Here is a 72,089-nt window from a genome sequence, read left to right as displayed (position 1 = left end):
ACTAAGAATATTGAGCTTACTCCCAAAGTTTAAACATTTCCTTGTAAAGTTGAGGAATAAAGTCACATCAACTGAAATCAAAGGTCATGTGTACTTTTAGTGTGAAATATATTGTCGAGTTTATAATACATGTAATGAATAAGTAGTCAAAGTTTAATGATGTTGACAAAGATTGATTGATTGTTGTTAACAATAAATGCAATAGGTAGGTTCTGTAATAGGGGCTTCCGGGATTAAGGTAGGAGAAATTTAGACTGTCACGGGAAATGAGGGTATATTGAATAGGGACAGAAATTTAGCCTTGCAACAGGTCACCTACGGACCCCTCAAAGAGTTGTTGCAAGGGTTCTTAACGTGCAAAGAGCGTGGCACTCTCTTTACACGATTGATTGATTGATTGTTGGTTGCTTAACGTCCAGTGGCAAATATTTCATGCATATTCAGGACGAGAACAAGTTCACAATAAATACAATAGGTAGGTTCTGTAATAGGGGCTTCGGGATTAAGGTCGGAGAAATTTAGACTGCCACAGGAAATGAGGGTATATTGGATAGGGACAGAACTCTTTACACGAGGCATCGGATTTAACGTCCCCATTCTGACCGGACGTGACTGCAATTTTGTACATCCCACACAGCCAAACGGACGCCCCACTTTAGCAAGGGTTTTACTGCCGGTCGGAGGAAGACCAATGGTAACCATACTTCTATTCCCCAGTCACCCTTGGGGACTGTTGACAAAGAATATATCAGGGAAATGAATAACAAAAATATATATATGAATTTGTTCATCATACATTTCAAAATAAGAATTGTTTTTTAGTATGTTGGTGTGTACAAGAAGGCAACTTAGGCGAGTCCTTAGTAAATTTTGGACCAGTGACTCAAAACCTACCTCTTTTTGTGCTTTCAGATGGCTCACCAATTAATGTGTAAACGAGGTCTGGCATATAAATGTATGTATTGCATTTACCCAGAATCTTTCCTGGCAGAGAAGAATATGGTGGAGGATCACATAATGAAAAGACATCTAGCGTTTGATAAAGTCAGATTATACGGCACTTTGTGCATGTTCAGATGCAACGACACACAGAATTTGGACTGGCACATGATTTCTTTTGTGCCTCACTTCCGCCTGAAGGAAACGCAAATAGCATGCAATAAATACCTTGGGAACCTAGCACATTTAAAGGAAAGTCCTGCCCCCACTTTTTCAACACTACAGTAAAGGACTATGTGCCCTTAACACATAGTGTGAGTGCCGGATTATGGGCAACCAAGTCCCGTGGCGAGCTAGCGTCACCCTTGGTCTCTTTGCCATTGCCTCAGGATTTTTATCTCATTTAATTGATTTTATTTGCTTCAAAGATTGATTTTTGGTTGCTTAACGTCCAGTGGCAAATATTTCATGCATGTTCATAACGAGAACAAGTTAACAATGAATACAATAGGTAGGTCTTGTAATAGAGGCCGTCCTGGATGATGGTCGGGGAAATTTGGACTGCCACTGGAAAATGAGGGTATAGTGGATAGGGACAGACATTTTGCCTTGCAACAGGCCACCTACGGACCCCTCAAAGAGTTGTTGCAAGGGTTCTTAACGTGCAAAGAGCGTGGCACTCTCTTTACACGAGGCATCGGATTTAACGTTCCCATTCTGACCGGACATCCCGCACAGCCAAACGGACGCCCCACTTTGGCAAGCGTTTTACTGCCGGTCGGAAGAAGACCAAGTGACCATACTTCTATTCACCAGTCACCCATGGGGGGTATTTGCTTCAAAGATTCATCTTTAACCAAGAAGCTGTAGGCTTCTGTAATAGATTGGTCCATTATCCAAGCATCGATAGGATGTGATGGATGATGGACATTCTGTAAGGAAGCCGATTGCTTCGCGGGTTAAAGGCCCGCCCTTGATTTATGGCCCACCCATATCATTTACAATTAAATGAGTTTTCTCTCTCGTCCTTTTACGGGATACTTTAAAATGAGACAAAATACAGGTGTGCATGGGTTTATATATGCACGCATGAGTGGATTTGTACAGGTGACTATGATTTAAAATCACAAATTGTAAAACAAGGTTGTATTTAGCCTATAGAAAAAGATATTCATCTTTAACCCGCGAAGCCATCGGCTTCCTTACAGAATGTCCATCCAATGGATGCTTGGATGATGGACCATTATGAGGTCTGACATGCTATGCAATAAAATATGTAATTCTTTGTGTTTTTTTTTTTCGTTTTTTATTGTTTAAATATATATACAAATTTTTAAGATGTTAATTTTATATGGATACTGGTCATATATATGAACGCTGATAAAAACAAATCAATGTAATGTCATACAAGTATAAGAAATGGACCAGTGTGAAAAATGACTCTTCATGGATATCAAGTTATGTCTTATATTGCAAGTAAAGACCAAGTTAAAAAAAAAACAGGAAGAAAATTTTAAACCCAAAACCAAAGAAGCAGGCTCAAACAGATGAAACAGATGAGGTATGACTTTTTTGCACTACAGTTTTGAAGATGTACATGTAAATGTATAGTTGCATGCACATCTTAAACAAATTTTAATTGTTCAGTACCGTATTCTTCATTTCATACCAGATGTGCGAGTTTGTAACATATTTTCGAGTTTTCAATTTAAATTTACATGAAAGTCAGATTTACAAAAACTGAATTATTAAAAAAAAGGTAATCTTGCCCTAGTTTGAAAATAATTGAGGAAAATAGTTCATTGTTAGTTAAACGTAAGGCCACACTAAATTTATTCCATAGCTTTTCATTCCCGCCCATCCCTATTTTTTCGGTGCCATTTTTACCTCACCTTACCCAAAGGATCATGTGAGCTATTGCTACCACTTATATCAAAATTAAGGATAAGAAGGGTAAATGTGAATTATTAAGTCCCAAAACCCTGGTCTGAAGCTAAACGTAAGGCCACAATAAATTATTTACTAGCTTTTCATTCCCGCCCATCCCTATTTTTAGGTGTCATTTTACATTTTTCAACGGAAGTATAAAACATTTCATCAAGGAATTGAGAAAATCATATCGGGAATTCATTGCGAAAGAATCCTAGATCTATGAAGATAGTACAACAGAGGATATTAATAAAATATGGCAAGAAACTGCAAGAGAAATAGGTGACAAAGACAGTTCCAGGACCATAGCGAAACTGAACGAGAGAAAAGACATTTGAAAGAAGAATTGGCAGAAAAATACAGACGAGCGAGTAATGACACATTAGTAAGTGGAAGCAAAAAAAAAAAGAAGTAACAAAAGAAGTAGAGTACTCGTGGTTTAAAGCGCTAAACTGATTGGGATGTCTAGACATGGACGCTATCAACAATGTTTAGGACGAATTGAAAAGAAAATTAGTAGCTATAGAGCATGTCACTCTATGTTCCATCAAATTTGTCTACCAAGACAAAAACTATTCCATAAAAAAACGCCTATTTCGGATATATGTGTCATACACTTAAATCTTAATAACAACTTCAACTGAGCAAATTTATATGCCTATATTATTTGAGATTCTTAAAGACTCTGGACCTATACCAGCTACTTATAAATCAATAATTAAAGGCATATATGAATAATCAATAAATATCTTCCCAAGCCCTTATTTACAGATTATGGCCAACTACAACACTTATTAATTTCCTACTTTAAAGAAAACGAGGACAAGAGGAAATTTCAAGGCCGATAAGTCAAACTTGTTAAACGAAAACTGCAAGAAAGGCGAAACGAGGCATCCTAAACTTTTGCCTGGGATATTAACAGCTTTTTTAAACACGGTAATACATTTTTTCAGATATTTCTATAGGGTCTATATATGTGCTTGGTTGATTGTTGGTTGCTTATATGTGTTTGATAATTATATGATACGGGTTGTGTATGTTGATGTTGAATATTAAATACTGTTTCTCCGCAGGACCAGTCAATTCCCCTAGGGACCTCATTGATTGTAGGGTTCAAACCGCCATTATGGGAGAGCTGGGCGACAGTCAGAGGCCTTCAGGGGAATGTTCCGATTGCAGGGACCCAGGAGGCCAGGCGGATGGGGTAATAGATCCTCTGAGGTCTCCCCTCCAGGAAAGAAGTTACAGGTGGACATGCCATTCGCAGCTGCCGCCCACCAAGTGCATTTAACGCGCACTTTCATCTTGACCAGGGGTGGTGGCAAGGGTGACAGGGAGGGTGGACCGGCGGCGGTCCATCGAAATACGCCTCACCACCCATTCCTAGCTACCCAGTCGATCTGGTGGGAGGGTTCATAGTCCATTCTGACCCGGGACACGGCCAGCTGTCGGGATGAACGGGATGTTGGTCGAGGACATTTGATGTGACAAGCAGTTTTCACTCCAAAACCATTCTTTCAAAGTACATAAAAGTATTATAAACATGATTAAACAAAAGTAGTTTCCTTGGAAACATAGCCCTCAAGTAGTTAACACATATTAATTTATTTGAAAGTGCTGTCTAACAGTCAGTTGTGAATAAATTGTGGAATGCATCAATGAGGCAGTGAGATAAACATTTCAAAGTTATAAAAATTGTTACATTTCCGTTTGTAAGTTACATGCTTTAGTTACATGTTGTTTTCAAATGATTTGATTGAATAATTTTAATTTCAGGTTAAGAGAAATGGCTGATGCTGCGTTTGGAGAGTCACATGAAAATGCTTTGCAACAATTAAGAAGCAGTAATATTTTCAAGACAAAAGTCTTCTTGAGAAATTGGCTCGAAAGCAAATGGCTTCTGAACTGCAAGGTTTGTTAATTTAATATCAAATTTGGAGACTCCCCTTTACCACCAGCTTAATTTTGTTGCATAGTATATTAAAGGGATAGTAGCTACAATTTTGACAAAATTATAAACAATTTTTTAAAGCTGCTATAATCAAACCTCGGCATTATACTATGATCAATTAAATATGAACTTTACATTGAAATTGTGATAGTTGATTGATTGATTGTTGGTTGCTTAACGTCCAGTGGCAAATATTTCATGCATATTCAGGACGAGAACAAGTTCACAATAAATACAATAGGTAGGTTCTGTAATAGGGGCGTCCGGGATTAAGGTCGGAGAAATTTAGACTGCCACGGGAAATGAGGGTATATTGGATAGGGACAGAAATTTAGCCTTACAACAGGTCACCTACGGACCCCTCAAAGAGTTGTTGCAAGGGTTCTTAACGTGCAAAGAGCGTGGCACTCTCTTTACACGAGGCATCGGATTTAACGTCCCCATTCTGACCGGACGTGGCTGCAAATTTGTACATCCCGCACAGCCAAACGGACGCCCCACTTTAGCAAGGGTTTTACTGCCGGTCGGAGGAAGACCAATGGTGACCATACTTCTATTCCCCAGTCACCCTTGGGGGCTGTGATAGTTGAAACTAGGACCATTTCATTTGTATCAAATTATATGATGTGCTTGTTGTAAACTTCTATATCATTTGGTCTCTGGTAGAGAGTTTGTTATCATAAACATCTTCTTATTTTTATATTATCAAAAAAACGGTTGAACAGTACAATTAACTTGCAACAATAACAATATCACACATTTTATTCCATTGAAAAGATCATTATACAATGCTATAAGGTGTCTGTTTATTTTATTTTTTTCAGAGATGGTCAAAACTTTTCAGAAATTCACTTTTTAACATCCGAGTGAATACAACCAATGGTCTAGAAAGACAACATAAAGAGCTGAAGGAAAACTACTTGGCAGAGTATTTAGATAAATATTTGTTAAATATGCTGACATCATTTGTAACCAAATACTTATCAGATAGTTATGAGAAGTATTTTTTACTCTGATAAAAAAAATTATTTTTATTGTTTGACACCATTTGCAACCACTTTCAATCCCCCAAAATGATTACCCTTATTCTTTATCAGTGGTAAGGGAATACATAAGTAATGCAATCATTGACTGTATACATTCGTTAAAAGAATATATTAATTTTGGTCAGTTTTTACTTGGTATATTGTAATTTGAATGCTTCTTTTATAATCTATTGATGTTGTTAAAGGGTTGACTGAGGCACATTTTAAGAATGAAGTGTTCCACTCTTCTTACACTTCATAGTGTGTGTATGCAAGTATGTATACATTTTTTGTATATTTTTGAATTTCGAAATGTTTGATATCACCTTCAGCTGAATTGATAATTTCAGTGCAATTATTAAAGATTGATTGATTGATTGTTGGTTGCTTAACGTCCAGTGGCAAATATTTCATGCATATTCAGGACGAGAACAAGTTCACAATAAATACAATAGGTAGGTTCTGTAATAGATTAAGGGATTAAGGGCGGAAAAATTTAGACTGCCACGGGAAATGAGGGTATATTGGATAGGGACAGAATTTTAGCCTTGTAACAGGTCACCTACGGACCCCTCAAAGAGTTGTTGCAAGGGTTCTTAACGTGCAAAGAGCGTGGCACTCTCTTTACACGAGGCATCGGATTTAACGTCCCAATTCTGACCGGACGTGGCTGCAAATTTGTACATCCCGCACAGCCAAACCGACGCCCCACTTTAGCACGGGTTTTACTGCCGGTCGGAGGAAGACCAATGGTGACCATACTTCTATTCCCCAGTCACCCTGGGGGGCAATTATTAAAGAAGTTAGATTCTATCAGTGTGTATATGTTTTTTTTAAAGAAATTTTTAACAGATTCCTAGAAATTGTTATTTCTAATACAACCTTAATACTGCTTAGTATTTTTTTTACAATCACAGTTAATTAAAAAAAATAGTATGGTTTTCTTGTACACTTACTCACAAATATAAGCTTAATCATTTTACATGTTGGAGTTGTGTGATTATCAATGAGACAACTATCCACCACAGTTCAAAGAAATAGAGGGAACAGTTACTGTGTTTCTGATTCAAGGTACTGATAAATATAATGAAAAAGTCACTTTTTTTATTAATAGAAAATAACAATCCGAAATGATGACAGCTCTAAGAGACCGATAGGGAAATATCAAAGTGGGAATAACCTTCCATTACAATTCACTCAAAGGAGATCTCCTCGTGGCAAATCTGATGTGAGTATATATTTTGTTCATAGGATTTCAATTATTATATATTCTATCCGATTTTTTTTTACATTTGGCCTTTCGAAGTAATTTCAGTACATTAGTCTGAACACTTTTTTCAATATCTAGACATTTACAGAATTTTATTTAGTTAAACCTCTGTAGAGTGTTAGTCCTAGTTTGGAATTACACTCTTCAACATAAGAACCATTAATTTAACGTGCATATTGTTTTATAAGTTTGCAGGCTTTTGACAGCCACCAGCTGAAAACCTTCACAATAAGATCAAGGATTTATCTCTCTTTGAAATACGAAAGGTTTCTGACGTGAGGGTGTTTTTAGAGAACTATGTCACCAAAAAATGTTTCCTGGTTTTATTGTATCTAGGCACAACAGAAAATACTTCCCACCAAAGAAGCAGATAAAAAATTGCACATATACAGCACTAAAGAGGACCAGGTTTAGTTTCTTTTATTGCTTAGAGATATATTTTATCATATGAAAACATCATTGTGTAAAAGCTTTCTTAATTACTTCAGTATAAAAGAGGGACGAAAGATACCAGATGGACAGTCAAACTCATAAATCGAAAATAAACTGACATGGTGTATCGCTAAAAATGAAAAAAGACAAACAGACAAACAGACAAACAATAGTACACATGACACAACATATAAAACTAAAGAATAAGCCACACGAACCCCACCAAAAACTGGGGGTGATCTCAGGTGCTCCGGAAGGGTAAGCAGATCCTGCTCCACATGTGGCACCCGTCGTGCTGCTCATGTTATAACAAATCCAGTAAATCGTCTAATTCGGTAGGTCACATTCACGAAAGGGGATTGTTGTTACGACGTAAGGAACATGTCCGATATCATCTGTGAAACGGTTATTCCATAATGGTCAACCAACTCGTGATGGCGTCCGTAAAATTTACGAAGGGATGATTTCAACTTCACCATTTGGAACTCTTGGTTTAATAGCTTCCTTGTGAGATACACATTATAAAAAATTAAGTATCAATCATGTCATAAAGATACAACAGGATATAAATATTACAATTGATTTTGTTAATTAATTCAAAGCGGTTTCTAACAAATGCTATTTCTGATCCATTCATTCTTTTAGTAAAGGGGTTAGGAAACATACAGAGTATTTATCAATGATTTATCAATGATTTATCAAACACTAACCCTAACTGCAGTTCAGTGTATCTTGTATTTAGAGTGTGTGTGTTCATGATCCGGAATCTTCAAATTAAAGATTGAATCGGAATATAAAAAAATTCTCCGGTACACTCATATGAAATCACGATATATCATACGAAAAGAATATGAAGCTTCTCTTTATTTGTGTTTAAATCTGTTATATATTGAGTAATTGGGCCAGTATCGTGACGAGAGAGAGAGAAAGAGCTACGACCTCGGCTCTGACTCTCTACGATTACACGTGTGTTACATAGGGAGAACGACATTCTCTTTAACAACAAACTCACTTTGACTTCGAAGAATTGAATCAATAGGTGAGAGAGAAGCAGATATATTTACGTTTTTTACACAGCCAATGCCATGCGACACATGTTAATAATGAAAAATAACTTTGTCGTTTGTGCTGCTCAACTTAGAATGTTCAAATGACAACAGATAATGAATATCTTGAACATCACATAAATTATACACCAGCTTTATCTGGTTGAACATTTATACAATGTTGATGCACACTTATGTCTTTCCATTATCTTCGGTTCTGATTTTTAATCGAATGCATTTTATCTGACGACATTCAAGCAGAATTCAACACACAGTCCTGATAGGTGATACGTTAAATTGGACACAGCAGACAACATTATAATATTATTTTAATCACTTCAAAAAACTAATACCTGTATCATCATTAACACTACATGGCATAAATATTTGCATACTACCAACGACAAAATTAATGTAGGACAGAAAGTCACAGGACAAAAAGTCACAGACAAAAAGTCACAGGACAAAAATCACAATTAAATCTTGAGTTTATTTTTCTTGAAACAAGAAAACACTAATTTTAAAAATATTTTTTGTTTATCTTTTTCTTGAACTATTATATATGAAACAATTTTATTGTTAACATGTATTCAATAAATATCAATAAAGATTAAATAATTTTTGAAAACAAAATGTCGAAGTGGCTTGGTACCAGAAATATATCCTTTACAATATACAATACAATACAGTTTTTTTATTGTCAATTATGACGCCCAATAATTTGAGCAGTACAATTAAGTTCAATTTCATACAAGTGATTACATATTGATTACATAAATTATTTAACAATTAAACAAAATCAAGTCTTTTTCAGCAGAATAATTTCTTCAGCAATAATATATATAGTTTTACAATATAATATAGATGGACAAACTACCGGTGACTAAACTGTACCTAGAATTAAATTTCTCTCTTTGAATAAAGTACACAATAATAAACTTACTTTTTTAATTATAACATTATCCTCAGATGACATTAACCATATTAATTTTGATTTATTTGGGAGGCTTTTAAAGTTTTTGTTAACCTTATTTAATTAATTTATATATTTAGATCTTTTATTTTCAAAAACAGGACACTGAAGAAGAAAATGAATTGCATCCTCAACTTCAGTGTTGCATAATTTACATATTCTATCCTCCACTCGAAGCCCCACATATCTGCCTCTTTCAATTTCTAATTTATGTGCACTGACTCTGAACTTAGTGAGCAGTCGCCTTTCATCCTCATTCAAAATTAATAAGTATCTTTCCATACAAATATTTTCTTTAAATAATCTGTAAGTTCTTAGTTTATTTCCATGCTGTTTATTTTGTCTATCATTGTAAAGTTCAGATTCCCAAATACAAGAATATTTCTGTTTTAATTTCCGGTAAATTTACATGATTAAAATTTAAAAATTTCTCATTTTTCACGCCTAATGAACAATATCCTTAACTTGAAAATCAATATATGTAATAAAAAGAAAATATTTCCAGAGATTTCTATTAAATATTAAAACAATCCCACACGTGTGGACGTGTCCGGTATCTGCAGTCTATGGATAAAGCCCCAAAGGGTGACTGGGGAATAGAAGTATGGTCACGTTAAGAACCCTTGCAACAACTCTTTGAGGGGTCCGTAGGTGACCTGTTGCAAGGCTAAATTACTGTCCCTATCCAATATACCCTCATTTCCCGTGGCAGTCTAAATTTCTCCGACCTTAATCCCGGGCGCCCCTATTACAGAACCTACCTATTGTATTTATTGTCAACTTGTTCTCGTCCTGAATATGCATGAAATATTTGCCACTGGACGTTAAGCAACCAACAATCAATGAATCAATCTATGGATAAAAACACTGCAAACACATTGTATATACCTTTAAAATCTTTTCTTGACCTTTTTAAAAATTCAAGATTAAAAAGATTATCTTTTGCTCATATTTCAATGCATCAAGAGTAAACAAATGACCACTTTTGTTTTCACCAAAGGTAAACAACATGTTGACTTTTGTTGTAATTATTTGTTGTAATTAAAGATAATCTGTTCGTCATCAAAAGGTGAGTAAAATATGAACTTTTTGCACATTTTGTTGTAAAAATGTTTTCGAAAGATACCTTTCCATGATTAATAGGTGACTAAATTATGAACTCTCATTTCTGTCACACCAATGGCAACAAAAGATACTTATCCATGTTAAAAAAGGTGACAAAAATATGAACTTTCTGTACAATCCTGTCACTTAAACGGTTACAAAATATTACCTTTCCATGGTAACAAAAGGTGGCCGAAATGAAGTTACTGTTCATTCCTGTCACACCAATGGTAACAAAAGATTCTTTCCGTGGTATCAAAAGGTGACCTAATTATGAAGTTTCTTTAAATTCCATCCCAAAGGTGACTTGGGAATAGAAATATTGTCACTTGTTCTTCTTCTGACCGTCAGTCAAACCGCTTAAGTGGGGCGTCCGTTTGGCTGTGCGGGATGTATCAAGTTTGCAGCCACATCCGGTTAGAATGGGAAAGTTCAATCCGATGACTCGTGTGAAGAGAGTGCCATGTTCTTTGCATGTTAAGAATCCTTGCAACAACTCTTTGAGCGGTCCGTAGGTAGCCTGTTGCAAGGCAATATTCCTGTCCCTATCCAATATACCTTCATTATCCAGTTGCAGTCCAAATTTCCCCGACAATCATCCCGGATTGCCTGTATTAATTCAAGACGTACCTATTGTATTTATTGTTAATTTGTTCTCGTCTTGAAAAAGCATGAAATATTTGCCACTGGACGTTAAGCAACCAACAATCAATCATTTTAACAATTCTAAAATATAATTGGATTTCAAACTTTTAGTAATTTTCAATATTTTGTGGCTTTAGAACTTTCACAATCCACTGGCAATGTTCAGCTGGGAACATCCTTTAGGCTTTGAATGCCAATTGTCTTATTTTCGAGAAGCCTTACATCGGCCTTTGAACAAACAGTTTCATAAGTGTTGTCCAATTTCATTTTATAGTCTATAAGTTAACTGGACTATCAGGATGGTTAAGGAGTTATGAACCCATCCTGGCCATTCTCCTCATAAGATGACATGAATGTAGGTATTTATTGTCTCCATAATCTTAGCCTTCTTAGTCAAACTCAGCTCCATTTTGTCCAGTGCACTTAATCTCCTTGTTGCATTTTGAAAACAAATACATTTAGGGTGTTATCTCCTGAGTTTTATTTTCTGATATTGGATTAGACATTTCTGAAATTTTTGAAACGAGTAAAATCTGTATCCTCTGCTTTAATGTTCACAGAAAATGGCGATGAAAATAAATCCGTTAAAGTAAAGAAAGTGGCCAAAGGGATCGTCAAATGGGAAATAGAAAAGACTTCGCGTCACACAATGTATTAAACATGTTTGTTTGAGGAAAGTACAACCAATACAACATTGCCAGAGACACAGAAACGTTCAACATACACCTACACTAATACAACATTGACAGAGACCCAGCAACAACCATCATACGCCTACGCAAATACGACAATACCTGAGATCCAGCAGCGTCCAAACTACTCTTATACTTGTAAAACCATGCCTTTAATCCAGCAACGTCCAGACTACTTGCAGTATCCAAACAATTCAACAGTACCAAACTGGTTACCTCGGCAACAGTGTAGCAGACCACAGCAACAACATCATAATATCGAAAACTCCAAACAAGATAATGGGAGAAGAAACAGAGTGTCATTTTACAACAACAGAAATCCTTGGAATGCCTATTTTATGCAACTCGAGCTTATTGCAGGAATCAATAGATGGGATACTCATACTTGAGCCATTGAATAAGTAACAGCACTTAATGATGAGGGTTTATGCTTCCTACCTCTCACCGGAGACCAAAATATCTCTCTGGGCTATGTGCAAGATGATTTAACTGCAATGAAGAAGGGCATTACATCCAAGACTGTAAAAAAACAAGAAAAAGCAAAAGCAGTACAGAAAACAGAGGTATTACCAGTAGCAATGAGGCTCAGAGGGGTACACAAGAGGATTCTTTAAACCTTAAACGGCTGAGACTGTCAACCAAGTCTCAGCCACTGAAAAACGTATTGAAATTAAGGTGTATTCTAATGAAGGAAGCAACTATTTATGTGACAGCTTTTGTGGGTGGGACAAACAGACGGGTATTTCAATATTTCCCTGCTAAGTAAGGATTATAATTACTTGCTGATTCAGTCTTTTATTATCTGTTCCACCATGGTCATAACCCTGTGATTTACTGCCATCTAAAACGGAAATCAAGTTCATTATTAAAAGTTTTCCTAAATGCATTGGTAGGTCGTTAGTGTACTAGACAATAAAAGTACAGTAACTTGACATATAAAGAGTTGACATCGCAAATGTCTCACCTAGCCATTTAGATGGACATAGAATTGAGCTCAGGTCAATGTACCATGGCTACAGCGTATACTGTGTTATGTTGTACTTGTCCTATTTACTAAAGTAGCCCTTTAAAAAAAATCTAAAGTGTTAAATTAATTTTGCGATAAACATATTTAGTTGAATTATTAAGGAATATTTTAATCTTACGATTAATTTTACACTTAAGATTTTTGTGAAAAGGGATACAGGATACCAAATATCATTGAAATATTATTCATTTAGTTAGTGTTTGCCTAATTAAGATGAGCAAACAATCTAACAATGGTCGTATTATTTTCAAAATGCCAAGCTGTATTCTTGTTATATAAAAGGTCTTTTATTACTTTGACTTTGTAAACAGTTAATTTATATTATATTCAATGATAATTCAATTCAACACAGAAATGTTGATTGCAATTTCCTAGTATCGGACGAAGTTTGTGTTCGGAAAAAAATTAGCTTATATTTTCGCATTGGTCTTTAAGCAAAAACATGAACTTGATGACTTTTAGAATACACGATTCTGATTATGTCCATGATGAAATCATATGGGTCTTGTATTGCTACTTTGTGAAGTGCAAAGCAACATACTTAACATTTCATGTTGTATCATTAAGCCTTTGACATATGAATATATCAACCGCTCTATCCGGCCTCTTTTTGACCGGGTTTTGACTTTTGACAGTCCATGTTTTACTCTTTATTGTATAAATTATCCAATAATTATTTAAATTACTGTCCTTATGGTCTTAGGTGGGAATATAAAAAAGAAGATGTGGTATCATTGCCAATGAGACAACTCTCCACAAGAGACCAAAATGACACAGTAATTAACAACTATAGGTCACCGTACGGCCTTCAACAATGAGCAAAGCCCAGGGCGAACGGACCCGGATCCAATAATAATTAGGGATGTATTATTGGTGCAATCACTTCAAGTTTGAAATACCTTGCAGGTTTCACAGGCAAAAGGAAAATGTATTTTGCCAAGTCAGAATAATGCAAATGCATATGGTTGAAGGACTTGAGGTATTTTAAGGGAATGTTTCATTACACTGAGATCTACATGCATAGCAATATAACTATTACTCAGAATGTTGTTGAAATATTATTCACCTCACTCATTATGTTGATCATAATATGGATAACTAGTTCCAACTGGATGTCAAGCAGACAAGAAGCAATCATTACCATATAATGAAAACAACGCTATTAAAGATATTTAATATTTTTCAAGGCTTTTTTTTTAATATACACATATTTTAATTGTATTCCACACAATAAATTTTCCTAACCTATATAATATATGTTGCTAAACTTCATCCGCTATGCTTCCTTAATACATGTATATACACATGTATGAATCTAAATGAAAATTCACACAGTCAAAGCTTATTTGACGAAAATAATCAAAATTATACTAAATCAAAGCGAACCAGAAAGTTTAATATGGTATAGACTGTACTACAGACACACATACATCTAATTATATGCAGAAGATCATGTTTCTCCTATTTTTTCTTTAAAGTAACCCAGTTTTAACATGAACATAAAATTCTAATTTGCACAATTTAAAAAAAAAATTATACCGCTCGCTTCACTTGTAGAGCACCCGCCTAATCAAAACTCAATTTCAAGAATTATAAACAATCAAAAAAAATTTCGCTCGCTCGCCCCATATTTTTTGGAGCTTTCGTCCGAAGAACTATAAATCAAATTGGTGTGGCCTTATCTTGAATATTATTATAGATAGAGATAAACTGTAAACAGCAATAATGTTCAGCAAAGTAAGATCTACAAATAAGTCAACTTGACCAAAATGGTCAATTGACTCCTTAAGGAGGTATTGCCCTTCATAGTCAATTTTTTACAATTTTCATAATTTTACAAAATATTTTCCACTGTAACTACTGGGCCAAGTTCATTATAGATAGAGATAATAGTAAGGAGCAAGAATGTTCAGTAAAGTAAGATCTACAAACACATCACCATCACCAAAACACAATTTTGTCATGAATCCATCTATGTCCTTTGTTTAATATGCACATAGACCAAGGTGAGCGACACAGGCTCTTTAGAGCCTCTAGTTTAAATTCACTTAGTTTTTGTCGAGCCTGCGACAAAAGCTCGACATAGGGATAGTGATCCGGCGGCCGCGGCAGCGTTAGCCAACTTCTTTAAAGCTTTATATTTTAGAAGGTGGAAGACCAGGATGCTTCATACTTTGTATATGGATGCCTCATGTTACGAAGTTTCCGTCAGTCACATGTCCAATGTCCTTGACCTCATTTTCATGGTTAAGAGACTACTTGAACAAAAAGTTAAGATTTTTTTGTAATGTTAAAATCTCTCTTATTATAAGTAATAGGATAACTATATTTAGTATGTGCGTACCTTGCAACGTCCTCGTGCCCGTCAGACAGTTTTCACTTGACCGCGACCTCATTTCATGGATCATTGAACAAGGTTTAGTTTTGGTGGTCAAGTCCATATCTCAGATACTATAAGCAATAGGTCTAGTATATTGGGTGTATCGAAAGACTGTACCCCCCAAGGGTGACTGGGGAATAGAAATATGGTCACCCTTGGTCTTCCTCCGACCGGCGGTAAAATCCTCGCTAAAGTGGGGCGTCCGTTTGACTGTGCGGGATGTACAAGTTCGCAGTCACGTCCGGTCAGAATGGGGACGTTAAATCCGATGCTTCGTGTAAAGAGAGTGCCACGCTCTTTGCACGTTAAGAACCCTTGCAACAACTCTTTGAGGGGTCCGTAGGTGGCCTGTTGCAAGGCTAAATTTCTGTCCTTATACAATATACCCTCATTTCCCGTGGCAGAACAAATTTCCCAGACCTTCATCCCGGACGGCCTCTATTACAGGACCTACCTATTGTATTTATTGTTAACTTGTTCTCGTCCTGAACATGCATGAAATATTTGCCACTGGACGTTAAGCAACCAACAATCAATCAATCAATCGAAAGACTGTAAGGAGTACATGTCCAACTGGCAGGTGTCATCTGATCTTGACCTCATTTTCATGGTTCAGTGGTTATAGTTCAGTTTTTGTGTTTTGGTCTGTTTTTCTTATACTGTATGCTATAAGTCTACCATATTTGGTGTTTGGAATGATTGTCAGGTGTACATGTCTAGCTGGCAGGTGTCGTCTGACCTTGACCTCATTTTCATGGTTCAGTGGTCAAAGTTAAGTTTTTGAGTTTTGATCTTTTTTTCTAATACTATCTGCAATAGGTCAACTATATTTGGTGTATGGAAATATTTTATGGTCTATATGTCAGTCGCGCAGGTTTTATTTGACCTTGATCTCATTTTCACGATGCATTGCCAAGTGTTAAGTTTTTGTGTTTTGGTCTGTTTTTCTTAAACTATAAGCAATAGGACAACTATATTTGTTGTATGGAAGAATTGTTAGCTGTACATGCCTGCCTGGCACGGTTCATCTGACCTTGACCTCATTTCATGGTTCATTGGTCAGTTTAGTTTTCTTGGTTAAGTTTATGTGACAGTTGTAATAAACCTTTATATTTAGGACTATCAACATAATATCAATGATAAGTAAAGTAGGCGAGGCATTTCAGCGTGTGCACTCTTGTTTCTCAAAATTTCCATTCTTAAAAAAACCTATAAAACTTAGAACGTCTGTACATGTTTGTTAAATAATTGATCATACATTTATTTGTGGTCCTTTTTTAACATTCTATTATGTTATTTTATACTTTTTAAATGCAAATTAAAAATGTGGTTTTTATATTAAGTAACTACAGCTGATATTATGTTTTGTAAAATGAACTAACAAATACTAACAGATATATATTTTTATTTTTTATTGCTAACATTAACGAGGCGGGGATAAGGTACCGATATTCGTTGTTTTCATTACTAACAAATGTACAGATTTAAAAAAAAAAAAAAATTAAAAAAAAAATATTAACTTTTATCAAGCTTACCTTGTATTGAAAATAAATTAAATGTACCGCGCGATGCTTGTAATTCATAAATTTATAAACTAACCTCATCACAATTATGTTATACACATTTAAAATCATAGTTCCAGATGGTCTCAAAGGATGGAATTACCTTCCGGATAATGAAAGTTAAGATATGTACTAACATTAAACGCGGTATTACGTTTAAGCAATTCCTGCAAAATTCGAATGTAAGCGAAATCCTACTCTTCTATAGAATAGAACAATAAATACAATAGGTAGGTTCTGTAATAGATTAAGGGATTAAGGTCGGAGAAATTTAGACTGCCACGGGAAATGAGGGTATATTGGATAGGGACAGAAATTTAGCCTTGCAACAGGTCACCTACGGACCCCTCAAAGAGTTGTTGCAAGGGTTCTTAACGTGCAAAGAAAGTGGCACTTTCTTTACACGAGGCATCGGATTTAACGTCCCAATTCTGACCGGACGTTGCTGCAAATTTGTACATCCCGCACAGCCAAACGGACGCCCCACTTTAGCACGGGTTTTACTGCCGGTCGGAGAAAGACCAATGGTGACCATACTTCTATTCCCCAGTCACCCTTGGGGGGTACACAAAATTGAAACGACACACAATGAATTTATTAACTTATAGATTCTTATATAGAATTATCTTCATATGTGTTACAAAGTTGGTTGTAACTTTATAACTTCCACTAATATCATCCAATGGAATTGCCGAGGTCTTAAAATAAATCTTCTCGAGTTAACGCTTCTAGTTCAGTCTTTTTTACCTACTGCATTTTGTCTTCAAGAAACTCATTTAAAAGAAAGTGACAATGTATCTTTAAAAGGATACAACATGTATAGCACATTTTCTAAGGTGGATGAACGTGCTGCAGGCGGATCATCCATTTTTGTGAAGGACAACGTCATTCATAGCACAGTCCAACTCACCACGGATCTGCAGGCAGCTGCAATTCGTTTATCATTAGATAAAACAATTACATTATGTTCTATATATATTCCACCCAATTCAATTATCGATAAAGCTAAACTCAAAAACCTCACTGATCAATTACCCTCACCATTTATACTTATGGGCGACTTCAATGCACACAACCCCTTGTTGGGAAGCAAGTCTCATAATATCAAAGGTAAGATCATTGAGGACTTTGTCTCTCAAGAAGGATTATGCATTTTTAATGATGGATCTAATACCTATCTTCATCCTGGAAACGGGTCTTATTCTGCTATTGATATCACTATTTGCGATCCCTCTCTTCTTCTGGATTATCCATGGCGTGTTCATGATGATCTATGTGGAAGTGATCACTTTCCAATCCCTCAGGGCAGTATTTTATCTGTTACATTATTTAGTCTTAAAATCAACAGCCTTGTTGAAGTTTTAAAAAGTAATATTGAAGGTTCATTGTATTGATTGATTGTTGGCTGCTTAACGTCCAGTGGCAAATATTTCATGCATATTCAGGACGAGAACAAGTTCACAATAAATACAATAGGTAGGTTCTGTAATAGATTAAGGGATTAAGGTCGGAGAAATTTAGACTGCCACGGGAAATGAGGGTATATTGGATAGGGACAGAAATTTAGCCTTGCAACAGGTCACCTACGGACCCCTCAAAGAGTTGTTGCAAGGGTTCTTAACGTGCAAAGAAAGTGGCACTTTCTTTACACGAGGCATCGGATTTAACGTCCCAATTCTGACCGGACGTTGCTGCAAATTTGTACATCCCGCACAGCCAAACGGACGCCCCACTTTAGCACGGGTTTTACTGCCGGTCGGAGAAAGACCAATGGTGACCATACTTCTATTCCCCAGTCACCCTTGGGGGGTACACAAAATTGAAACGACACACAATGAATTTATTAACTTATAGATTCTTATATAGAATTATCTTCATATGTGTTACAAAGTTGGTTGTAACTTTATAACTTCCACTAATATCATCCAATGGAATTGCCGAGGTCTTAAAATAAATCTTCTCGAGTTAACGCTTCTAGTTCAGTCTTTTTTACCTACTGCATTTTGTCTTCAAGAAACTCATTTAAAAGAAAGTGACAATGTATCTTTAAAAGGATACAACATGTATAGCACATTTTCTAAGGTGGATGAACGTGCTGCAGGCGGATCATCCATTTTTGTGAAGGACAACGTCATTCATAGCACAGTCCAACTCACCACGGATCTGCAGGCAGCTGCAATTCGTTTATCATTAGATAAAACAATTACATTATGTTCTATATATATTCCACCCAATTCAATTATCGATAAAGCTAAACTCAAAAACCTCACTGATCAATTACCCTCACCATTTATACTTATGGGCGACTTCAATGCACACAACCCCTTGTTGGGAAGCAAGTCTCATAATATCAAAGGTAAGATCATTGAGGACTTTGTCTCTCAAGAAGGATTATGCATTTTTAATGATGGATCTAATACCTATCTTCATCCTGGAAACGGGTCTTATTCTGCTATTGATATCACTATTTGCGATCCCTCTCTTCTTCTGGATTATCCATGGCGTGTTCATGATGATCTATGTGGAAGTGATCACTTTCCAATCCCTCAGGGCAGTATTTTATCTGTTACATTATTTAGTCTTAAAATCAACAGCCTTGTTGAAGTTTTAAAAAGTAATATTGAAGGTTCATTGTATTGATTGATTGTTGGCTGCTTAACGTCCAGTGGCAAATATTTCATGCATATTCAGGACGAGAACAAGTTCACAATAAATACAATAGGTAGGTTCTGTAATAGATTAAGGGATTAAGGTCGGAGAAATTTAGACTGCCACGGGAAATGAGGGTATATTGGATAGGGACAGAAATTTAGCCTTGCAACAGGTCACCTACGGACCCCTCAAAGAGTTGTTGCAAGGGTTCTTAACGTGCAAAGAAAGTGGCACTTTCTTTACACGAGGCATCGGATTTAACGTCCCAATTCTGACCGGACGTTGCTGCAAATTTGTACATCCCGCACAGCCAAACGGACGCCCCACTTTAGCACGGGTTTTACTGCCGGTCGGAGAAAGACCAATGGTGACCATACTTCTATTCCCCAGTCACCCTTGGGGGGTACACAAAATTGAAACGACACACAATGAATTTATTAACTTATAGATTCTTATATAGAATTATCTTCATATGTGTTACAAAGTTGGTTGTAACTTTATAACTTCCACTAATATCATCCAATGGAATTGCCGAGGTCTTAAAATAAATCTTCTCGAGTTAACGCTTCTAGTTCAGTCTTTTTTACCTACTGCATTTTGTCTTCAAGAAACTCATTTAAAAGAAAGTGACAATGTATCTTTAAAAGGATACAACATGTATAGCACATTTTCTAAGGTGGATGAACGTGCTGCAGGCGGATCATCCATTTTTGTGAAGGACAACGTCATTCATAGCACAGTCCAACTCACCACGGATCTGCAGGCAGCTGCAATTCGTTTATCATTAGATAAAACAATTACATTATGTTCTATATATATTCCACCCAATTCAATTATCGATAAAGCTAAACTCAAAAACCTCACTGATCAATTACCCTCACCATTTATACTTATGGGCGACTTCAATGCACACAACCCCTTGTTGGGAAGCAAGTCTCATAATATCAAAGGTAAGATCATTGAGGACTTTGTCTCTCAAGAAGGATTATGCATTTTTAATGATGGATCTAATACCTATCTTCATCCTGGAAACGGGTCTTATTCTGCTATTGATATCACTATTTGCGATCCCTCTCTTCTTCTGGATTATCCATGGCGTGTTCATGATGATCTATGTGGAAGTGATCACTTTCCAATCCCTCAGGGCAGTATTTTATCTGTTACATTATTTAGTCTTAAAATCAACAGCCTTGTTGAAGTTTTAAAAAGTAATATTGAAGGTTCATTGTATTGATTGATTGTTGGCTGCTTAACGTCCAGTGGCAAATATTTCATGCATATTCAGGACGAGAACAAGTTCACAATAAATACAATAGGTAGGTTCTGTAATAGATTAAGGGATTAAGGTCGGAGAAATTTAGACTGCCACGGGAAATGAGGGTATATTGGATAGGGACAGAAATTTAGCCTTGCAACAGGTCACCTACGGACCCCTCAAAGAGTTGTTGCAAGGGTTCTTAACGTGCAAAGAAAGTGGCACTTTCTTTACACGAGGCATCGGATTTAACGTCCCAATTCTGACCGGACGTTGCTGCAAATTTGTACATCCCGCACAGCCAAACGGACGCCCCACTTTAGCACGGGTTTTACTGCCGGTCGGAGAAAGACCAATGGTGACCATACTTCTATTCCCCAGTCACCCTTGGGGGGTACACAAAATTGAAACGACACACAATGAATTTATTAACTTATAGATTCTTATATAGAATTATCTTCATATGTGTTACAAAGTTGGTTGTAACTTTATAACTTCCACTAATATCATCCAATGGAATTGCCGAGGTCTTAAAATAAATCTTCTCGAGTTAACGCTTCTAGTTCAGTCTTTTTTACCTACTGCATTTTGTCTTCAAGAAACTCATTTAAAAGAAAGTGACAATGTATCTTTAAAAGGATACAACATGTATAGCACATTTTCTAAGGTGGATGAACGTGCTGCAGGCGGATCATCCATTTTTGTGAAGGACAACGTCATTCATAGCACAGTCCAACTCACCACGGATCTGCAGGCAGCTGCAATTCGTTTATCATTAGATAAAACAATTACATTATGTTCTATATATATTCCACCCAATTCAATTATCGATAAAGCTAAACTCAAAAACCTCACTGATCAATTACCCTCACCATTTATACTTATGGGCGACTTCAATGCACACAACCCCTTGTTGGGAAGCAAGTCTCATAATATCAAAGGTAAGATCATTGAGGACATTGTCTCTCAAGAAGGATTATGCATTTTTAATGATGGATCTAATACCTATCTTCATCCTGGAAACGGGTCTTATTCTGCTATTGATATCACTATTTGCGATCCCTCTCTTCTTCTGGATTATCCATGGCGTGTTCATGATGATCTATGTGGAAGTGATCACTTTCCAATCCCTCAGGGCAGTATTTTATCTGTTACATTATTTAGTCTTAAAATCAACAGCCTTGTTGAAGTTTTAAAAAGTAATATTGAAGGTTCATTGTATTGATTGATTGTTGGCTGCTTAACGTCCAGTGGCAAATATTTCATGCATATTCAGGACGAGAACAAGTTCACAATAAATACAATAGGTAGGTTCTGTAATAGATTAAGGGATTAAGGTCGGAGAAATTTAGACTGCCACGGGAAATGAGGGTATATTGGATAGGGACAGAAATTTAGCCTTGCAACAGGTCACCTACGGACCCCTCAAAGAGTTGTTGCAAGGGTTCTTAACGTGCAAAGAACGTGGCACTTTCTTTACACGAGGCATCGGATTTAACGTCCCCATTCTGACCGGACGTGGCTGCAAATTTGTACATCCCGCACAGCCAAACGGACGCCCCACTTTAGCACGGGTTTTACTGCCGGTCGGAGGAAGACCAATGGTGACCATACTTCTATTCCCCAGTCACCCTTGGGGGTAAGGTTCATTGTATGTTGATGACTTTTTAATATGTTATAGAGGCAAAAATATGAATAACATAGAAAGACAATTACAGTTATGTCTTGGAAGAATTGAAAAATGGGCCTCGGAAAATGGGTTTAAATTTTCCACTTCAAAAACGGTCGGGATGCATTTTTGTAACAAAAGACAATTGCATCTTGATCCAGAACTCACTTTGTACGGCAACCCAATTAAAATGGTTGATGAAACCAAATTTCTTGGGTTAATTTTCGATAAAAAGTTAACCTTTCTACCCCATATCAAAATGTTAAAATCGAAATGTTTAAAAGCATTAGATATTTTAAAAGTTGTCGGCAGCACCGACTGGGGTGCTGATCGCAACATTTTACTTAATTTATATAGATCTCTAGTTAGATCTAAACTAGATTATGGCTCTGCAAGGAAGTCCTACATACAGATTCTCGATGCTGTGCATCATCAGGGTTTGCGTCTCTGTCTTGGCGCATTTAAAACCTCACCAGTTGAGAGTCTGTATGTAGAGGCTGATGAGCACTCACTCTCTAACAGACGTTTGAAGCTTGGACTTCAATATGCTGTCAAACTAAAAGCCTACTCAGATAATCCTGCCTACAGCTGTGTTTTTAATCCAATTTATGAAGATATTTTTGCAAAACATGAAAATAAAATTCCTCCGTTAGGTATACGTTTAAAATCACATTTAGCTTCTTTTGATTTAAAATCTGTTGCTCAAGTTGAAACTTGCAAATGTCCTCCATGGGAACTTCCCAAACCAAAAATGATATTTGATCTCCGTGAACACAATAAAAATAAAACAAATCCTCTTTTAATTCAGCAACACTAAGCCAATTATTCAGATTTTTCAACTGTCTATACTGATGGATCAAAAGATGGTGACAGAGTTGCATCTGCTGCTGTCTTCAGGGACAGAGCTGCAACTCTCCGTTTGCCATCTGATGCATCGATCTTTACTGCTGAAGCAGAAGCAATAATTTTGGCTTTGAAATTTATTGCTTCTTCAGATAAATCCAAATTTATTATATGTTCTGATTCACCTTTCATGCTTACAAGCTATACAAAATACTAAAATTAAAAACCCAACAAATTTTATATGTAATGAGGAATTTAAAAATTCTTCTTAAAGAAATATTATTTCTATGGGTGCCGAGTCATGTTGGAATCCTTGGAAACACAGCTGTAGACTTTGAGGCCAAGAATGCCCTGGGTGACCCTTTATCTAACTGTGATATACCATATACCGATTTTAAATCTAATATTAGAGAATATGTTTTTAATATATTGAAAAATGAATGGAGTAAAAAAGATGGTAATAAATTACATGAAATTAAACCTAATTTATGTAAACCTTTCAATAATTTTATGTGCAGAAAAGATCAGTGTGTTATTTCTAGATGTCGTATTGGTCATACTAGAATAACACACGAATATCTTTTAAAAAATGAAGTAGAACCACAATGTATACCTTGTAACTGCAAGTATACTATTAAACATGTTTTAATCAATTGTATTGACTTTGCTGATATTCGGAAGAAGCATTTCAATGTCAATAATATGTATGATTTATTTAATAATATTCCATTTACAAATATTGTTTCATTCTTAAAAGAAATTGGAATATATTATAAAATATAAAAATGTTGTTATATTTAAAACGATTTTAATTTTTATCACGTTATCTTAGTGTTGATTTTTATTTGTAAATAATCAATTTGCTTTAGTCTAGAATTTTAGTTTATTGAAAGACCTTTTGTCTGATTTTAAAAATATACCTTAAATTGTTATAATATTCGAACTAGCTCTCGCCGCGATATAGCCTTTCTGTGCTAATGCGGCGTAAAGCAAACAACAATCAATCAATCAATCCACTAATAAGTGTGCCACAATGCATACATTTTCCTTTGGAAGTATTTCAATTTTTTTATCTAGAATTTTCTGTATAAGTATATGTTGTAGATAATGAAATGGAAATTCCTTAAACATGGAAAGCATTTGTTCCAATATTTATACAACTGCACACCAGATATCATTGAACCACCATTCATGGTTCTACTTACATTGACCTAATCACAAACTTTAACCATTGAAAGTGAGCAATTGTTTTCAAATCAACAGACCATGACTAAGGGGCGGGGCTGCATGATCTCCATGGACATGATATGTGCAAGGACTTATACAACTCTAAACAAGTCTTAAATGGATACTTCCTAACTATTTTTATCTGACCGTCAGTGATGAGTCTTATGCAGACGAAACGCGCGTCTGGCGTATAAAAGTTTAACCCTGGTAACCTTTGATAACTAATTCTAATGGTAGATAGAAATAGAGAAATGTCCGTGTGTCCTTTCTTCTGGTCTTTTTAGCACTCTCACATGTACAATTCAAAGATTTAAGATGCAATCACCAAAAATTCCTAAATATTGGTAAACATTTATTTTTCTGTGCAAGCCTTGAAACTCCTAAAGTTTTCATACATAAAGTCAACGTGCTGTTTTGTCTTAAAATGGTCTGATGAAAAGACACGACTTTCCTACTTTGTTCATCAAGTCCTTAATCAAGGCTGAGTTGTTAACATAGCTGGGTAAGGACTCAATCTTTGACTTTCTAGCTGTCATTGACTCAAAAGTTGCATCCCTCAACACTAAGAACATGTTCAACAACTTATGCTTAAAGTCATCACTTGCCAAGTACAGGTCCAGCTTTGTTGGCACTCTTCCTGTCACTTTTATTTTAGAATCAGGGTAACCTGAAATTATGAATATCATTGTACTGGTAACTTGATAATAATAATAATGTTACCAGGCAAGACATAAACATATGTTTGTTTGCTATTCCCCACCAAAGGGTATCGAGTTCGGGTAAAATATTTAAAGCAGTCAACCCATTCCAGCGGCAAGTCTGTATATACCTTCATATATATATATATATGAAGTAACACCCTAAAAAGAAGTAATGTAGGGATTTTTTTCTTCAGAACCATCATAACTGTAGACAATGGTCTACCACTTAATGACTGTCGACACTCAATAAGTTTTCTGGCGACGTTAAATTCTCAAACGAAAGTTTAATAGAGGATAACTTTCACGGCGACGTTTCCCAATTTCATCAATCTTTTTTTATTATTATTGAAATCAACTGACCATAGTTTAGTTTTATTAGTTATATTAACAATTTGCATCACAGTATTTACATTCATACCCAATAAGTTTATGGTTTCCATCAATATGCCACAAGGAATTGGGCCGGTATACTCGAAAGTTCTGCGATGATTAGTATTACTCCATCTAGAAGCAGTTCCTGCGGGATCAACTCGAACTATTTCATTTCGAATTCTGTTCTCTTGACATGTATGCCCTTTAACTTTGACATGAGCCTGTATTGATCGGTAACCCAAGTGTGGTTTTTATCTAGTAATGGTCTTATTATGTCATATAAGTAATTGTCGTCAACTGTGCTATATTTCTCTCTAATGGAAATTCGAAAATACCTTAAATAATAAAAAAAGAACTTACTAAATAAAAAAGTTCAGTAGTGCATAACATTTATAACAAACATATCTTGAATCTGTTCTAAACTATACAGATAATGATTACCATTCACAATTAATGATAATGTGTATCTAAAAATATTTTCCTGGCAATCAGTGCTTTACATGCTCATCGACATAACTCTGTTTCTATTGATTGTGAAGTAATTTGATAATCCGGATTGTCTATAGGGAATGAGATCAGACAAACATTTTCTTCGGCGATTATTGTTGGAAATAGTTAGAGAACTGCAATTGTATAATACATGATATGTTTTGTACTATTGGTGTAGATATTCAGGATTAGTGGTTGTAGAAAAGTTTGATTATACTGTGATAGGTAGCAGAGTTATATCCGACTTCCTTCCTAACCACTTTTGGTAAATCATGATTTCAAGTCAATAAACCATGACTAAGGGGGAGGTGCTGAATAATCTCCATGAAAATGAGATGTGCAAGTACTTAGTCTTATACAACTGCAAACCAAGTATCATTGTTTTTCCATCAGTGGTTCCCTTTTAACTGATTGATTGTTGGTTGCTTAACGTCCAGTGGCAAATATTTCATGCATGTTCATGACGAGAACAAGTTAACAATAAATGCAAAAGGTAGGTCTTGTATTGCTTGAGGCCATCCCGGATCATGGTCGGGGATATATGGACTGTCACTGGAAAATGAGGTTATATTGGATAGGGACATAAATTTTGCCTTGCAACAGGCCACGTATGGACCCCTCAAAGAGTTGTTGCAAGGGTTCTTAACGTGCAAAGAGCGTGGCACTCTCTGTACACGAGGCATCGGATTTAACGTCCCCATTCTAACCTGACGTGGCTGCAATCTTGATACATCCCGCAAAGCCAAACGGACGCCCCACTTTGGCAAGCGTTTTACTGCCGGTCGGAAGAAGACCTAGTGATTCTATTTTTTCCCCAGTCACCCGTGGGGATATTCATTCAAAAGGGAACCCAATTATTTATAAAAACTATACATTCCCAACCCTATTAGTTGCTGTCAAGTGCGTTATTAACCCAAAAGAAGTGAAGAACAGGCTAATTTGAAATACCATCTTGTTTCTAAAGTTATAGCATCACATCTATAAAAGACAGGCGAAAATACCAGATGGACAGTTAAACTCATAGATCGAAAAAAAAAAACTGACAACACCATGGCTTGAAAAAAGAAAAAGACGAACAGAACAATATAAGGACATAAAACACAACATAGAAAACTTAAGACTAAGCAACACAAACTCTACAAAAATCTGGTGGAGTTCTCAGGTGCTCCACATGTAGCACCCGTCGTGTACAGTATGTAACATTGCAATTTTGTCTTTGCTATAAATGCAAACATCCATGTTCAACTTATATTTTGAAACTTTTATTTCAGGCCACAATTTATGTCAAAATTATCAAGTTTATAGAGGATTGATTGATTGATTGTTGGTTGCTTAACGTCCAGTGGCAAATATTTCATGCATATTCAGGACGAGAACAAGTTCACAATAAATACAATAGGTAGGTTCTGTAATAGATTAAGGGATTAAGGTCGGAGAAATTTAGACTGCCACGGGAAATGAGAGTATATTGGATAGGGACAGAAATTTAGCCTTGCAACAGGTCACCTACGGACCCCTCAAAGAGTTGTTGCAAGGGTTCTTAACGTGCAAAGAGCGTGGCACTCTCTTTACACGAGGCATCGGATTTAACGTCCCCATTCTGACCGGACGTGGCTGCAAATTTGTACATCCCGCACAGCCAAACGGACGCCCCACTTTAGCACGGGTTTTACTACCGGTCGGAGGAAGACCAATGGTGACCATACTTCTATTCCCCAGTCACCCTTGGGGGGTATAGAGGAAGATGATTGATTGATTGTTGGTTGCTTAACGTCCAGTGGCAAATATTTCATGCATATTCAGGACGAGAACAAGTTCACAATAAATGCAATTGGTAGGTTCTGTAATACTAATAGATTAAGGTCGGAGAAATTTAGACTGCCACGGGAAATGAGGGTATATTGGATAGGGACAGAAATTTAGCCTTGCAACAGGTCACCTACGGACCCCTCAAAGAGTTGTTGCAAGGGTTCTTAACGTGCAAAGAGCGTGGCACTCTCTTTACACGAGGCATCGGATTAAACGTCCCCATTCTGACCGGACGTGGCTGCAAATTTGTACATCCCGCACAGCCAAACGGACGCCCCACTTTAGCACGGGTTTTACTGCCGGTCGGAGGAAGACCAATGGTGACCATACTTCTATTCCCCAGTCACCCTTGGGGGGTATAGAGGAAGAGATGACCATCCAAACCAAATATGGAATGAAGCAAAGACAACAGGTTATATGTGCAGATTACACTGCCTGTAAAACAATGTCTCTATGGGGACATTCAATTGCAGCAGCAGAAGAAGGGAAATATTACAAAATCAAAAATAGTATCCCTAATAACTTTAATGATGAGATGTGGATTAACACCTGTGCCAACACAAAAATAGCAGAAATAGACGATTATGGTGAAGTTGTTAAGGATCATTCCTTACTGCTAAATGAACAAAAACATATCCAATTTCGCAAATAACTGTCACAAAATCAACAAAATGCAGTATTCAAAAAAATTCTAACCTGACGTGGCTGCAATCTTGATACATCCCGCACAGCCAAACGGACGCCCCCACTTAATCAAGGGTTTTACTGCCGGTCGGAGGAAGACCAATGGTGACAATACTTCTATTCCCCAGTCACCCTTGGGGGGCCAGTCGGAGGAAGACCAATGGTGACCATACTTCTATTCCCCAGTCACCCTTGGGGGGCCAGTCGGAGGAAGACCAATGGTGACCATACTTCTATTCCCCAGTCACCCTTGGGAGGAATGACAATTATACCCTATAATATTGATATCTTTATTTTTTTACACTATTTGACAAAAATGTTTCACTCAAACATAAATTATGCGTGTTTGATTTTGATTCCGAAATTAAGTATTGTATTTCAGCAAGTTTTCGTTAAATATAGTTTATATGTAAGAAAAAAATGTTAAGGGATTTATGTGGGAATATAAAAGATTTATCTGGGTATACTTGGAGCATTCTGATTTGTGCTCAAGAAGACAAATAGCAATACACACTTATAAAATGATTGGATTTTGATATTTGGTGTTTTAACGCCACTTTAAAGCACCGCATTTAGGCCAGTTTATATTGGTGGAGGACGCCGAAGTGCCCGGAGAAAACCACCGACCTTCGATAAGAAAACTGACAATCCTAGTCATTTAAGATTGGAGTCGAGTGCACCCGCACAAGCGGGGTTCGAACTAGCAACCTCAGTGTTGACTGGCTTGTGATTACAGTAGTAGCTGTTCGTGTTAACACTTTTTCAACAGAGGCTGATGCTGAACTGGTTTGCACTTTTATTATGTTTGCCAAGGAAACAAATGCATCATTAATCTTTTGAAATTGTTTATTTGGAGTGTCAATGTGACAGTTTTCAGTGTCATTTAAATTTGAGACATCTTGAGCAGTAGAAAGAACACCTTCAATTATTTTTAAATCATACCCTTTTTTGCTTGCGGCATGCTATTATCCGCTTCACATCATCTGTATCAGGTATAATTGCTCTCGTTTCGACTGTTTCTGCCGCTGTACTAAAAACGTTTCCGTCGGCAAGCCGTTTATAATCATTTTTTCTTTTCCGTGATTGATTGATTGTTGGTTGCTTAACGTCCAGTGGCAAATATTTCATGCATATTCAGGACGAGAACAAATTAACAATAAATACAATAGGTAGGTTCTGTAATAGAGGCGTCTGGGATTGAGGTCGGAAAAATTTAGACTGCCACGGGAAATGAGGGTATAATGGATAGGGACAGAAATTTAGCCTTGCAACAGATCACCTACGGACCCCTCAAAGAGTTGTTGCAAGGGTTCTTAACGTGCAAAGAGCGTGGCACTCTCTTTACACGAGGCATCGGATTTAACGTCCCCATTCTGACCTGACGTGGCTGCAAACTTGTACATCCCGCACAGCCAAACGGACGCCCCACTTTAGCGAGGGTTTTACCGCCGGTCGGAGGAAGACCAATGGTGACCATACTTCTATTCCCCAGTCACCCTTGGGGCTTCTTTTCCGTGTGTTAGTAATTAAAAAAGGAAGATAATTCGCTCAAAGGGGCCTGTTTAAGCATGTCACGTGATTTAGCTTTCAAACTTTTACTTGTTTTGGCTTTCAAACTTTTTTCATCTGACCGTCACTGGTTGGTCTTGTGTGGACGAGATGCACGTCTGGCGTATTGAATTTTAAGCCTAGTACCTTTTGTTAGCTATTATTCGTGTGTTTCTTTGTCCTATATGTTCTCCCATTTATTTGTATTGTGGTCCTGTCATGTGATGTTGTCGTGTTGGTGTTGTGTTTGACGTTGCCATAAAAGCGAAAGGTTTGGCATGCCACAAAACCAGGTTCAACCCACCATTTTTTTCTGAAAATGTCCTGTACCAAGTCAGGAAAATGGCAAATGTTATATTATAGTTCGTTTCTGTGTGTGTTACATTTTGACGTTGTGTTTTTGTTGTGTCGTTGGTCTCTTATTTTTGATGCGTTTCCCTCAGTTTTAGTTTGTAACCCGGATTTGTTTTTATCTCTATCGATTTATGAGTTTCAAACAGCGGTATACTACTGTTGCCTTTATTTAGCTAATGAATAAAATGCCCGCCTTTTTTGCTGAATGCTTCATTAAATCCACCAAATAAATATACCAATGATTGATTATTGGTTGCTTTACGTTCAATGGCAAATATTTCATGCATATTCAGAACGAGAACAAATTAACAATAAAAACAATAGGTTCTGTAATAGATTAAGGGATTACGGTCGGAGAAATTTGGACTGCCACGGGAAATGAGGGTATATTGGATATGGACAGAAATTTAGCCTTGCAACAGTTCACCTACGGACCCCTCAAAGAGTTGTTGCAAGGGTTCTTAACGTGCAAAGAGCGTGGCACTCTCTTTACACGAGGCATCGGATTTAACGTCCCCATTCTGACCGGACGTGACTGCGAACTTGTACATCCCGCATAGCCAAACGGATGCGCCACTTTAGCGAGGGTTTAACCGCCGGTCGGAGGAAGACCAATGGTGACCATATTTCTATTCCCCAGTTACCCTTGGGGGGCTCCAGAACAGAAGAACGTCCCAAAGGAGCCAGCAAATACATCCTCTCAGAAGTCTTCTGATTCGAGGTCGCGGGTTAGGGGTCGAGGCGGAGTAACACCAGCTGCGTGTGGTCCTGGAGATCGACGACTCTCCACACACAACGATTGTATTATTTAGAAACCTATATAAATAGGTATACTAGTATTAAAATTAGCTTAATTTTACTTGACACGACCACATATCTGACAACGACTCTGATGTAGATGACTTGTTATATGTTGTGTCTTGTTCCTTTGGTATCTTCGAACTCGCTATACAAGCGAGTTTATATTCTCCATTTATAGGATCACTATAAAATGTCCAGTTCTTGTTCGGAGACAATAAAATTCACAATTTTCACAGAATATTCACAAGTTCTCCCTTAACAAGTTTGAAACAGATAAAAGCTTGATATTTAGATAAACATTTTTCATGTACAGGATCCAAAACACTGAAAATTGGGAGGCACCTTAATCTGAATGACCTTAATCAAAAGTATAAAGATATTTTTCACCTGATTGGGACTTTTGTTTTAAAAAAGTAGTTAGAAGAATGGTCTTGGAAGTTTCTTCTAAGTGACATCGTTGGAGCGACAATTAGGGAGATACAAATAGGATGTAAGAGGTCAAAGATCTATATATTACCGGATGATGAGGTATTCAGACCAAATAATCACTCTTATAGCATTGGAAGATAATTTCACTTGAACTGTTCTAAATCTCTGATATCAACCTTTAAAAACAGCCAGTTGAAGAAATATAAATAGCATAATCTCACAACTTTAATATTTTGGCCGGAGTTAACTCTTTTGGGGTGTCAAAAGGCTAATTGCCAATAACGGCTTTGTTCCGGGTATTTCACCTATAGGCGGAAATGCGTTGTTTCCCTTGAAACACATGAAAGTTCCACCGGAATTCAGTCGCTTGGCTACCATCAACAACAATTGCATGACTACGTAATTATGGTCATTAATCAAACCTGTGTCTAACTATTTATAGCTAGATTGACCTAATTAATAATTTCCATTTACCTTAGCTACATAACTTCCTGAAAGCAAGAGATGTGACGGTTTTTGGGTATAACAACGGAGCTTTGCGGGTAATCGCCTTGACGGTCGTGAGGTTAAACCAGCCGATTGATCCAGATTACAGAAAAGACTCTGTTTAATGACATCAGATGAAGAATGAAGAAAGCTTGTCTTCCAGAAGAAATTTCCGTTGGATTAACAAGGAAATACATACGATATCACGTATGTTTCAGATTTAGGTCTCATTAATATATTCAACAAGTCGGATTATGACGGAAAGAAACTGAAAGGGAATCTTTTGAAGATTATAGACTGTTTTAAGATGAGCATGTAAAAAGCTCACTGTTTAACAGAATATATGGTACCAGTGATATTAGCCTATTCATGGCTGAAGTGAAGCCAACATAGAAAGACAAGACATACCTAATCAAGAACTTTTAAGGACTATCTAGCACACGTGATTGCATCACTAATAGTAGTTTTCGTAATTCCCAATCAAAAACGGAAAGTTTCTTGTCCAGGAAATGAACGAATTCAGTAAGAAGGGTTGTTTTGGTGTCCTTTTACTTGATGTCAGACATGTCGGTAAGTTCCCTTTAATAGTCTCTATTCAACATGACAGGCCTGCTTTCCTATAGAATTAAACACAACGGAGGAATATGCCCATCGTCTTGCAAGCCATTGACCATTCCTTCTCTGACCGCCCCGGGTATTCTTCTGTTTTACAACAAGCAGCAAACTGTGTGAGAAATCCATGAGAGATTTCATCAATACAAACGAATGTCATCAGTAAATTCATCAGAAGACATTTTGATGAAAATTGTAAATAACCATAACTGTTGTGATAACTGCTTTAACATGTAACAAGTGAAAAAAAAAAAAAACAAAAATACCGAACTTCATTTATTTTTATTTTGAAATCGGGGAAAAAGGAAAAAGAGCCTGTGTCGCTCACCTGTATTTACTGATGCTTTGGAAATCATGTAAAATAAGGTTAAAATCATAATTAATAGTATTAGATAGTATAATGATATCTAGATAATAACAAAAAACTGCCAAATTTCCGTAAAATTTCAGGTCAGGTGAGATAATAAATAAATGGAGTCGAGGGCACTTGTTAAACGGATGATAACAATTTCTGTTCTAAGTTAATGTCACGTGCTACTTTTTTGCCATTTGAATAGTGTTTGACAGAATGAAAACAATGTTGCCGAGACTCGAATCAGGGACCTCTGTGTTACAAGGCAGCGCGTTAACCGACTGAGCTCAAGAAGTACTTCCTTAGCTCATACGTTTGGCGCTCCAGCAGCTGACCCTTGGATTGGAAGATTCAAATGCTGTTTTTAAACTAGATCTGTGTGTTTCCATAGGATTTTACAAAGTATGATTAAAAGACAATGTACTTAAAGAACCATAAATGCTGGTTTCGCTTATTAGGATAATGACAGCGCTAGTAAATACAAAGTACTCTGGGGTCCATAGCTTTTTAACTGATATACAAGGGGAGACTTAAACCCGTGTTAATGGCAGTTGTCGCCAGAAGGTTGTCAGTTAGCGAGTAGTTTGTTGTAAGCATAACATCATCGGACGAACTCTTCCCAGGAAAATCCCAATCTATCATTCCCAAGCCTACTTCACCTTTAAAGACGCCCTCTACTTCAGATATTTTTTTTGGAGGATGAGCAGCATCAAATACAAAAAGACGATGGATCAGGAGAAAGTATGTGATAAACAGAAAAAGGGTAACAGGACCAAAGCGCTGTTAAGAAACTAGTAAGACTCTTGCAGCACAAAAGGAAAAGGAAAGGAGGAAAGAAGAGGGGAACAAAATTAAGAAAAGTACTTTAAAAAAATCTTAAATTCATCTTGGCGTTACATAAAATATTCATTTGTTTCTTGTTTATAACCTATTGTTTTAAATTTCCTGTGCTGAGTTTTTACATGGATGACACATTAAAAAGATTAGCTGCTTGGCATGACCTATATAAGGCCAATCATTTTATTTGCCTCATTCATAAAGTTGTCACCATGGACAGACTACAAACAGCAATATCTTATGAAATCAATATACATATGTGATGCACTTTTTAGAGGGGGAGATTAGCAGAAATAGCAACAATTATCGGTACAAGAATCAACTCTTGCATCGTTAACAAGCAGTGAAGCTTCTTCTACAACAGTACATGACTGCTGTACAAGAAGAAGAAATTTACGAGCAGATGTACAAGTATCAAGATTAATAAATTGTCTAAGGACAACGGCCCTTTTAAGGGCCACCAAAATCATTTCAGAAAGATTCTAATGTTGTTGACTGACATGAATAAAGTTTTTTTTTTCCAAATACCAATTCTGATTGCTTTAATATTTAAATACAACTGGAGCTAGTTCCATCATTCAAAGATAATATTGGGCCAAGTAAAATCATTATTTGTTTTTACACATTGATTTAATTTTAATTATAAACTGAGTATACTGAATTATTGACTATCAATCTTAGTTTTAATATTTTTTTGTGAATCCGACTCCGGGTAATATACATGTAGCTCTGTCATACACGAGTGTCAAGATAAATCAAGCGATAAACAAAATGTACATTGTCAAATACATTCTAACGATTACAAAGAATTAACATTCGCTATAATTAAATTTTGAAAAATATTTCGATATCTTGGATCTGCACAAAAGTATTATTCTATATAGATATAGATCAACAAACCACAGACACCAAATAGAAACAGGGAGGTGGAATAATGTTAATAGAAATGAAAGAAAATGTCATTTTTGTAATATCGGTAGCATTGGGGAAGAATTTCATTGTCTACTAGATTGTCCATTTTTTCAACGACAGTAGAAAATTATACCTTATACTATTTGGCCACTAAACTATGATTTTTGTCAAAACTATTTGATATTTTGAAAAACGTTTTTTTCCATTATTTACAGAAGTAAAGATTTCTACCGCAGATAGAATAAAACTCTGGAAAGCAAAAAAAAAACAAAATTATTGTTTGAAAAAGAAACTAAGTAATGAAACAAAACAGCCAAAACAAATGACAAATTCTGAGATAAAAGGGAGAAAAGATAGAAAAAAGCAAAAAAGAGAAAAAGGAAACAAAAAAAAACCAATCCTATCACAAATCCGCGAAGGAAACTGCCGTAATTGAGCAAATATCCCTATATCGGAAAACATTCGCAAATAGAACGGACAAAAGTTGCGCCTTAAAACAATTTAAACAATCTTTAACATTAACGCCGAACCGAAGAACTGCAGTATTGGCTTCTTACTTAAGCACTAAAAAATCACCGACAGTTACCATGTGCGATAAGCGATACGTTCCAAACAAGCTAGCTCCCGATTCTTGCTTTTGTTTTTTTCATACAATATAAATCAAAAATGAAGGAATTAAAAAAACTGTTTGTCACGTACTGATCATATTTAAAGAAAAAAGAAAAAAAGGTGTGTTGTTAACATGCAAACAAACATTTTCCCTGATCAATTCTAATGTTTCGGGTCTTTCTCAAGTTCGCCTCTGGATGCGGGATTTTTCACTGTGTTGAAGGCCCTTTGTTGGCCGTTGATTGTTTTGTACATTTTTGGTCGGGTTGTTGTCTCTTTGACACATTCCCTGTTTCTATTGTTAACTCTAAACAAAAAACAAAGGAACACGTATTTATGGTCAATCACATAAACGTAAAAAAAACCTTTAAAATACGACGTTTTGTAGATAAAAACGTCGCGACGTTGTGTTACGCTTACATGTACGAACATCGCGCGTAACGTCTGTATATCTAACTCCAATCACACTAAATTGGAATTGCCCTGACTGAAACAAAAGATATGCTGGGTTGGTTCTGGACCCGATGGATTTTAATATATGTCCTTTGTCGGTACTAGCTGCGAAATACCACCCTACAAGAATGACCTATAGTTTGCCTCAGAAGATGTTCTTGTAATCCCAGATGTTGTAAGAACAGTCTTCAATTTAGATTCGATATAACTATTTTAACTTATCTGTGGCATTGAATAAGAAAATTTAAGGTGAAAATTCTTTAAAAGAACATATGTTACTGCATGCAGCTAAATGGGGTAGGAAAAAAGAGTCGATTGCAAGAATTGTCTATGCTAAAGTAATGAAAATGTTTTAGATCAAACAGAAGGGCAATCGTTAAATCAGTTGTGACATTCTATAAGAAAATTTTAGGTGAAAATTCTTCAAAGGAAGTTGAACAGAAAAGAACAATTGCCCATGTGCGCATTCATGTGGAGAGGGCAATTGAACAGTTAAAAAATCTTAAACATTTAACAACAACAAGAATATTTATTTGATGCTTCAATCAGACGGCATTGGTTCAATATGTTCAGCAGTGTGTATTTTACTAATGTCTTGATATACTGCTTGCATTTTTTCCATGATTATAATTCATATTACTTATTCATTATTTGAAAGATTGTATTCACATGTATTTGTAATATAATAAAACTGCGTTTTTATTAATATTTTATGAAGTTATCATACATTGTAAACTATATTACATGTTTTATGAAAAAATGTATGATAATTTTTTATTATTGGACTTTCTTGATGCTTTTAACACAATAAAGCATGCAAACAGTGATATTATGTATGTATTGAAAAGGTTGATATAAATGTCATAAAAGGCAGATACTGTTTTTAAAAGTATGTGACACATGCAAGCAACGTTCACAAAATGGTGCATGCATTTAAAATGAGGAAGGTGATTTTTTCCCAACGAGTTTAAAACTTCGACTTCTACATTACCATAGAGCTAGAACATCTGTTAGATAGTTTACGTATTGTACCCAAATATCTCGTATAAAAACAAAGGGAAACATACTCTGTATTTTGATTAGAAATTAATGTCAGCCTGACAGTGATTGCATATGATATGAGAAGTTAGTTCTATTCATCTTAATATTCATCTCTTCATTTACAGATCGTATAGGTTCATCTGCCAATGTGCTTACAGACGATGTCATCGCCCGACATGCACAGCTGTCTAGTGGAATTGTACCAATATTCAGTTGCCGCATAGACAGCCTATTGTCATAGTACTGGCTCGACAAGGAATTATGAAAAGGATATTGCAACATTTAATAGACTCTTAAAAAAGTAAAACTCACTACAAAAGACAGAAAATTCTCAGTTTACTACAATTGTTTACACTCAATAGAAATTCCTGGAATTTTGAAAAAAAAATGGTGCAACTGACCATTACGTTGGACAAGAGGAAACACTTGATGAATAAAATCTATGTCTCCATTGATATATAACCTTTATTGTATTGCACTACTGCTGTATTTGCAAAATCTGCTAACCCGAAACTTTTGGACTACAAATTAAAAATGAAAACGATATAACATCCCCCCCCCCCCCCCCCCCAAAAAAAATCAATTAGGGAGGATCGAATTGAACTTAGCTTACAGCAGGATCTTAATAGTTCTTTTCCTTTCAAAACTAAAAAAAAACAATCCAAGATATGTATGCATAGTGTTTGCACTTGTACGATATTTTGATATTGGACTTATTAACTGTGCAAAACTTTTGTTTGATATACAATGTATGCCAGATAGAGTTGGAGGTATGATGAATGGATATATTCAAAAGATTTCAAAGCAATTGATACAACCTAGAAACGTATAAATAGGGGAGTTAAATCACATTTTAATAAAACTGGGGGTTTCACTATAATCCAGTTTATTTTGCAAAATAACTTGACAATTCGTTAGTTAATCTGAGAATACGAAAAATTGTTAAAAATTGACTATAAAGGGCAATAACACGACTCAAAATACAGAGAATCCAGTCTAAACAAAATAAATAAATAATATGTATGCCAAAGTTTGACTGACATGAGTTTTTTACAGCTACACTTAAATCATGGAACAACAAGTGTAAACATTTAAATTTGTATTAGTTAACATGTTATTGTAATATTGCAATCGTTTTCTATTTTCTGATTCATAGCCAAGTCTTTCGCAGTAGCAATAAAGGAGGCGAGAGGAAAGATGGGGGATAGACTAAACATTTTTTCCAAGAAATAGTCCCCAGCACTGTTCATTGACACTTAAACTTAATTGAGACAAAGATTAACATTGGACATTCATATTATTATTATACCTATCAATGATTTATTTTATATGTAAATCTTGATATTTATTCTATTCTTATTGTTTACAGAGTGCCCACTTTTTTTGTTATACTGATTTTAAGTGCTCTTCATGTTTAGATATTAGATGGAGAGATTTAAGATGGTGCGGAGAGCGTTTAAGGATGATATGGGTATATATCGTGGTTAAGTCCGGATTGATGATCGAATGAACAGTACATGAAGAGATTGGATGAGATCTGTACGTGCCTGCTTCCAGCCATCACTCGATCTCCATCCATATTTACCCAGCAGCAAAGGCAACTTAGACAAAATGAATCAAAGCTATCAAGTAAACAGCTTAGGAATAGCCAAAAAGAAAAGAAAAAAGGTGGCATCAACAAAATATGCTATCCGTCCTTTCGCAACCGTCATTGCAGTTCCTTTAACTGGCATGTAAACAACAAAGGCGGAAACAGTTGATTATTTCAATATAATCAATGAAATATTGAAGACCCCACAAGAACAAATTACAATAGATCCTGGTGCCCGAGATAGGATGCATTTGTACAAAAGATACTAGTGCTCTAATAAGGTGGCATTTTAACTGTAGATCCTGGTGGTCGAGATGAGTTGCATTGTTACAATAGCTGTGTTTGCCGATTAGGTTCAATACCAATATGTCAAAAGAAAATTTGAAGAAGGGTGCTCCTGCTAGAGGACAGGATATAAAAGAAGGAGAAACAATCAATTGATGAAGTCAATCACAGATCAACTTTTCACATATCACTGTGTGGATAATGGGATCGTCTATTCTTAAGCTTCTTTGGATAATTTAGGTTCGAAAATGATCAAAATACATCAGAAAAAATGTGTTTCTGAAGTGTTCGTTGCAATATAGTTACTCTATGAACACAAAACAATTTTACAACAATAAAGAAGAAAATCATTATATAGATGTTAGTACAAATACAGCCGAAATACAATCTCCTGCCCCTGAGAGATTCTTGAACCAGGGATTAATATCATTACAGGTTATTCTACGGTTTATTCATAATTAATTACGTTTCTCTTAAGACTTTCAATTGCCTTGTAATGTTCCCAAAAAGGTATTTCAGCAGCCGGGTCCAGCCGAGAAACTTAGAAAGGGCAAACAGAGACCACTTGATCCGGTGCCATCAACACGAGGAGCATTTCAATCTTCCTCAGACAAGGAATGTGCAAAAATCAAAGAACACGCTAAGAACAATGTACAAGTGTCGAGAATAGTGACTCACGGAACGGTTATTAACATTGTAGAAAGATGCAACTAATCAGGGGCCCTCATATGTGCCATTCAGAATTCAGGAAGAGACACTGGAAAAAAGTCTCGAAAACATACTTGACAGCTCAAGGGAAATTTCGGAACCACGGACCTAGTTCTAGCGGGTTGCAGAGTTCATCAATCAATAACTTTGGTATGTTGAATGTCTCTAATCAATTAGTTGCACATGGGTCGAGAGCTTTTTTTCTAGTTCTCGTGATACTCGTTAGCAAGTGGACAAATCCCCTTCACTGATGTTAAGTGTTTTCTATCCTATCTCATCTCATATTCCGATGAAAATAAGGAAGAGTGAACAAAACGACAAACATGCTACACAGAGGAACAAGTTATCGTATGCTGGAGTTTATGATTATGCATTTATAGTACATGGGAATCAAGGAACAGTCAGCAAATTTACAATTAATGTTGGAAGGATAGATGTTCCAGTAGTAATTAATTCCGGCGCATTTTAAACCGTAAAGACACTTTGGGAACACTTTAAGAAGAATAAGATTAAGTTCGAGTTCGCGACATTGCCCAGGCTTCTTGGTTAGACGGGTTCAAAGAGAAAGATTTTGATGATTGATTGTTGATTGCTTAACGTCCAGTGGCAAATATTTCATGCCATATTCAGGACGAGAACAAATTAACAATATATACAATAGGTAGGTTCTCTAATATAGGCCGTCCGGAAAGAAGGTCGGGGAAATTTGGACTGCCACTGGTAAATGAGGGTGAATTGGATAGGGAAAGCAATTTAGCCTTGTAACAGGTCAGCTACGGACCCCTAAAAGATTTGTTACAAGGGTTCTTAACGTGCAGAGAGCGTGGCAACCTCTCTACACGAGGCACTGGATTTAACGTCCCCATTCTGACCGGACGTGGCTGCGTACTTGTACATCCCGCACAGCCAAACGGACGCCCCATTTTGGCAAGGGTTCTACTGCCGGTTGGAAGAAGACCTGTAGTGACCATATTTCTATTCCCCAGTCACCCTTGGGGACCAGAAAGATTTGGAAAGCAGAGAAAACTGTGCATCTTATAATCAGCATGACTTTAACGTATGGCAATACCAATACGAAATCCAGGCTAAAATTAGGCTTACACATAATTATATACTTTAATTCAGTCACGGATCCGCTATATCGCGGGTGTGTTCTAGTCTTAATAAAAAGAATATATCTGATAACTGGGTTGTGTTATTTTGTCCTGCACCTTTCTATCCTACATTCGCATATCACTATACAAGCAACGTCAAAATTGTTTGCCTGTATGGATTCTCTGGTACATGCAGTCCATCACACGAGAGTCTGTACAGGTAGCCCGGACTCTATCTTGATCGTTATCTACATGAAAGAGTTTGAAAAATAGAAAGAGGTCGCTTCTACTACGTGTGTGTGCATTAGTAATCGGGTTCTGGTGAGGTAACACAGGTAAATAATATTGTCGTTGCTAGTTATTCTGTTAAGGTATTTTCCTCCGTTATATATCGGAGCACTCCCACTTGGGATATATGGTTTTAAAAAATTTACACAGACATTTACAGTGTGGTGGGGTGCTTAAGTTTAAAAAAACTTTATATACAGGTAAAACTGTGAATTTTAAAACCAAGTGATTGAAATTAAGTGCTATCTACTAGTATGAAGAGTCGAAGAGAAGTTATCTCAAAACTGTATTTAAGATTTTTGTCCAGTGAGTGACATTCTGTCTGATATCCACAATACACGCCCCATCACAATAGCTTTACTATCAACGTCAAATGTATTTACCTGTAAGACTTCTCCACATGCCGTAAATCAAGACTTTACAACGTAGCCCTGCGTCTGTTTCGGTCAATACAGATGTTCATGCAAGAGTTGAATAAAAAGAAAGGTTTTATGAAACACTTTTTAATCAGTGCTATTGCAGTTCGGTACCGGCGAGGTCGTACACGTCAATAATTTTGTCGTTGCTAGTTTTAAGAAATAAACATATTTGTTTAAGTATGTACCCTTATAAAACAAAAAAATGTCGTGATTAAAGAAAATTCAAATACAGAAAGTTGCATTATATAAAGCTCAAGCACATGAATGGGAAACAATTTTCTTCATCCAGATTTGTCACACGCATTTCTTTAATCTTTAATGGATCTCCATGTCAACAGCTTCTGAAATCTTACCCGATAAACTGCCTCTGAACAAAACAATGCGCGAAAACTATCAAGCCATAGGTTGTGTGTTTGCCTTCTGCCACTCATCCTGTGTGGTGTCTCCTTCCTTTTTTCCAAGAAATGTTTAAGGAAAACTGTTAAATGAATGACAATAGTTAAGGAATAATTTTCAAATAATTCTGATAAATATTAATATTGTGACTTTAATTTTAAATGTTTACATGAATAACATACGCAAACAATTATCGAAAATTGAGGAACTTCCGTATATAAACAATAATTTAAAAAGTGTTCCGGTTGTTTTATCTGACAGCAAAGGTCGATGTTTACAAGAGCAACTTAATTTCCGAAATTCAATTAAATGGTGTTATAAATCGGGAGCTACTACAAAGGAACAGTTTAATTTTTTGAAGCAAAATTTAGCAGAACTTGTAAAACAGTATAATAACATTTCATTATTTGTGTGGTTAGGGACAAACGATTTAACAAAGAAAGAAAGAAATGGCAGTATTTCTTTGACAAGTAGTGGAAATGACAGTGTAAATAATATTTATTCGATCTACAAAGAAATTTACTTTTTCGTTCGTAATTTCGAAAAGGTCAAACTAATTTATATCGAAGTTTCGGTATATTCTATTTATTGGTAGAACGTTTTTCATAATCATTCAAATCCTGATTAATCTCGTGAAGATGATGTTTGTCTACATAATCAAATTGAGCAGTTAAATATTTATATTCGTGACATCAATCGTATTTTACATGTACATTCTCCAAGTTTGTCGAATGATTTAGTGCAAACACGGAAACAAGGAAAACGAAAACATACATTTTCTAGTTACACTTTTACTGGATATTATGATGGTATTCACCCGCGTCCAGAGCTGTCAAGATTGTGGTTGCTAAAACTTTGTCGTGTATTTAATATGTACTGTATTTAGTTATAATACTAGAGAATTCTGCCTGGGAAAGGATTTATTTCAAAGATTCAACTCAAGTTATCTGTAAGTACGTTTAATTACTATACTTAATAATTGTATGTGCAAATTGTCGCGCTACAATATTCCAGTTCCGAGTTAGGTATATATGTGTGGGAATTTGCGATACAAAATGCAAGGAATGAATAACTTTTTTCTGTATGTGTACATTGGTACGCTACAATTTGAACTGTAATTGACATGAGTACTCCAGAGATTGATTTTTCTTCCGCTGAAATTAATAACACCGCTGAATCTACGTTTTTGTATCAAAATGAAGATGGTTTTGATAATACTATTTTAACTCCAGATTTTCTAAAATTTAACGAATTTAAAGAACATGACATTTTCCTCTCCCTACCAACACCAAGGAAAAGTTCCACGCTAAAATTGCATTCTACAAATTTAGACTCGTCGCTTCCAAAAAACTCAAACTCGTTTGCCAAAATGGAAAAACTTGCCAACTGCTCAACATTTTCGGGTTATTCCCAGGACAACGCAAAGAAATTTTTATCGGAATTTAAGTCGTATGCCCTTTTGCACGATCTTCGTGATTTTGATGGGAAAAAAGTAGCCGCGTTTCATCTTCATTTAAAAGGTCCAGCATTAACCTGGTTTAATACCCTGAGTGAAAGATCAAAAGAATCCTGGAACGCCATCGAAGTTTTGTTTGAAGAAAAATTTACAAATTTTAAAAATCACAGCGCCATGGCCATGATGGAGGGTCAAATTTTTAACACCCTTAAATTAGGAAAATCTCAACAGCTTGAAGATTTCCATAGTCAAATCCTTGAAAAGGGAAACCTTTTACACAAACCTGATCATGAGGTTTCGGCTAGAGTCATAGAGGGCCTACCAGAGAAAATGGCATTTTTCGTACGGGCTGGTCAGCCATCAGATTTGTCCGCCGCTTTAACGTCTGCTAAAATGGCCGAAACATGTGGATACCGTGAGATGATATTTGAAAATGCAGTTTCTAGCTCTCCCATTGAACAAAGCGAAATTTCTAATCTCAAACCTCAGATTTCAAGCCTCACTTCTGCTATAAATCAGATTTCAACATCAAAACACGACGATGTCAATAACTCTACCTCGCAACCTACACAACATGATTCTGAAGTTAAAAATTCCTCTGAATTCGCTAGTCTTACGAATGAAGTTGCTACGCTCAGTAAAAATGTGTCAGAGCTTTTAATTTCGAAAGCCCCACAAGCATCATCAAATAGCCAATACGAGTCGCCACAAAATAATTTTCAAAGGAGACAACAGTATCAATACCCAAACACCAATTCAAATTGTTTCAACTGTAATTTTCCAGGACATAGGAAACGAGAATGCAATTGGAATGGATTTGGACAAACAACAAGTAATAAATGCCAAATTTGTCACCAAACGGGTCACACTGCTTTTCGATGCAAATCCTTTAAACCAAATCAGGAAAACTACCAATACCCGACCGATACAAGGCCAAATCGTTCGGGTCCATAAATCCGAGGTCTAAACAAGTCAATTATACCGATTCCAAACCAGATTACCTATCTACTTTTGATAATTTTATTTATATGAATGTTTGTTGTGATAATGTTGATATCGCAGCTTTGATTGACACTGGAAGTTCAATTAACATTATGTCCGCTGCACTATACAAATCTTTACCAAGGCATGTTAAATCCGATATCAGTAGGTTCACTGAACCCATTAAATTAGCAAATGGACAATTAATATTTGTGGAAGGAATTTCTTCCGTAACAATTAAAACGAACCAAGGTTTACATGAGGTCAAAGTGTACATTCTTAGCACGACATCACATCCGTTAATTTTAGGTATGGAATACTTGAAATCTAGTAATATTACATTGAATTTCAGTGAATTTAACACAAACAGTAAATATCATCATGTGAAAGGTAATAAAAGGCTAAGTATTCAGCCAAATTCTGAAATTTTTGTTCGGGCAAATGTGCCGAAATATTTATCTGTTGGTCTTCAAGGTATATGTACAAACAATGCGTTTTCGTTAGGAAAAGGGCTGCTTCTTGCAAAAGCGTTAGTCACTGTGTCAATTGATAAAACTATTCTTTTGAAGTTAATGAACACTACAAATACAACAATTTCAGTCTCTAAAGGGTCAATATTGGCGAATTTTCAGATATTGAATGCTGACTTTAGTGTTATAGCTGAAGACATTAAATGTCCCCCTGTAGTTCAAAATGTACAGATCAGTGGATCCATTAATCAGATTATTTCAACTGGTAGAAACAATGAATTTACCGATGAAACCAAAACTGTGTTTTTGTCAAATTTTAGTATTCCTGAACCATTAAATCCGGAACAAACAACGCAATTAACTGACTGTTTGTATGAAAACAAGGACATTTTCGTAACAAAAGAAAATCCTGACTAGGGTTCTCAACTTATGTACAACATAAAATAAATCTTAAACCTGATGTTAAACCAAAACACCAACAACCTTATCGACTCCCGCCACATAAAAGCGAAGTATTGCTGCACCATTTAGATGAACTCCTTAAACAAGGAATCATAGCACCGATTAGCGAGGAAGAAAATGTGCCTATCACAAGTCCAATATTATTGGTGACTAAACGAAAAAGACAAAATGATACTTTTCAAAACGAAAAGGATGCAGCCTTATCACAATATAGATTTTGTTGCGATTTTAGATATTTAAATTCTTGTACCGAACAGTTTAAATATTTTATTCCCAATCTACAAGAACTTACAGAGTCATTTTCACAATTTGTTCCAAACTATATATCGTCAATTGATTTGTCCTCTGGATTTTTCCAGTTATGTATTGACCCCGACTCTACACGCTACACAGCATTTAATACATGCTTTGGTACATATAAATTTTTGCGTTTACCGATGGGACTTTCGTCATCACCGGCATCTTTCCAATTACTCATGGACAAAGTGTTGCATGGACTAAAATTTAAGTCATGTCTTTGTTATCTTGACGATGTTTTGATATGCTCGGAGACATTTGAGCAACATATTACTGACTTACAAGAAGTTTTTCATAGATTTCGTTCTGCAGGTCTTAAGTTGGGACCAAAGAAGTGTTCGTTTGCTCAGTCGTCATGTATCTTTTTAGGCCATTCTATTTCAAAGGAAGGAGTAAGTCCGCCACCTGATCGAGTACAGGCAATTCAAGAATACCCACCCCCTAAAAATGTAAAAGAGCTACGACGTCTTATAGGAATGCTTAACTGGTTCCGAAAATTTATTCCGAATTTCAGTGCAAAAATATCACCATTAACTAGATTACTGAAAAAGGGTCAGTTTTTCGTTTGGAATGTTGAACAACAATCGTCATTTAATGATTTGAAATATGCGTTACTGAACTCGAAAATATTAGCATTTCCCAATTATGATTTGACATTTAGACTTGCTGTAGACACATCTTCGCGTGGAATTGGTTACATGTTATATCAAATGCATCATAATGTAAACGGTGAAGAACAACCAAGAGTTATACGATTTGGTTCAAAATCTTTAAGTAGATGGCAACAGTCCTATGGACCTACAAAACTCGAACTTTTGGGCATGGTAGTTAGTATTCTAGACTGCGCTGATTATTTACGTGGAAATAAATTTGTTGTTGAATGTGACCATCAAGCTTTGAGACCTATTTTTCAAAAACAATTCAAGGGTGCAATTTATGAACGATGGATGGCTATTTTACAACAATTCAATTTCGACCTGCAATATAAACCAGCCGAACAAATGCAAGTAGCAGATGCATTGTCCCGATGTACAAGACAAAATGATGAACCCGTCATCAGTCCAGATGAAGACGATCCATTCTTTCCTTATGTCACAGAACGAACTGGACAAATCAAATTGCCGTCCGGTAGAAATTTAGCTGACTTTCTTCATAATTCTGATCGCCGCGATATAGCCTTGTTGTGCTAATGCGGCGTAAAGCAACCAACAATCAATCATAATTCTGAAACCGAATCCGCAACGGTCATAAATGTAAATAATGTAGATATTTTCTCTGAATGCGTTTATGATGCTGATACAGACGATGTTGAGACAACAGCATACAAAAAGAAGAAAACTAAACTTAACAAAAAGTATGAAACTGTAAATGTTACCCAACTTAACAACAATGACTCTTTATATGATAAAACAACTGACCAGTGCAGTGACAAACTAGACATTTTTGATATTTCCACGGTGTATGATACGACAAGTGACAATAATTTCGATTAACCTACTCAAATTATTATGAATAATCAAAATCATGACAATACGTTATCGGAACTTGAAATTTAAAAAAACAGTGATTTAACACCTCAAAATATTAAAGATTTGCAAAGGAAAGATCCTGATTTATTACCTATGATTATTTACTTGGAAGAAAATAAACTTCCTAATTTACAGAAACAAGCCAGGAAATTATTATTACAAGCGGCTGATTATCTATTAATTGATGGCGTTTTATTTCATAGCTCCGTAAAGAAGAAAACCCGTAGAGCATGTAATTTAGACAACTTTCAACTTGTGGTTCCAAGATTAATGAGAAATTTAGTGTTACACATGTGTCATGATTCACCTCTCGGAGGTCATTCTGGAATTAAAAATACAATCGATAGAGTACGTGAACATTATTATTTTTTGAGGTTATCTACAACAGTATCAGAATATGTCAGAACCTGTCACGAATGCCAAATACGTAAAACCTCAAGTGTACATACTAAAGCAGGTATTATTTCTTTCCCGACACCATCAGCACCGTTTCAGGTATGGGAAGTAGACTTATGTGGGCCTTTCCCACTTTCATCGGCAGGACATTCACATATATTCACCGCTGTTGACATGTTTAGCAAACTTGTATTTGCTGTACCTTTACATAATTGTGATGCTCTATCTGTGTGTCATGCACTTTTTCAATTATTTTCGTCTTATGGTGTTTGCCATACTTTATTGAGTGACCAAGGGTCAGAATTTATTTCAAAAGGTACAAAAGAACTATGTAAAATGTTGGAAGTTTCCCAAGAGTTTACACCAAGTTTTGCGCATCATTGTCTAGGTACATGTGAACGTTCACATCGAACATTAGAAGAACGAATGACTCCATATATAAGGAAAGGTAGACCTTGGAATGATGTTTTACCAGCTGTAATATTTTCAATGGATTCCTGTACAAACGCAGCTACACAATACTCGCCATTTGAAGTGGTATATGGTAATAGACCCCAATTTCCGCTTTCAACTCCTCCTGATTTAGATTTAAGAGACATTCCAAAAGATATACACGTTTACCGTAAACAAATGCAACAAAAAATGAACACAATAAGAAAAGAAGTCCAAATAAACGTTGAAAAGGCAAATGCTAAAATGGTTGAAAGAGTAAATAAAACAACATCAACTCTAAAATTGTCATTTGGAGACTATGTGTACTCGCACGACGAGCCTACTGGGCAGGGACGAAAATTACAAGCTAAATACACTGGACCTTTTATTGTTGATAATATACCAAGTCCTCATTTAATAAAAATTAGAGATCCTGAAAACAAGCGAAGATTTCGAATGCCTGTACACATAAATAGATTTAAAATGGCATATATTCGTGCCCCGCAACCACAGCCGTATTTGCAACATGTAAGTGAAAGCCAAAGTGCCAATACTACGGTCGATTCTTCTAGTTCGTCATATTCTGAACAAGTCCCTGTACGTCAGTCAACTAGAAATAAAAAGCCACAAAATTTAATGACTTTGTTAATTTAGATTCCGAATTAGGAACAGAATCAATATCATCAGACGAAAATCGATATCATAAAATCAAACGTGTATTAGCAAGGAAAATCGATAACAATCAATTAAAATATCTTGTACAAATTGTCGGCGAACCAGCACAAAATTCTATATGGGTAGAGGAGTCAAGTTTATCCCCTAAAGCAAAGAAGGTAGTTCAAAATAGACCACCTCCAATGATACTGTGAGTTTATTTTTGTGTGTGAAAATTGTTTCGCCACAACCAATCAACATTGTTTCAGACGTTTTATACAGATCTGTGTGTGAGAATTGCCTCGCCACAGCTAGTCAAGATGAAAAGTTTATACTTGTGTGTGAGAATTGCTTCGCCACAAGATTCTGAAGTTGAGTGTGTAACAATATTAAATAACTTTGACATTTTGATGATGTGTTTTAGAATTAATTTACATTGAACTGTTAGTGACATTAACTCTATTTGTTTGTTATATTGATTTTTGTTCTCTTCTTTTGCATGCTTATATATATAGGGCTACACGTGACTGCATTTAGTAGTAGTATATTTGTTGTTGTTGATCCTTAAATCGTGCTGATAAGGTTATTTGTAAAAGTTACTTTTGCTATTTGAGTGTCTAATTGTATTAGGAATTTTCGGGTGGAATCAAATGATTCAAGAGATATAAAATTAAAAGTGGCCAAAAATTGGTGGTCGGTATTTTATTAAAGGGGCCAAAAATTGGTGGCCGGGATTTGTGAATTGTTTGAACGTTGAATAACAGATGTAGTAGCGCAAAAGATGTTATGCTAGAAATAACCTTTGTTTTCATATATTAATATCTATTTTGACTGAATGTTGTGTGAATCTTTAATCTACTGATCATAGATTATAATATTGATTATGTGAGCGAGTGAGAATAGACTAGTTATTATTATTTGAAATCTATTAAGAGTCACGGGTCTCTGCTAGTGTCATCACTTTGAAACATGTATGTTTATTTTCAAAGCTACATTTTTATGCATCGCAAGTGTTCACTTGAGCAAAGTTGACAGCTGTAATCTGTCGTGCTCTTGGAAGTATCCGTAAGATAAACAAGTGAGAGTTTAATGGTCAAGATTTTACGACCTATGGTATCGAACATCTGTGTCTGGGATTTCACAGAGAGATATTATGATTTACATAATGAGTTCTAATGAGATTTAGGGGTTAAATTAGTTGATTTGTAACTATAAAATTTATGTACACTTGTCATTTTGACAGTTCAGATAAACAGAATTTCCGTTTCAAGACTGCAATTTAATTACACTGGGAACTAAGTTTAAACCATGATCATTGATTTTAATTGAAAAATGTTTTATTGTTTTCTGTTTTTATATACATTTTGACATAATAATTTTTTTTAATGCATATTTCAAAGAAGAAAAAAAGAAACCTTTTATTCTAGATCTTTAAAAACTTTCTGTTTTTATTTTTAGTCTTCAAATTTTGCAGTTATTTAATTTAAAACATAGTATCATTATTAAATGAGAACTTATGAATTTTTTTTAATTGTGTGTATATTAAAGTACAATTAGTATTTACTTAGAGATTGTTTCAGATTTTTTTTTTATTTTGTTATTAATAATTTTTATATATAAAGATTTCATTTTCCAGTAAGAAATTTTTAGAAATTTCTAATTTGTGGGCGGGGATGTTATGTTTATCTTTTTAATACTGGTGAATGAAATCATTACAGTGTGTACTGGCTGGTCGTTATCGCGTATAATACGATTTTGACACGCCTACATAGCTTATGAATATGCATGACTATAGATAAGAACAGCACGTGTAGCCATAGACTGGGAGTCGTAGATTTTGTAGCATAACTGTACATATGTAGTTTTGAGAATATAGAATAGATACAAAAATATTGTTTTTAATATTAATAATCCGAGCAAGTAAAACACGGATCTATCATAAAAAGGGATAACAACCTAACATACCTAACAACAAAATTATTTTCATTTACCTGTGTTTAAAGTTATTGCAAATGAATAGTATTTTTGTTCGAGCATATTGTTTTTCTTTAATTGTTTAACATTTCTTACCGATATAACATTTTACTTTTATTATTCTTCCCTTAGTTTATTTATTTTGTATTCAAAATTATTTATTTTGTAAAAATATTTCCTTTCTCTATTGGTACTGTACAGATATACCTAACAACAAAATTATTTTCATTTACCTGTGTTTAAAGTTATTGCAAATGGATGGTATTTTTGTTCGAGCATATTGTTTTTAATTAATTGTTTAACATTTCTTACCGATATAACATGTTACTTTTATTATTCTTCCCTTAGTTTATTTATTTTGTATTTACATTGTGTCATAGGTCAAATTTATTTGTTCAGTGTATGTTCAATGGTGTTAATATTTTGATTCTTTAGTAAAACCAATTATGACCTATAATTCAGAAGTAACATATTTGGATACATATATTTCTTTTCATAGAGCCAAAAACAGAGCCTTATCTTCAGGAAAACAAATTAATCAACTTGATTTTACAGACAAAACCCCTATTGAAAATATGCATCTTAAATTTTGTAAATCTACTCTAGGAATAAGAAAAAATGCATCCAATTTAGGAGCAAAAGTTGAATTATAGTTGCCTATAGAATGTTTTATTAAAACACAAACCCTTTTATATTTAGCTAGACTATATAATAATAATATTAATCCATTGATAAAGGAAGCTTTTTCTCTAGCACAGTCTCTAGATTTGACTGGAACTTATTCATGGTATACATATGCAAAAAATATCGTTGAAGAGACTAATATTGACCTTAATATTTTTTCTAATTGTAAGGACATAAAAGATGTAAATAAAATAAAAAACGATATGAAGTTAAAAATGAAAAATAGATATGAAGATTTAATTGAAACTAAATTTGAAAGCATTGATGATAAAAGTAAATTTTATCTATATAAAAAACTTAAAAAGGATTGCAAACTAGAATCTTATCTAAATATATCTAATTTTCAGATAAGGAGATTGATCACTAAATTTAGACTAAGTGATCACTCCCTCTTAATTGAAAAGGGGAGATATTTTAAAATCCCAAGAGAGGAACGACTTTGTCATAAATGTAAAATACTAGAGGATGAGAAACATTTTTTACTCTATTGTGATTATAATAAAACACTAAGAAATGCCTTTTTTGAACACATATGTACTGAAAAAAATAACTTTAATAATTTAAATGAAGAAGAAAAAATTCATTATTTACTAAATCCATCAACGCCTTTACAAACAAATAAGTTAGGATCCTTCTTGAAAAAGTCATTAGAACTGAGGGCAGGGGACTCTTAACAACTTGTTTGTTTTTATAAATTTTGATGCTGTTTTTATTGTGTTTGTTTGATATGTATGTATATATGTTTATTGTGTTAATACATGTTGGTCACAAACTGTAAAATTTATAAGACAATAAAATATTTGATTTGATTTGATTTGTTAATATGTCCTTTGATTGAGTTAAGCTATTTCAGTTGATATTTTATAGTGTGTCTTTCTATGTTGTGATGTTACACTATTGTTTCAACCCGCTGCATTTGTTTGCACCTGTCCTAAGTCAGGAATCTGATGTTCAGTAGTTGTCGTTTGTTGATGTGGTTCATTAGTGTTTCTCGTTTCTCGTTTTTTATATAGATTAGACCGTTGGTTTTCCCGTTTGAATGGTTTTACACTAGTAATTTTTTGGGGCCCTTTATAGCTTACTGTTCGGTGTGAGCCAAGGCTCCGTGTTGAAGACCGTACTGTGACCTATAATGGTTTACTTTTATAAATTTTGACTTGGATGGAGAGTTGTCTCATTGGCACGCATACCACATCTTCTTATATCTATATAGTAAAAAGGAACAAAAGGACAATTCAAAGATGGACATTATTCTGTTTTGAAGGGAAAACCAGTTAAATATGGTGAGAATTGTATTGATTTAAAAAAGAACATACGTGAAAATACATTTTAATAAGCCACTTGAAAAAGTAAAGTCCATTTCTAGAAGTATTAAACTATCCGCGGACAATGACGGCCTAGGAGACACCAGCGCTTCTACGGCCAAGAAGGGATTCTTAAAATCTAGACCCTACTAATAAAAAAAAAAAAGTGATTATAATGCAAGATAAAACATAAATTTATAATATTTTAATCATTTAGACCATATTAAGATAGGAATGACATTGCAAAATAATGTTAAATTTTGGTATTAATGTCTCCAAAATCTTCCATATTTAAACATGTTCCCTTCTCTCTTCTAGGGCTCTTCTTTACATCTCTATTCCAAGCTTGTACTACTTGTATGATGATCTCATGTTTTCAACAAGTTTTGAAATTGATACCTTCATGTAGAAAATTTTTCTTGTGAAATTTAATTGCACTTTTTCAAAGGTTTTGAAGACTTCATTAAACATTTTGAACAGCATTATATGTCTCATATAGTGTGTATTTCTAAGTTGTGATGTTATACTATTGTTTTAGAAAAGGGAGAAGGTTTGGTACCATTAAAACGTTTAATCCCGCTGCAAATGTTTGCACCTGTCCTAAGTCAGGAATCTGGTGTACAGTAGTTGTCGTCTGTTTATGTAGTTCATACGTGTTTCTCGTTTTTCGTTTTTATATAGAATAGACCGTTGGTTTTCCCGTTTGAATGGTTTTACATTCAATTTAGTAATTTTTGGGGCCCTTTGTAGCTTGCTGTTCGGTGTGAGCCAAGGCTCCGTGTTGAAGGCCGTTCCTTGACCTATAATGGTTTACTTTAATAAATTGTTATTTGGACGGAGAGTTGTCTCATTGGCACTCATACCACATCTTTTTATATCTATATACTCAATATTGATGCTCCCAGACTTATTGTCAATGATGTCATTCATGATGTTGAAAGAAGAAGGTTCAACTTGAGGCTCATGAAAACATGACAGTAAAGACCTCACCATTTAACGAGACACAGATATCTCTTCCTTATGTCATCCCTACCTCATCAGTGGTCAATCCTGGTGCATCTTTGAATTCAGGCAGATCATCTGTGTGATATGTTCAGATTGTCAAATCATATGTGTTAATTTCGTCCTCTGTTAACAAGATTGGGGCCAAATTTGGAAGTTTTAAGGGTTTGATTCATTTATGTTGTTCGCAGTATATTTCCCTCTAACAGGCCAGGACTTGCAATGAGATCCGAGTCAGGTGACAATATTAACTGTCCTTTTATTGAATTGTTTTTTATGTTTAATTCATACTTGCAAAATTGTTTTGTTTCTAAATAAATGCAGAATCACAAGAGAAAGTGGTAGGTAAGATGAAATTGTTCTGTGCCTACCTTCGGACAAGAAAAACTCAAAATCAATTTGCCTTCAACATGAAAAGTTAAGGATAATGATGAGAAATAAACTGTACTCTTTATGATGATTGCAATATTTATGTTAGAACGATATTTTTCATATATCTATGTGGTTTGATCATTTTCACCTCAAGCTCCTGGGAGTCTTGGTCAAATGATATTGCTGTACACGTGCAGATAACAACCGGATATAATGCAGTTCAAAAATCTGAAAAATGAAATGGTTCATTCAATTTCCATAGATAATCACTGATAAACAAAAACCGATGATTGATTGATTGTTGTTTGCTTTACGCCGCATTAGCACAGAAAGGCTATATCGCGGCGAGAGCTAATTCGAATATTATAACAATTTAAGGTATATTTTTAAAATCAGACAAAAGGTCTTTCAATAAACTAAAATTCTAGACTAAAGCAAATTGATTATTTACAAATAAAAATCAACACTAAGATAACGTGATAAAAATTAAAATCGTTTTAAATATAACAACATTTTTATATATTATAATATATTCCAATTTCTTTTAAGAATGAAACAATATTTGTAAATGGAATATTATTAAATAAATCATACATATTATTGACATTGAAATGCTTCTTCCGAATATCAGCAAAGTCAATACAATTGATTAAAACATGTTTAATAGTATACTTGCAGTTACAAGGTATACATTGTGGTTCTACTTCATTTTTTAAAAGATATTCGTGTGTTATTCTAGTATGACCAATACGACATCTAGAAATAACACACTGATCTTTTCTGCACATAAAATTATTGAAAGGTTTACATAAATTAGGTTTAATTTCATGTAATTTATTACCATCTTTTTTACTCCATTCATTTTTCAATATATTAAAAACATATTCTCTAATATTAGATTTAAAATCGGTATATGGTATATCACAGTTACATAAAGGGTCACCCAGGGCATTCTTTGCCTCAAGGTCTACAGCTGTGTTTCCAAGGATTCCAACATGACTCGGCACCCATAGAAATAATATTTCTTTAAGAAGAATTTTTAAATTCCTCATTACATATAAAATTTTGAGAATTGTTGGGTTTTTAATTTTAGTATTTTGTATAGCTTGTAAGCATGAAAGTGAATCTGAACATATAATAAATTTGGATTTATCTGAAGAAGCAATAAATTTCAAAGCCAAAATTATTGCTTCTGCTTCAGCAGTAAAGATCGATGCATCAGATGGCAAACGGAGAGTTGCAGCTCTGTCCCTGAAGACAGCAGCAGATGCAACTCTGTCACCATCTTTTGATCCATCAGTATAGACAGTTGAAAAATCTGAATAATTGGCTTTGATTTCAGCATAGTGTTGCTGAATTAAAAGAGGATTTGTTTTATTTTTATTGTGTTCACGGAGATCAAATATCATTTTTGGTTTGGGAAGTTCCAATGGAGGACATTTGCAAGTTTCAACTTGAGCAACAGATTTTAAATCAAAAGAAGCTAAATGTGATTTTAAACGTATACCTAACGGAGGAATTTTATTTTCATGTTTTGCAAAAATATCTTCATAAATTGGATTAAAAACACAGCTGTAGGCAGGATTATCTGAGTAGGCTTTTAGTTTGACAGCATATTGAAATCCAAGCTTCAAACGTCTGTTAGAGAGTGAGTGCTCATCAGCCTCTACATACAGACTCTCAACTGGTGAGGTTTTAAATGCGCCAAGACAGAGACGCAAACCCTGATGATGCACAGCATCGAGAATCTGTATGTAGGACTTCCTTGCAGAGCCATACACTATAGAGCCATAATCTAGTTTAGATCTAACTAGAGATCTATATAAATTAAGTAAAATGTTGCGATCAGCACCCCAGTCGGTGCTGCCGACAACTTTTAAAATATCTAATGTTTTTAAACATTTCGATTTTAACATTTTGATATGGGGTAGAAAGGTTAACTTTTTATCGAAAATTAACCCAAGAAATTTGGTTTCATCAACCATTTTAATTGGGTTGCCGTACAAAGTGAGTTCAGGATCAAGATGCAATTGCCTTTTGTTACAAAAATGCATCCCGACCGTTTTTGAAGTGGAAAATTTAAACCCATTTTCCGAGGCCCATTTTTCAATTCTTCCAAGACATAACTGTAATTGTCTTTCTATGTTATTCATATTTTTGCCTCTATAACATATTAAAAAGTCATCAACATACAATGAGCCTTCAATATTACTTTTTAAAACTTCAACAAGGCTGTTGATTTTAAGACTAAATAATGTAACAGATAAAATACTGCCCCGAGGGACACCCATCTCTTGATCATACAGATCAGACATGGTTGAATTTACTCTAACATTAAATTGTCTGTTAGATAGAAAATTCGAAATAAAATTTGGCATATTGCCTTTCAACCCCATATCAAAGAGATCTTTTAAAATACCATACTTCCATGCAGTATCATAGGCTTTTTCTAGATCGAAAAAGACCGACACTACATGTTCATTTTTCACAAAACCATTACGGACAAATGATTCGAATCGAACAAGATGGTCAAGAGTACTGCGACCTTGGCGGAATCCACACTGGATATTGGCTAAAAGCCCATTGGATTCCAGGAACCAAACAAGGCGATCATTGACCATCCGTTCTAGTGTTTTACAGACACAACTGGTAAGAGCAATTGGCCGATAATTAATAGGATCCGTGTGATCTTTACTTGGTTTTGGAATAGGCACGACGGTTGCAAGCTTCCAGATTGATGGTAAATCACCAGATTCCCAGATGTTATTCATAAGCTGCAAAAGAGCTTCCAGCGAGGAATCTGGCAAGTGTTTAAACAGTTGGTAGTGAATATTATCAGGCCAACAAGCTGTATCATGGGCTTTTGACAGAGATGATTTAAGTTCTTCAAGAGAAAAGAGTTTATTATAATTTTCACCATTTTTTGATTTAAAGTTTAATTTAATTTTTTCTTTTTGTTTTTTAACTTTTTTTAAATCTTCCCTGTAGTTGTTAGAAGAAGAAGATTTCGCAAAAGTTTCACCAAGCTTGTTGGCAATATCCTTTTAGATGTTAATAAATCATTGCCATTTTTTAAATGTTTAACTGTGGCTTTAGAATTTTTACCTTTTATCTTTTGTATCATGTTCCATACTTTTGTCATCGGAGTGCGAGATGTTATCTCCGAGACAAATTTCTTCCAAGACGTTCGTCGTGCTTGCCTGCAAGTCCGCCGTGCCTTAGCGCGAAAAACACGGAAATTACTCAAGTTTTCCGTCGTTGGTTGTTGATTGAACCGTCTTTCAGATTTTTTACGGTCACCTATTGCTTGATCACAAGCATCATCAAACCATGGTTTGCTGGGATGTTTCGGATTTGCCGAGGTCTTAGGAATAGTTCTGTCAGCAATTGACGTTAAAACTGTATTAAAAGTTAAAATTGGATCTTGTACAGTCTCAAACATCTTTGACTGAAGTTCCGCTTGACAGAGATTCTCAAACAAGGACCAGTCCGCCTTGTCAAGTTTCCAACGTGGTACTCTCTGTTGGGCAGAAGTAAAAAGATGTTCAAGTACTATTGGAAAGTGATCACTTCCACATAGATCATCATGAACACGCCATGAATAATCCAGAAGAAGAGAGGGATCGCAAATAGTGATATCAATAGCAGAATAAGACCCGTTTCCAGGATGAAGATAAGTATTAGATCCATCATTAAAAATGCATAATCCTTCTTGAGAGACAAAGTCCTCAATGATCTTACCTTTGATATTATGAGACTTGCTTCCCCACAAGGGGTTGTGTGCATTGAAGTCGCCCATAAGTATAAATGGTGAGGGTAATTGATCAGTGAGGTTTTTGAGTTTAGCTTTATCGATAATTGAATTGGGTGGAATATATATAGAACATAATGTAATTGTTTTATCTAATGATAAACGAATTGCAACTGCCTGCAGATCCGTGGTGAGTTGGACTGTGCTATGAATGATGTTGTCCTTCACAAAAATGGATGATCCGCCTGCAGCACGTTCATCTACCTTAGAAAATGTGCTATACATGTTGTATCCTTTTAAAGATACATTGTCACTTTCTTTTAAATGAGTTTCTTGAAGACAAAATGCAGTAGGTAAAAAAGACTGAACTAGAAGCGTTAACTCGAGAAGATTTATTTTAAGACCTCGGCAATTCCATTGGATGATATTAGTCATGTTTTGTTAATAGACGGGCGAATGCTATCGAGTTTGCCAGCATTCTTATTTCGCTCACCCTGAGATTGTAATCTTTCGGGTGGCGGAACACTTTCGATTTCCATTTCTGATTCGTCGTTAAGTGTTTAAAATCTGTTGTGTGAGGAGAGTCGTCGATCTCCAGGACCATGCGCAGCTGGTTTTACTCCGCCTCGACCCCTACCCCGCGACCTCGAATCAGAAGACTTCTGAGAGGATGTATTTGCTGGCTTCTTTAGGACATCCTTCTGTTCTGGAGAACGAAGAGGAGACGGGGCTTTAGAAGACTTTGTACTAGATGCAGAAGATAAACTAGTTTTATTAGATGCAGATGAAGGAGGACTATTGGAGATGGAAGAATCATCAATGTCACTGGGAAGATCCCAGACAGATTCACCGCCCCAACTGTCTGATTTAACTGTATCTTTTTTATTTGATTTCTTTTTTTCATTTTTTTTAGATGATGACATTGAGCTCTGTAAGGAAGATTGAGTTGACTGAGTACTGGTTTTCTTGGAATTAATATTTTATCGTTAGGTTCTGTTTCAACAGGCAGCATTGTAAATGTCTCAGCATCAATTGGCCAGGTCATGCGAGTTTGTGTATGCTCGTGACTGAATGAGCGGACAACTTTGCTGGCGTACGATGGTCTGTTCGAAACAAGGAGATCATTCGAAACAGAAGCTATCTGTTTAGCTTCTGGGTAACTGATGTTTCTTTCTGTTTTAATTTTGATAATATTTTTTTCTTTAAGGTAAACAGGGCAGTCCCTAGATGATGAAAAATGGGATTCACCACAGTTTACGCATTTAGAAGATTCAGAGCTACAGGTTGTTCCCTCGTGTCCTTCGTCAGAACACTTGAAGCATCTCTGCGTACCACGACATTGTTTGCTTCCATGACCAAACTTTTGACAAGTGAAGCATCGAATTGGGTTAGGGATAAACCTATCAACTCTGATTCCGAAGCAACCTAAAGTAATAGATGGAGGAGGAGTTGGAGTTCTAAATGTCAAAAGATATGTATTTAATCTGATTATATTTCCATTCTTTTTTATTTGAAATCTAACAACATCAGTTACACCTTGGCTTGAAAGTTCCTCACAGATTTCTTCCACGGTAAGGTCACCAAGGTATTGTCTCGAATGATCCCCTTACAGCTGTTCAAACTGTTGTGAGGAGAGGCAGAAACAGGAAAGTTTGTAATTGTTGTCAGTGTAAGCAAATTTGTTGATTGACTTTTGTTGGAACATTCAACCAACAAATTGCCTGATCTCATTTTTGAAACTTTTTTTACAGTACCAGCAACGCTTTGAATTTGTTTGTGAATCACAAAGGGAGATATTTTGGAAATTGGTTTTTCATCTGTTCCTTTTATTACAATAAATCTGGGCCAACTGTCATCTTCCTGACAGGGCACTGAATCATCACATTTTCTTTTTTTATGTATTAAAGCTGATTTAGAGGGTTGGTTTTGTTGTGCCATAGGAAATGAGAAAGATTCACCATTCTTGTCATCCACCCACCTCGGAGTGCCTACAAGGGCGATGCTGTGTTTCCGTGGCGAGCCGGGGTCAAGTGCTAATGCTGAAAACGAGCTCCAAGTATAACATGTATAACGTAGCTGGTCCCCAAAATTAGCACCCAAGATCCACTGCGGAAAGCACCAGATGTTCCAAGAATGGTATACTCAAGCAGAGCGTATCCATCAAGCGAAATAGAAAGCGTACCACTTGATTGACCCATGAGCCATCGCCTTCTTCAGTTATCCGAAATATAAATAGCTTTATTTAAAACACATGTGTATATCATGAAAATTGTTACAAGAAAGCTTATTGTTGAGGATTAACTGAAGGGCTCGACATGACCAGCCGATTGATCGAACCGGGTCCATCCGACCTCCCGTTTAGATGATATTGGAGCCAAAGCAGCTTATTGAACTATAGTCTTGTCCGTCCGGGTATTTTCTGACCGTAAGGAGTCTGGCTACAGCCCTCATCCGCAAGGATCTCGTCAACCACCGACACGGGTAGCAACCCACGGCCAACGGGTTGGAGAGCCTATTTTATTCAAAACATCGGGCAACTCTTACGATGTTCGGATCACTTTAGTCTGGTCTCTACCCTTCGACCTGTCCAGCATGGGTAACCCTACCAGGAGACGAAGCTCCAACTGGCATAGCTCTTGGGGTCACTGAGACACGCAAGCCCCCCGACCACGGCAAGGATAGCGATCCACCGGGGGGAACAAAAACCGAATAAATGGATTTCTCGGTGGCGATGATACTCTATTTGGAAGGTGGCAACAGGTGGATCAAGGTTGCCATAACCCTCCAGTGAAGAACACAGTGCTGGTGATGTTAGCCGCAGGCTGAATGCGAAACTAGGCCGAGGTAGGCCAACCCATTTCTCTGCACACACTTCTGAATACAGGTATTTCCTCCCCAGACTGGGAGTATCCACTGGGGACTCTAGATTGCTTTCTCAAAAGGCAATCAACATGCAAAATCCAAATTTAATACAAAATAAATATCTTGCTGCAACAATCAACATGCAAAATGGCTAACAAAAAGTGTATAACTGGAATTGGAAACTTGTAAACACTCAAGTTATAAATTGAAGTATCAAAAGAATCGAAATAATATCATTAATAACAGTTAATTGAACCCCGGTCCTTCTCAATTTTTCTTTTTAGCAGGCTTTCTTTCCTCTTATGCCTTCCTTTTCTCCCTCTCATAGATTGATTTCCTTTAAAATGGTGTTCACTTACGATAAGGTAGCGTACCATAATCTCTCTTGTACTTTTAATTATTTACTTCAATTTTTTAATGTAGTTGTCATCCTCTCCTTCCTATGAACGACGGACGCTTGTTGCATTGCCCTTTCTCTATACGCGAACCTCTCTACATACAATACACACATATACGGTGATCTTTTCTACATGAACTTCACTCCAATGTTTCATATGATATCTTGTTTCCGGCATTTAATCATGATTTGGTATTCATGTCCTTCAAACCTGGAACAACATTTATAATTTGATTTTCAATTTGATCCAAAGTATCGCCAGATGATCTTGCTATGTCAGATCTCCGCCGTTGCTCAGTTTAAAAAAAAATACTCTCTTATATAACTGTCAACAGAACGTTAAATGTCAGGAGATAATGTCACTATAGAATTCGGTCCTATTTTCCTATTTGATTTGGCTAATTTATTTTCTAAGACACTCTTTCTGCCTTGTACCTGACCTGTAATCCTTCACTCGACAAACGCTTGAATATCAATTCCACATAGTTTATTTGCAAATGAAACTGTTCAAAAGTTGTTGGGGATAGATGTTCAAATTCTAAAATATCGCTCACGTGTCAACTGATCACCCCTGCAATGAATGTGAGTATTGCTGATCATGTCCAAACCTGCTCTCTCATAAGAGTCACTTAAGACATTCTCATGGTAATCCATTATCTTTACTGCATCACATTTTTGTTTATTAAAATCGGTGTAGTACAGGTAAAGGAACTACCCTTTTTTTTCTTCTTTAATTGCTCACTAAATGGACCAATAATCTGTTTTGTTATTACTTTTTCAAACAGTTTAAAGTATGAAATGAGTAAGACGGCAATATAAAGGATATATTATGTATGCCATATTCCTCCGTGATATGATTCCATTCCTCTTAACTAATGCTGCTGTTCTTGTCAAAAGATAGGGTCTGAACGATCACAGCAAATTTCAAAGCCTGGTGCATTTTTTACCCTGGTTGTCTTTCCTCTCGTCATGAACATAGTCTACCAATTAATGGTATCTTATACATAGCGAATCCGTTTCTTATCGTTCAAAGCATCAGTTACTGCAGATTTGAAATTTCCTGCAAATATTTCCAATAAGGTCAAACACGCCCATAACTCAAACAGAAACCTATGGATTGTAAACTGTCAAATACCTGTTGATAAGAAGTTGACTTGTTAAAATTAATTTGTACCAATGAAAACTACTTGACAACTTATTTAAGTTTTTATTTTAACCGAACCGGTTAAGTAACGCTATTTTAGCCTCAGGCGCCTGTGTAGTAGACATCACTCTTATAATTTGTTGTGTCTATAATTTTTTGATAATTTTCTTTCATATTTTAAATTATACGCATATCAATGAAACTAAATCGTATCTTTGTATGTGGCACCTCTGTCCGTATTTTCCTTAACCTAGTTGTAATTCATGTCATCACACCGAAAAGGTTTTCACCGGCACATATTTCCGGCCTCTTTTGTGGTTTCCTGGACCGCATCTGTTTCTCATATCATTCTAAAGGTCATCTGTCTCCTTTTTCATCAAGTCTATTTCATTAATTGGTCTCTTTATCTGTCTGGTGTCTCAGCAACGATTCTAGTTTTATTCTGTCCAGATCTGACAATTCTGTGGTATCCCTGGTAGAAGCACTCTGTCTATATTTATCGGTACATTTGTCTTTAAGACTCCTAACTCTGCAATTTAAACGGACAATGCTTGACCCATCGGTTATTGAAGCTGGTGTTTGGTGCAAGTATTGCTCCACTTTTGTTGTCAGATTAAACCATGGGACCCAATGCGACAAAATGGCGGCCTCCATGTATTATGTAAGAAACTAAAATAACGGTATTCAGAAGACAATTACAGTTGATTTGGCTAAATCGTGTTTTAAAATTTTAAATGGAAACTCATATTATATAAGACTTTATTAATATATTCTTGATTCTATCCCGTATTACAGTATTATAAGAGATAATGATTAAAAATCACTTTATTCCGTCAAAGATTAAGTTCACATTCTTAATATCATCAATGGATTAAAGCTGAATTATTGGTATATATTACTTATTATATACGGTATCGATTCAAGATCAGTTTATAGAACGACTGCATAATAAAATAGAAGACGAACCTATTAAACAGTTATACGATGGTATATATAACTACTGAAAAAAAAACCGGGACAGATTCATAATCAGTATATACTAGTGTTATTTATGAAATATAGAAAAAAATATACAATGTGATGTATTACTATTGAAAAATACGGGACAGATTCAAGATCAGATTATACTAGTGTTCTTTATGAAACATAGAAAAATTATACAATGTTATTTATTACTATTGAAAAATACGGAACAGAATCAAGATCAGTAAATACTAGTTATTTGTAAATGATAGAAGAAATACTTGAATTATATAATGATGTATATATAACTTTTTAAAAATACGGGACAGATTCAAGGTCAGTATATACTAGTGTTTTTTATGAAATACAGAAAAATAATACAATGTTATTTATTACTATCGAAAAATACGGAACAGAATCAAGATCAGTATAAAAAAAAATTGATTTATACCCGCGAGCCCCCTCAACTGCAGACTGTATGTAATGTTAACTATAAGAAAAACTAAGTCTATTAATAAGTAATATACAGAAAAAAAGAAGATTTTTTTTACAAAATTTACTACTATCTTATGATCATGAACAATCTTCTGTCCAAGTTTGGTAGAATTCAGGATAGTTTAAGAAAGTTATTAAAATTTGATTTAACTTTAACTATAGAGTGAATATTTGTAGTCAACGCCGCCTGAATGTAGGATCGCTCTGTCTCACTTTTATCCCTCGCAGGCCCAACAAAATCAATTCTTGGTTGTAGGGATTTTTTGATAGTCCCTTCCTACCCTCCCACATACATTTAAATGGAATAGCCCTTACATGTAAATGAAAATATGCTATGCTGAACAACACATTACATTTATTTACTTTTAAATTTGTAATTAATTAATTTTTTTAAATTAATTAGATTTTTAATAACCCCAGGTCTGATAATCATTCCAAAGCCAGAGCCGGAGATGATGGACTCCATCATAACTTCCTTGAATTTTGGGAATGATGTCAAAATTAGTGGATGTTTTAGGTCAAATGTACATGCTGATACAGATGGATAACATGTATCTTTTGTGAAGTTTAATGTAAATTTACAATCAAAACCCCCTGGGGGAACAGTTGAGACCCTGTAATAAACTTCATTAAATCTCCTAAGGTGATCTTCTTTCCCAAATGCCAACATTTTCCCTCTGTAAATGGTATTTGGTATGACTGTGCAATGTATACTTTAGAGTGTCTAAACTCCACCTACGTACTATACAATCACTGTCATTTTCTTTTTTATCGTACCCAGTCGTATAGACCATCTCTCTCTAAAAAATGCATGGGTAATTTAACTTGTGATCTTCATTGTCAGTTATCAGAATCAAGTTTGTTATTTACTTTTTGCTTTCTGCTTTACCCCCAAGGGTGACTGGGGAATAGAAGTATGGTCACCATTGGTCTTCCTCCGACCGGCAGTAAAACCCGTGCTAAAGTGGGGCGTCCGTTTGGCTGTGCGGGATGTACAAATTTGCAGCCACGTCCGGTCAGAATGGGGACGTTAAATCCGATGCCTCGTGTCAGGAAAGTGAGGGGTCCGTAGGTGACCTGTTGCAAGGCTAAATTTCTGTCCCTATCCAATATACCCTCATTTCCCGTGGCAGTCTAAATTTCTCCGACCTCAATCCCTTAATCTATTACAGAACCTACCTATTGTATTTATTGTGAACTTGTTCTCGTCCTGAATATGCATGAAATATTTGCCACTGGACGTAAAGCAACCAACAATCAATCAATCAATACTTTCTGCTTTTAGTTTATTTCTGGGAACTTTAAATGCTAGAAATCTGTATACATACATATATTTCTGCGTTTTTCCTTACATTTTCTATTTATTGCAAATGTCTTTTGACAACCTGGATATCCACTAGGTACTCTGTTATTGTCCTGACCATTATGTTCAAATGGTTTGGCTGCAATGTAATTTCAACTGTATCCTCTTGAAATTCTTTCCCTGTTTGGTCATATTGTCAGTTAATTTGTGTACAACACTAACACCTGTCAGATTAAGTATTGTTAGGCTGCTAAAACAATATAGCCCTTTGTGACAACACGAACAAAATCTCTGCAGTCATAGACATCATTATTTACCTAGATTATATAGTTTACAGTATTTCAAATATAAAATAGTGTCTATTATAATCATTTATTCATTTTTTTATGCAACAATAAATTTTAGGAAGATTTATAAATCAAATAGTTCGTTGGTATTCAGAGTAACAGAAACTGAAACAGGAATCTGACAGATATAAGTATGATTCACTTATTCTACAATTACAATTATCTCCTTTAAATTGCATATGAACAAAAAAATATGGTGAAAAGCAACTTTATTTAATAGACTGGATGAAGAAAAGCAAAACGTGTAGAAATTTCTACCATTTCTTTTCTCAAAAGCTAATTGTTATTCGAAGTCTTAAAATTATTATACTAAATTGATTGATTGTTGGTTGCTTAACATCCAGTGGCAAATATTTCATGCATATTCAGGACGAGAACAAGTTAACAATAAATACAATAGGTAGGTTCTGTGAAAGGGGCTACCTTGATTAAGGTCGGAGAAATTTAGACTGCCACGGGAAATGAGGGTATATTGGATAGAGACAGAAATTTAGCCTTACAACAGGTCACCTACGGACCCCAAAGAGTTGTTGCAAGGGTTCTTAACGTGCAAAGAGCGTGGCACTCTCTTTACACGAGGCATCGGATTTAACGTCCCCAATCTGACCGGACGTGGCTGCAAATTTGTACATCCCACACAGCCAAACGGACGCCCCACTTCGGCAAGGGTTTTACTGCCGGTCGGAGGAAGACCAATGGTGACCATACTTCTATTCCCCAGTCACCCTTGGGGAGGTAAAACTTTTGTACTGTATAACTAAAATTGACTGTGTTATCCCCAGACCCTTTCAGCACAGTGATGAATGAGTTGGCAGGTGGTCCTATCAGGCTCGATATGGTGCCATATTTTTTTGCCTGTGGTGCTATAATTTCTAATAAAAAATTGGTAAACCAGTTGAGCAAAATTTTATTTGACTTGTCAAATGTCCTACAATGTATACAATTCCAGTTGAAACTTAACCAGCACAATAAGTGTGATTAGGTTGCTAAGGTAAATTTATTAGGAAGTGTATTTTATATCAAATACCAGATGTTTTGACCATGACCCTATCATGGGCTATATGTTTGGGGCATAACTGTTCTCTTGAGAACTTGGCTGATGTTCAACCAAACTTTAAGGATGGTAGCTACTCTTGCCAATGCATTTTGGGAAAGCGATGTCAATTAGATGGAAATTAAAAAGTGTATATGATCTTTTCATTCATTAGTAAAAGGCAAAAAGACATACATACATAAAATTTCTGTTATTTTTTAATAACATTTATTAAAACTCATATTTGAATCTGTCATCAAAGATTTGCAATATTTAGATGCATTAAATTTGGAGAATATATGTATGTAGACCTATCAGAAACCTTGTGTAAACCTAACACAAACATGACCGAGGCAAATGCAATGATTTTTTAAAATAAATAACTGAAATTTGTATATCTCAAAAGTTTGTTGTCTCAATACTGAATTCAAAAGCAGCAACTAAAATGCATACACAGGGTTATAATGGGTAATTTAGTCACACTATCCAGTCAGGCAGCTCTAGTTATAGATGTAAGCATTAAATATCACAGCATCAATGAACATGGACAAAACTAATGCATAATAAACATATTATATATGAAGCTACATTGTATTTGTCAAAATAACAAATATACCTCTGTGAACAAAACAGTTGGAATTCCAAGGATAATCCTTGGATAAAGCTGGAAAAAGATCCCAGTTTATCCTAGGTTTTTAATCTAGGATTATGTGGGACGGTATTGGAACAAGGATTATCCCAGGTTATCCTGAGATATTTTTGAAAGCTGGATTTTTTTGTAATAGTCCCAGGTTGTCCCAAATATTAATCCCAGCTTTGTATTACATCAATCCCAGCTTTATCCCACATCACTTAACATCAGTCTCCGACTGACCATTATACCAGCGCTAGATCTTCCTCATAAAGCAGAGACTCTCTCAGGCTAAAGTTTTTTTCTGCAAATTCATCTGAGTGATTCAAATGTTATAAATTTTAACCAATTAAAATTGTAAAAAGAATATGTATTTTCTTGTATGAAAACTATTGAATACGCTAGATAAAATTGTTTGCAAAAAAACAATCACAGGATTGCTGAAAGTATATTTAGTAAGCATTTTATTTGATTTCTTGAAGTTGTAAACAATAAACACTGAATAAAATATCATAAAAAACATACAAAATAAAAATTGATATGTTTAATTCCAATATGAAACACTGATAATGAAAATAAAAATGTCAATGATAATTTTTGTCTCAATTAAGTTAAAGATAGACTGTCAATTATTAAACAGTGTCTAGCAATATCTCCTGTCCTATTTCCTGGAAAACATTTTAAGTCTATCCCTCATCTTTCCTCTCACTTCCTTTATTGCTACTGTATAGACCTTGGCTATTAAATCTGAAAATATAAAGCGAGTGTTATATTATAATAACTAATACAAATTTAATTGTTTGCACATTTGTTGTTCCAGGATTTATATGTAACGGTAGAAAGATAACATTTTTTTTTACAGTTGTTGAACAAAAGTTATTTTTCTTTTTTATTACTCATCTCATGTCAGTCAAACTTTGATCAAAAATATATTCAAGTATTTTGTTTAGACTCGATTCTCTGTATTTTGACTCATGTTATTAATAAATGCCATGAAATTCATACTTGTGTTTGACCAAATATGCCGTAAACCAAGCTATTTTGGTGGCAAACTACATTAAATCCAGAAGTTTGATTTTCTTATACATGTACCGGTATATAAATGCATCAACAGTATACACTACATCAATTACTTACCTTCCAAGAAACTTCTTTTGGTTTCATCAAGGCCAGGTCTTGGGTCATCCGTTTTTGTATTCTTTTTTTTGGACTAAATTTGGCAATTTTCAGGCTGCAATTCTTCATCATTAAAAACCATAGGCATTGTTGCCTTTACAGCTTGCGTAACATCTGATCTGGATTTGGCTGTTCTTTCAATTTCATCCTGAAAATCGGAAGAAAAAAATCTTCATTATTTAATATCTTGATTTAGTAATGTCACCTGTGCTGTACTTGACATCTGTACCAGATGTTTAGCACATTTTCCCAACAAGTACATGGGGATACACCTTTGATATTGAGCTGAAATCTGTGTAATATCTTTATTGCTGTTGTTCATCAACTTCCTTTGATACTTGTCGTTTCTTATTGACATTATAATGTATTTAACGGAAGACACATCCAAGTTTTATTATTGTATGAATTATCCATGGTAAATCAGAATTATAAAGAAAGCAATAATTTGTTTATCACTTGACATATTTCTGAAGATTTCCATACTGGTGAGATAAGTTACAAATTTAATGGAAAAATCAAACATAAACTTAAGTGTCTTGAATATTACACATAAAAATTGAATGCTACAGTATTGCAAGATTAACAATGATTAACAAAAATATGTGTAAGGGCCTAATGAATATTTTTAAAATTACCTTACATTTGCTTCGGATACATCATAATAATTTTTGGAAAGTTATTTTTGTGCAAGTATCATAAATTTCAATGCATTTAATGTCTTTTGTAAAATGTACATGTAATACAACATTTTTACCTGTGCCATCAACAGCATATATGGTAGTAGAGTACAAGGATCCACAAATGTGTACTTTCCTGGCAAGTTCATTCGTCATATGAATAGGTACATACATGTTTTGCTGTAATAGATGTATGGTATGTATACAATTAAAGCCTTAATGTATATAAACGCATCATAGATACCAGGATTTTGTATGAGATTAATTTTATCATACATAAATCTGAAAGAGATATATTGATTGAGGATAACGTGAGAGATTGAAAACAAAAGTGGATAAATGTATCTTGTAGGCGTTCAAGAACAATATCATCTACACATTTTTTCAATTCATCTGATGTTGTTTTTTTCTTTTCATTTCAAGGCAAATCACAGAGCACTTCTTTCAGTAAAATGTGGCATTGAATGGAATAAATAATGAGACTGGTATTACATTTGAAGTTTGTCTTAATATTATTAATACATCAGGACTGGGTTCCTCAAAACTATATCTAAATTTAGCCATTGGTTATCTTATCCAACGGATAAATATGTTATCCAGTGGCTTACTATCCGTTGGCTATTTTTCCATTGCTACAAGGCAAAATGGGAGTATGGTTAGTAAGCCACTGGATAAGTTACCTAACCAATGGTTAAATGCTACATTTTACCCACAATTCATTGTTTTCTTTGCAATATGGAAGCAAAAGTGCAGAAGACAACTGAAACGCAAAAGAAGCGAAAACTTCCCCAAGGCTTCCTTGTCATATCTCGTGGATCTGGTTGAGGAAAATCATGAAATCATAAAATCAAAGCATACAAATTCAATAACAAATGCCAAAATATCAATTGTGATAAATATTACAAATTCTGTCAATGCCAGGGCCAGGGGTCCAAAATGAACAGTAGACTAAATAAAAGAGAAGTGGCCAAACTTGAGGCAAGTGACGTTAAAAGAGTCCGCAATAATACCGGCGGAGGATCACATGTAGAGGATATTGACGACACGTCCAAGAAAATAATTCTTCTACATGAAGATGCTCCACATTTCGTAAGGATAGACGTCGGAGTGCTGGAAAACAGAGGGTTTGTATTTATTTAACTATTTATTGTCTCCCTTTATATAAATACGTCACATTCAGTTCATTATTTAGAACGTGGTTCTGCAACACGATTAAGATAAGTCTGACACTCAAGTTTGCACACAAATTCCCGTCTCGTTTTGATTAATAGCAAATTCTGTTGACAAGTAAAGATTTTATGCAAGTCTCACCTTTTCCCCATGGCATTGAGTTTATACTAGATAAATATTAATATTGTTGTAGATGTGGTTGGGCGTGTAATTGAATTTAAACTGAATACCTTACTTCTAATTATTTAAGATTTTTTTTTAACTCGTTTAGATGAGTTTTACGCTAGTTTCTCTAGGGTTTCAGAAAATTCAGTTGCGCGCAATTCCCTTTTCTATCCGGACTAGCTGCTATATCCTGCAAGTGCGGTATGAATTACTGCCTACCTCGGCCATTAAACTTCTGTCCTGGATGTTGTGTGGAAAAGATTTATGCGATACTGCTGTTTATCATATATTTAGTACAAAATACAGCAATTTTGTATATCTAATAAAGGTTCTTTTTTCCAGTCTGTATCACCTACCCTGTATCGTATAGCTAAATCCGTATCGCATACCTGGCGTGACGTCATAAATCCAATGACGTCAACGTTTGACTTATGACGTCCAATTGCTGTATTTCCTGGCACAAGAAAAAAGTGAGTTCCCACTCAAGAAATTTCATATCATTTCAACTAAAATCGATATTTTTCAAAAAAATATTACCCAGTAACTTTATAAGCGATTTTTATAAAATGACTGTGCATATAGGAATCCCCTGTTTGTCTGTTAATAATCTTTGAATAGATGACACTTGGTAACATTGTTGTCCATATTTATGTAAACAAATGAGTTCAGTTTGTAGTAAAATGATTAAACTTAACAACAAATATTGGAAAGGTGGGTTGTATTCTACAGGAGGGAACAGTTGAAACTATTATTAGTGAATGCTTTTAAATACATAGTCATAACGTATATTATTTGCCAGTTTCATAGCTCTATATTGAGCATGTAATAAGGTTGTAGGGCACATTACGATGTTGGTATTAGGCAAATAAGGAAGTCTATAAAAAAACTAAGTCAGCTGGAAAAATGCAGGAAAATCCTTATGTTCTTTTGTTTGTTATATATTCGGACGATTTAAAAAAAAAACGTATATCACATGAATCCGATTCTATTTAAATATATGATAAACAGTATAATACATGACAAAATCCGTATCGCATGCTGTATCACCACTCAACCAATATCAGCCCTCTGGACCTTCGGCCCTCGGGACTGATTTTTGTTTCTCGTGGTGATACAGCATGCGAAACGGGTTTTGCCATGTATTATTCTATATTTATTGTTGTTGCCCTCACCTCCACCACTGCCTTAGCCACCTCATACAAGTGATGAGGGTGACCATGTCGAGCGTTAGGCGGGGGGAAATAAGGTGCATCACTCTCCAGAAGGATTCGATGATTTTTGTCAATGTATTCTCTATATACTTCTACTATAATTGCTGCATTCAGCGGTGAAGCATTCGCAGTGAAGCCTCTCTGTAGTGATGACTGTAGATCGAGAGAATGTTTTCATCAAGCAGTATGTATTCAATTATTTTCAGTAGTATTGGTAGAACAACTTTGCCTCGGTAGTTATTGGAGTAGGATTTATCTCCTTTGTTTTTGTAAACTGGTGATAATAGACCCATCTTTATAAAATCAGGAATCAGTTTTTTTGGAACATAGTATTAATGAGTTTATGAAGAAATTTTAAAATTTCGTCCCCTCCTTACACATAATTTTCTATGGAAACGCCATATATGTCTTCTGTTTTACCTTTATTAATGGATTTAACTGCTTATTTCTAAGATTGTATTATAGTCCATTTCACATAGTTGTAAATGCTGGTAATTAAATGTTGGATGTTCAGTTGGTACTGCTGGTAATTAAATGTTGGATGTTCAGTTGGTACTGCTAGTTTGATAAAATGAGTATGCCATCCAGATAAGATATTATCTCTGAAAAGTTTCTCCATCGACATTTAGGTCATTTTTAAGGGTATTGCCATTTTGTCTTTGCTTACGTATTAATTTGTAAAATAGATTTTTGTCGCCACTGTTTGAGTGTATCAAGGTGTTCCTCTCGTTATGTTTCCTTCTAAGCTCTTCGTTCCTGATTTTCGTTCTAAATATTTTCCTTGTCAGTTTCTTTTCAATTATCAATGGATGGTCGATGTCAAGACTTCTAAGTCACAGTACAGTAAGTGACAATAATTT

The sequence above is a fragment of the Mytilus californianus genome, unplaced genomic scaffold, assembly GCF_021869535.1.
Source record: "Mytilus californianus isolate M0D057914Y unplaced genomic scaffold, xbMytCali1.0.p SCAF_89, whole genome shotgun sequence".
NCBI lineage: Eukaryota > Metazoa > Mollusca > Bivalvia > Mytilida > Mytilidae > Mytilus > Mytilus californianus.
Note: the sequence above shows the minus strand (reverse complement) of the source record.